Raw genomic sequence first — 72,089 nt, forward strand, 5'->3', positions numbered from 1 at the left:
TGAACAAAAAAATACAAACATAATAATGGGACTGGAACTTTTCATATATAGCTCCAAGAGTGTTTAACGTCTTGGATGAACATATTAAGTTCTCCAAAACAACGTCTTTATTTAATATGAAGATCCATAATTGGATTGTATCGAGAGGTAGAGACCACTGTATGAGATTGCTTCGGGAATAAATATATAACATCGCTGCTGTCTTTATTATCCACATACGTATTTGTGTATATCATCACTGTCGTACGTATTATTATATAATTTTCCTGCAATCTATTTTTCGACATGTTTAAATTATTATTGTTTTTATTTTTCTATTATTATTTTGTATATTGTTTTGATAATTTTGTACATTGTTTTGATTATTTTGTATATTGTTTTAATATGTTAATATCGGTTATCAAACGTTTTATTGTATGACTTTTCTGCATTCCATTTTTCGACCTGTATAAATTTTTATTATCTTTATTTTTTCTATTATAATTTTTTTATTTAAATTTTTCTATTTTTATTTTGTACATTGTTTTGATATGTTAATAAATATTTTTGATTTATATATAGAGTCCCGACTTAACACGGAATTTTCTAACAAGTCGGGACATAAAAAAACAATAATTGTGTGTATGATAAAATTGTGTATTTTGTGCATTTAATAAAAACATAAATAAATTAAATCCAAATTGGCTAAATGACCCAATAAATTATTCTGCCATTAATAAAAATCTTTCTTTGAATTTTGATATTGAACTGCAAAATATATTTATAGTTTATGTCGTCTAAATAGGCAAGTGAATATAATAATAAGTACTAGATTTGTAAAATCTTGTATGGCTGTGATGTCAAACTAGTCTGCATACGATACAAGATTTAATATGCCTCTTTTAATTTTTTAAATGCTTAATTTGTATTTTTTGTAATCTTCTAATTGACATTTTCCCACCAGATTTGGAAAGGCAAATTAGTTAAACTTTGCTGGATTTTCATACAAAAAAATATTTATCCTTGCTACGTGAAGAATGAATGTCCGCCAATACAGCAATGAATTTGTGTAAGAGAGAGCATGAAGATATAACTTATAACAAAAAAGACAAATACGTTTTTCTGTGGCCAGTGTTTGTGTGAAACAGATTTACTCGGTTATTAACAGTGACGGGGGACACATCTAAAATGAGCGACGTATTTATGATTTTTTAATTTGTTTTGACATTTATCTATTTTTATAAATTTCACTTAACAATATAAATAGGTGCGAAGATTTTCACAGTCCTTTTTATAAATTTGTTTCGTTTTTGGGTGAAACCGTGTTTGTTGGGTTTGCTCCGACGTTTTGTTTACCATTGCAGGAGTCATATTTAAGGTAAACTGTTTCACAGTTTACCCAAAAGATGGCTCCTGCAATGGTAGCCAAAATGTCGGAACAAATCCAACAGACAAAATAACCAAAAATTACTTACCTAACCAAAGACGTTTAGCAATATCTGGCGGGAATATGAGATGAAGAAGACTGACGTTTTTCTCCCTCTCTTTGTCTACTGCTTGGTTGGCCTCTTCTATTGAGTTCTTCAGTTTGTCCATTCTTCTTCTCAGACCATCCTAGAAATAAAAAAAAGTAACATTTTGACAATAATATATGTTAAAATGTTGGTAAATATTTGTATATATTAGTCAGGACACTAACAAGCAAACCCCACTATATACATCTTCACCAAAGTAGCTATCCAAAAATATTCTTACGTAGGGTGTAAAGTGGGATTTATTTATTTATTTATTTTGTTCATTAACGACCAAAAGGCATTTACAAAAAATAAAAATGAATTACATGCTAACATACTAAATAATAAACAGAATACACAGAAAAAATATGTGAAATTAGTTAGAAAGAATATGATAAAAAAAAATTACAAAGTAAAAATCTTTTATCATATTTAATAAAAAAGGTTTACAAAGTTAAAAAAAAAAAAAACAATAATAACAAAGGTATCCAAGAAAAAACAGTAAGCATATAAACAAAAAATGCAAAGATATAAGCTTATGAAATAAATTCTGTAAGACAAACAATAAATAAAGTGTTACGGTAAGCAAGAAAGACATTTTTAAGTTAAATTAATAAACAAGCAAGCATATATTATCACGGAAAAATAAGAAATAAAAATATGTATCTTTGCATGTTAGTGTAATTAATTCTTGACATAGGATTCATTGAATCACTTATAAACGTTGATAAATTACAATTGTAAAAAAATGTGTCAGTAAACTCAATGAGTAATTAGACTTAATGGGTAATTGATCATTAAACAGTGTTTTGAGTACGTCCAAATGCTTGCAGATTAACTGGATTTCCCCCCCAAGGAGTTATTCATAGTTCAATTTATTGCAACAGAGATAAAAAACATTTTTGAGAAGGGAATATGGAAGTCTAGGCCTTTACAGGGCTTATGACCTGTCATTGGCTGGTTTAAGTGGCCACTTTACACACTTTGTAACATTCACTATTCTGCCAATGTTTGAACATCCACATTTCCTTAATTGAGCCAGTCTGTAAGCATTTGGAAATACTCAAAACATTGCTGAATTAACTACCTAGTAAAAGAAGAAGTTAGGTGTTGCCTAGTATGTATGTGAATTGGTTCAGCTGGTTGAATTTCACCCACATGATAAAGGTTTCATCTTTTTTACTTCACAAATACTTTTTATTTTAATAATATGTATTATATTTACATTTTTAGAGAGAGTGGCTTACACAGTTGTAGTTGTTTATTGTTTATTATAAGAGTTTATATAATTTTAAATACGAGTACATGAGAAAAAAATCAAAACATAGGATATTTAAAGAAATAACAAAACAATAACACATTTTTTCTTTTTAATATATTTGTATAAAATAATTTATTTTATAAAGAGTGTCTACTGTATGAACCTTAAATATTTTAAATAAACTTTCCGTACTGAATGTTGAGGGTTTCTTTAGAATTACTTTAATAATTAATCCTTGTACTATTTTAAGAGGGATTAATATATTGGCGTATGAACCACCCCACCCTACAGTACCATATTGTAACAAAGATTGTACGATTGAGTAATAAGCTATTTTTAAATTACTATTTTTTTAAATATTCCTTAATCTAATAAATATGTGTATACATTTTCTACTTCGTTTAACTAGTTCACTAATATGGTCTTAACATTTTAAGTTTTGGTCTATGTATACACCGAGATATTTTATTTTATCTGTTGTATCAAGTACTGAACATGTAAGATCGCAGTTAGTTTTGTTGCAATTGCCTTGGTGAATAATCAATTTTTCTACTGAATCTAAATTTGTCAAGATAAAAAAAAATGGGATGATTTTTGTCTTATAAATTTATAAATGTCTGTTGGCTTTCCAATGAAATAAAATAAAATAAAAGAATGAATAGTCAACAGGTGGAAGAGTTAAGGAAATGTGGATGTTCAAACATAGGCAGAATGGTGAATGTTACACAGTGTGTAATGTGGCTACTTAAACCAGCCAATGATAGGTCATAAGCCCTGTAAATGCCTAGACTTCCATATTCCCTTCTCGAAAATGTTTTCCCTCTCTGTTGCAACAAATTTAAAAAAATATATTTTACTTAAAATATCAAATGAACGCTGTCCTGCAGCAACGAAACTGAAAACTTATGTTGAAAATCAGAATCAAATATGCATATATATACATGCTTCTAATGAATTAAAGGTGCGATTTTCTAAATATTTCGATTACTATAAATAATTGCCCGATTGATTGATGAATTTTTCGAAGCATAAGTTTTATATTTTGCGTATGCGCCTTGTACGGTGTAATGGTATGTAAGAATGAATACTAGAGTACAATATACCAAAATGTATAATATGCTCTCATTAAATATAAAAAATCAAAAAAACTTATCTGGCGCAAGAGAAAGACGTCTGCTGAGAATCTGGCTTTTTGCACGTGTTTTTTTTTTATATTAAAGTTCTTTGTGCTTTTCTTTTTTATTTGGATTTTTTTTTATTTTCGAAGTACATATTTTTTTCCATGGTAATAAGAATTTTTATGTTTTTATAGAATTAAGGAAATAAGATTTTGTATATATATATATTAGAACTTAACTATAAGCACCTGCTGACGAACTGCATTTTATGCAGTTCAGTAGGATTTAATAATTTATATGTTAATTTTTGTATGCTTTTGATAAATAAAATATGAAATTAAAAAAAACAGATTCTTATAATTATTTACAAATTTGTGTTTGTCATTTTTTTAATGGATTAAGTATGTTAATAAATAAATACTAACGTCCGGTAGCGGTGTGTGGATATTGTAGGATAGTGGAAAATTGACAAATTATTATGTTATACAGTTTGCAGAGAAATACAATATGTGTCACCCGCACTGCGGTCACTGGGCAGATGTGTCACCAGCAATTGTTATTACATTAGTTAAATTCCTAGTTTAATTTCACGAAGGGTGACTTTTGGAATATTTATTAGAATATGCAAATGTCTATGGATGCAAAAAACACTAAAAACTGAGAAAAATACTATTATATGATTTTGGATCCCTAAATATTTTGTTTTATAAGCGTTTTAAAACTACTAATGACGCTTAACCGGTTAAGTGCCACGAGCGCGTTAACTCGCTGTCTGTATCCGTGCTCGGAGGCCTGGTCATACAAAAATAGCGCCTAAAGACGCGTTCCTTTGTAAGTATTCCAAGTATTTCGAATGACTTCAGATTGTGTACACTCGAAGACATCTGTAAAAAGCTTGATGACATACTAGAATACGAGGAACTTTAACATATTACGTCAGATATGAAAAACATTTTAGAGAAGGTAATATAGAAGTCTAGGCATCTACATGACTTATGACCTGTCATTGACTGGGTATTATCCTTGGCTCTACCCGACCGAGTTTCTCCAGGGTATGCTTGGCTACAACAGTTTAGAAACTAGAAGGAATGTGTATTTGACTACACATATTTATTGATTGTTGTGCGGTATGATCGATAATTCTAAGATAATGATGAGCATTGGTTTGTATGTTCCTAAGCGCCCTTGAGGTGATTTTCACAAAAATGGCGCTATATAAATTATCCAAACATTATTATTGTTAATAATAACCTAAGACAGCGTCAGCATAGATTGTTTCATATTCCGATAATCAGGACCAACCTGCCCATGGTTATCCCTGTTGGAAGGGCTACCTCTATGCTGAACAACATCGCTCTGGATATTGATCTATTTCATGTATCTGAAGGGGTTACTACTTTGACATGAGTCTTTTTAGTGTATTTTTTTTTTATAATACGTACGTATTGAATATATGTTTGTAATGTATATGTTATATTTAAAATAAATGAATTTCATTCAATTTAATTTAAGTGGCCACTTTACACACTGTGTAACATTCACCATTCTGCCCATATTTGAACATATATATTCCTTCAACTCTTTCATCTGTTGATGTTTGTGAAGTCAAAGAGCCGAAACCGTTATTTATGCGGGTGAGATTTATCTAATTGAATTATTTCACCTACATACTAGGCAACGCATGAAATTTTTTATTTTTTTCAATTTCTATACTTCTTCATGGACCGGTGGTTTTATCAACATGATAAATAAATAAACAAAAAATAAATAATTCATGTCAACCATGTCGGGAAACAAACCCGAGACTCTTGCATGGTAAAAAAACGCGCTTAACACTACGCAAGTAAGCCGAACTTTTATTATAGAAATACCTGAACACAAGGAAGAAAACTGCATAAACTGTCCAGTAAATATTATCTGCCTTTTGTGACTAAGTAACTAAAGTGATTTTGGCTTCTTAAAGAACATAATTTTACGCTTTTAATGGTATATTCTTTTCAAAACTCACATTTTTAAGGTTATTGAGTTTTTCCACTGACATTTCTTGGTGGAACTGCATTTGAATTATAATAATAAAAATACGTATATAGTTTTATTCTTCTTTAATTTATATATTTAAAAAAAAAAATACCAGTCACCGGGTTTCGTCGCGACCGACATCGTTAGACTTGTGGGAGACTAAACATTTTTTTATGTAATATTCAAGAGCAAGCAGGGGTTGTTAATCATGATTTTATATTGTTTTTTCTTAGTGATTTATGAAAAACTCTGCAAGAACCGGAGAAATTGGGCTTCCTATCGCTAAACCCATTTCTTGGAGATAAAATTTATTATTGAATTGGAAATAGTTTTGGTCTAAACGGGTTTTTAATAAGGTAATAATATATTTTTTCATAATACGGTTAATTTTTTTTTATCCATGAAATCTGTAAGAGCTATTTTTAATTCTACTATAGGGACATTAGTGAATAACACTGGTAAAAAAATTATAAACAAAAGTTTAATAAAACTTTATTTGTATTTTTAATATTATAATAAACATTATCACTTTGGAGATCGACATCTTTCATATTAGTGAAACTATGTTTAAGAAGCAAATACTCTTGCTATTAGAGAGTATTATACCTTAATAATGTCAAACCATTGCTCAAGGGTTCTTTGTTTGATATAAAATTCCAATTTAACATCTTAAATCCTTTGTTATTTGTTATGTTACTTTGTGAATAAATAATTTGAATAATTAGTGACTTTTGCTTGAACGGTGATGACATATTCTTATACCCGTATGCAGAGACAACATTAAGGTGAGGAAAGTACATTCTAATTTCAAATGCAGAGAATAACCCGAAGGTGAAGACAATAGTATGTACTTTTCTCACCTTAATGTTTATTATGCAGAGACAAAACTTAAGGTGGGGAAAGTACATTCTAATTACAAATGCAGAGAAAAAGACAATGGAATGTACTTTCCTCACCTTAAGGTTTGTCTCTGCATACGGGTATTTAACGACAAAAAAAATAAAAAATAAATAGTTCTCGTGTTAAAAAATAATTATTTAGTTGCATGTCGATAGACGTAATTCCCCCGAGTACATTACATCAACTTGTAAATTAATTTATAAAACTGACTAAAATTTTAGTAGTAATTTTAATTTCGGTAAGTGTAGGTTTTAGAAATAGCTTTCATTATCAAACGTCGTTCTTCCGTAGAATTTCCAAGTAAACCTGAACTCGGGTGATAAATTATATACGAAATTAAGGAAATGGCCATTATTATAAATTGTGTGTCAGTCTGTATGGCAGTTGGCATGTCACGTGACAGAATACAATATCCCTTAGCAAATTAAAACAAGTTGAATTCATTAATTACGAACCCAGTAATTGGATAAACAAGGTGAATGGCTGACCCGAATAGGAATTTCTATATACGGTTTATTTTCATTAGATTTGGAATCGTTTGATTTACGGCGCATAAAAACATAGTCGAAATTTGTAAGTGTAAAATAAATTTAAAACATTAAAAAGAGGTGTTATCGAATGATTACTCAGAAGTAATTAATAAATTACTTACTACTACTACCGTTTCACCATTTCTACGTAGGGGTAGGCAGAGAGAATGGACCGCCACACACGTCTATCCTGGCATATATTTCTAGCTTCTTCCACATTCATACATGCCCTTCGATTATGTCTGCTTTTGACATGACCAGACTTAAGATTTTGGTTTATCTAATCATGCCACGTCTTTTTTGGTCACGCTCGTCTCACGTTGCCGTTCATTTTTGCCAATTATATTAATAATTGTTTTTCTATTCTTTCGTCGTCCATTTGTTCCACATGACCAAACCATCTCAGAGACTCTTTCTTAATCTTATCAATTATACGTGACTTCGATTTACACTCTCGCCTGATTTCATCCTTCTTAACCCTGTCATAGTCGGCCTCGTATTGTAATGGTCAGCGCATTCGCCTATCATGCAAGAGGTCTCGGGTTCGATTCCTGACAGGATAATTATAAAATATTTATTTAATAGAGTGCTTTTAAAATAAAAATATGTTATAATCCCTGGACTGGTACTTGAAGCGTAGGATTGATCGTCTTACCTTCATGTTACAAAAATTATCAAGGTACGCTGCGATTGGTGTACCAATGCAGTGCCCTATGCACCATTATGTGCAGATAGGGAATGATGATGATGAACCCTGTCATACATTGATTTCCCGCACAATTTGTCTAAGAGATATCGTATTTCAACCGCGTTCACTCGGGTTTCATCATTCCTCTGCTAGTTTCATGTTTAACTTCCATACTAAAACTCCGTTGTGCACTGCCAGTTTAGCTTCGATTGACATATTTTTATTAGCAATTACTGTGCTTAGTGCGCCGTTCATTTTATTGCCCGCATTCATTCTTCAACATCTGTTTCTACTGTTCCATCCCTTGAAAACATGCTTTCCAGGTACACAAATTCTTTTACTTGTCCAAGACATTCGTTGTTTACATTTATTATAAAGTCAGTAACCTCACTTCCCCTTTCAAATACCATCACCTTTGACTTACGTTCTTTCATCGTCAATCCGCTCTCCAGGCATACATTATACATTGTAGAGACTATTTTTTGCAAATCCTCGTTGCAGCTTGCTAACAGAACTACATCATCAGCATACATACTACTCTTTATAATTATAATTGATTACTTGTTTTTATTTCATTTAATTAAATACCGGTTTCGGAGCAAAACGTGCTTTTTCATTGAGCCATAATAAAGGATTGAATTTTAATCATATTTTTTGATTTTCAAAATATCTTCTATCTAATGCATATAGATATGATATTTAATGACCGACCAAATCAACATTTTTAGGTGAAACCAAATTTCAACTTGTATTCTGCAAATATAATTCTTAAAAAGCCCAGAACTTACCCATCAAAACTCGTATTCGAAGAACTTTATATACCAACAATTGAAGAAATCTTTAATAAAGCCTCTATCTTACAAACTTTTAAAGAAAAAAAAATTGAAGTGCAAAATTCAAGTAACTCTAGATTTTCTAATAATTTAATTTTGCACAGATGTAAAACAACAGCAGCGTTAAACCATTATACGTACATAGGTAAAAAAAACTTTAAGAAACTTCCGGAAAACTTAAAATCTATAAAAAATTATCAAACTGTCAAAACTAAAATTAAAAAACATTTAAGACTCACCCCTTCCCAGACTCCATACCAAAGAATGTTTATTTTTAATTTACCTTGTTTATTTTTAATTTTAATTTTAATTGACTTTGTTTATAAAAAAAAAAAAAGTGAAACGAACTCCCTCTCTAAACACAAGTATCAACTTTATTAGAGAGGGAGAAACGTTATAAATAAGATTTTCTGTATATTTACCTATTTTGTATTTCAAAAATGTATTTTGTAAAAAAAAAATTATCCAATAAAAAAAAAAAAAAAAACTAGTTTCGGTCGAAATCAAAATTTGTTTAAATAATTTAAAAGTCAATTCAAAAAGCTTAAAACTCCGCGTTTTTATTGTTAAACCTTAAAAATTCAGTAAAATAATAGTTGGAACTAAAGATAAAATAATACGAGTATATTGACGAAATAAAATTAAAAACGTAAAATCGACCGTTTGAGTGTTACGACTAGGGAATGCAATCCTGGTATCCCGAGATCCCGCAACATTTTGCGGGGATAATCTCGGTCGAAAATTAAGCGGGATCCCGCTGGACTGGCAGGATTACAGAGAAGCGTGAATCATGCGCGTTGCTCTGCACGCGGTGGCCCGTACCCGTGCCGCCCGTGGACTGGCTAAAGCTAGGGTTTCCTAGGACAGCGGTGCCGGTATCTTAACGGTCGTTAATGTTATCAACACCATTTTCCTAGGAAAATCACTCTCTAGTCACCGTTGTGACGGCTGTCCACAGCATCACCCTTCACTACGGCCGTTAAGATACGGGCACCGCTGTCCTGGGAAACCCTAGCTTAACAACTTGTAGTTATGACGCAACGCAGTGATTTATTCATTGAACATTGATTGTTTTAGATAAATCAAAGTAAACTGAACTTTCTAGGTTTTTTTATATTATTTATTGACTAGTGACAATAATGTCGGTAGCTCTATTTCTAAAATGTCAGTTTCGAGCTGTCAACTTATGGCCATCGATATAAACGTATATTTATGTTTCTGATGTTTATATTGTTATGTCAATTTATTCCTTGTGTGTTTTTTTATTCATGTCAATTTATGTCTTAATCTTTATGTCTAAAAGTATTGATAAACCACTTAAGATGTACCAAAGAGTTTGTTTGATTTGGGTTAAAATTAAAACCACGAAAACGAGGTCTATTAAGTCTTTATTACGATTGATTTCCGAGGTCTAAGTTTACACGTGGTTCACACTGCTGGATCCCGCTAATACCTGGATCCAGCGTTACTAAGATGGCTCGGTCTCGCAAATTCCTGGATTGAAATTATCTTGCGGGATTGCATTCCCTAGTTACGACATTATACGTAGGAGAGGTCAATTTACTTTAAATCGTTTATTATTAATATTTATTATTATTTTACTTCCAATTTTTTTGTTACATATAGGTATTTTTTTCAATTACATATATCAATATATTTACTAACACGAAAAAACCCTACATATGCATGGCTTGTTTGTGGGTATCTTATTCCAGAATACATTACAAAATCTATGGTGGTGGTGAGACTAATTAAAATATGACTTACAACGTAATTTTGAAATTAATATATTATTTAATTATTATAATTAATATATATATAATTTTTTCTTAAACTTTGCATTTCTTTTATTGCCTCTTATAACTCATCGTTCAAACTATATAAAACTGTCTGCATCTACAATAATGTTTAAGACTTAACCTCTTCATTGGTCTTCTTCATCTTATCTTTTTTTGTCGAGCATACGGAATTGTTTGTTTTATTCTGTATGGTCAATTTTTTTTTAAAATAAGCGAATAAAAAAATCTGGACGACAAAACATAATATTCACGGGAAATTTCAGTAAATATGTCACTGGGGATTAGTTTTGCCTGAGTTCGGCAATGTAAAGTAGTTTCTACCACAGGAGACAAAAGGGTAGAATTGCTGCTCGAGTTTCGACCCAGATCACGCTAAAACCACCCTTATAAATTCAGATGCTCCTCATTTGGTTAAAAACTATAAAGTTCACACATTTGGCAGTGAGCCCACATATATAAGTTTATGTTTAAAATTGCTTAACACGGTAGGAGTTCAGATTAAAGTAGTTTTAATTTTTATACTCAGTCCCATGTTACATTGCAAATGTGATAAAACTTTTTAACTTTAGCATCTATGCATTGTACAGTATACAGTAAGAACTAATGTGAAAACTATTTTTTAAAGAGAAAAAAAATCGAAGAATCAAAAAATCATCAAGGAGTTTTATCATATAAATAAAAAACGAGTGATACTTTAATCCACAAATTTGTAGTTTTTTATTTTTATTTTATTTTATTTTTTGCTTTTATTTAGGAAACATACAGTACAGTTACAAAGTTTAATATTTTACACAATTAGACTTAATTCTAATGGACCAGTAAAGTTTCCATATTATAAAGCAATAATATGTAAGGTTAATTATGAAAGTATTAAAAAGAGAAGGAAAAAGAAAAACATAAATGAAAGTTGTTTAAAAATTAAAATGTAAGTGAAAAAAAAAAATTTTAAAGTCTATAGTTTGTAGTGAGTATTTACAAATGAAAAAGTATAAAAAATGAAGAAAATTTGTAAGAGTAATTAAAATTAAGAATTGAAATAAAGAATGAAAAACATGCTCAGATGTAAAAATAAAATAAAATAGTAATAACATTTAAAAAAAAAAGGAAACACATAAATATTCACATATTTATTTTAAAGGATTCAAAGAAACGATGAGAATAATCTTTAAGTGAAATATAAGACAATAAATTTAAGTCAATTTAAAAAACATCTTCAAAATTAATGACACATTATAGTAAGAGTAGCAACATATTGATTTTATTTACATTTATAATATATGTAATTAAAAGTAGTATAAAAGTATAAAAACATGCCAATGCAGCAGAGAAAAAATAAAAAGAAAAAATAAAGAAGGAATAACAAGTATGGCAAGTAATCTTTAAAATTTGAAAAAGCAATATAAGGAGAAGATTTTAAACCATGAGAAGTCGATAAAATTTCATTAAAGCGATTTTAGTAGTAGTACGAATTTCAAAAGAAAAATTTGATTTATAATAATAATATTAATGTATGTAATTTGAGTGATATAAGGAATATCGAAGATGTCACGAAAGCGATGAAACCAGTCACTGAATATTCCAAATTTATGGATTGAAGTATTATTCGTCTTTTATTTATAAAAAAAAATAAAAAAAATATACGTTTCTCCGAAAGTTTTTTGTATTTGCTTTGTAATTAAATCTAATATTCCGCATATTTTTTACTAGACTTACATTTATCTTCTTACAAATATTACACCCGAGTAATCACATAACTCTTTTGAAGGAAATAATATTTTACGTGCACAGTAATACCAATTTCAATTTAAAAATGGATTCTCAGGGTTGCTTTACTTGAACAAATAATATGTAATATGTTTTCCGGAACTGACATCCAAAGCGGAAAAAAAATCTTTTTGGACTCAAAACTAAAATTGGGATGGTATTTAACCGAATTCGCAATGCTGTACCTTTTCAAGGTGTAAAAAACATTTATTTATACATGTACAAGAGATATGAGGATCGTTTTAGAAATGGTAATAGTGATCTCCAGCCATTTATACGGCTCGTCACCTGTCATGACTGACATTAAAAGCCACTTCACTTATTTTGTAAAAAATATCATTCTTGAAATTTATTGAAATAGAGGGTAAAAAAAAATTGTGAAGAGAATATGGATGTCTAGCCATTTACAGGGTTTATGACACCTGTCGTTGGCTGGTTTTAGGTCTTTTCCATCACAAATGTCAACAAATAAAAGAATTAAAGAAATTCACAATTCAATCAATTGGCGACTGTCACACTGTCTTTAAACTGTCTACAACGAGCAAATTTTCCGTGTATGTGGGCACCGCCAAGGAGATTTATGTCCTCAGATGCAGTGTGCGGTATGTGGTGGGCAAGCTGTCTATAAAGTGTTCTTTTACAGTTTTTAAGTCTTTAGAATCCCCAAACGTCAATATTTTACTCCCAAAAATGTTTAGTATATCTGCTATTATAAAACCTATTAACTGTTTTTCTTAACTTATTTCAAGAGAAAGACGTCTGCTGAGAATCTGGTTTTAAGAACGTGGTTTTATAAGTTTAACTTTTTTTTGTGTTTTTCTTTTTTATTTGGTCAATTGTTATTTTTTTATTTTCGATGTACATATATTTTTTTTTCCATAGTAATAAGAGTTTTTATATGTTTATAGAATTTAAGAGATAAGATAATGTATACATAACATTCTTAAGTATAAGCATCTGAAGAACGACTTTAAAAAAAAATATATTCTGGTATAAAAATTTATGCACTTTGGTGCACTTATTGCTCAAAAGAAATATCTTCCAGCCACCCCAAAAACAGACTGGTCAAAAGATAAAATTGCCAAACTTTATGATTAAAGAAATTAAAAAGAAAATAGTGATTATATTTATGTGAAAACCGACATTTTCTTCTTAATAACAACTGTATTTGATGGACAAATAAAGTTTGCACTTAGTGCAATCTCAAATAATAAAAAAAAATATTCAGTGATGAGGAATATGGGATCAGTTAATGAATTTGGAAGGACGCGGAAAACGAAGGAATAAAAAAATAAAAATTGAACATCAAAAAAACATTTGCTAGAAAACACGTCAACGCAAAAAAATATAAACATCGATTGACGAAGTGGAATAAACCTTTTATTGAGTAACCTTTTATTGAATAAATTGGCTAAATACAACGCTGGAACTTTAAATTATTAAACTTTTACTCGGATGTTTCGCTAGAAAAACATTAGAATTATACTCAGTTAATACTAGGGCTAATAATATAATGAAAAACTGCAAAGGGTTTTGTTGCACAGCTCAATGTATTTCGGTGTCTTATGGTATTATCTAGCATTGCACTATAGTGCGCCATAGCGTAATAGGAGATGCACGTCCGTGTTCTCTGCTCGGTTGTTCTACAGTAGATGGCCAGCACATTTGGCTTAAATTTATATAAATGTAAAATGCAAAGCGATACGAATATGTGGATGACATTCCCGGGGAAAGAAATATTTAAAAATGCATAGATTATATAGATCAACAACACGCTGCCACTCTTATTAAAATAAATACAATTATTGATGCAGACATCACGAACAATTTGTACGCAATACATAACTTAGCCGATGGCAGTAAAATGGAAGAACGAGATGAAGCATAATTTGTCATTTTTCAAAATGAAGTTTAAATTGCCAAAAGACAAATAAAGTTGGCAGATGAGTGTACGTGTAGTCTTCGAAAGTGAACTAGTGGCTATAAAAAAGGCATGAACTGGACAGTAAAGAATACATAACATTCTTAAATCTTGCAACAAAGTGACAACATGTCAAGCTTACAAGGATTGAATGGTCCAAAGTTTACAGGTCCAATTATTTATTGAATAAAAAAGCTTGCTAAAAAATACCGAAAAAGTAGAAAAAAGCAAATGGCAATGACATTAATGATAGCACACGATGGTAACATGAAAAATGAGCGAGCGGATGAATTATCGAAAAAAGCTTCCAAAATGAGAACTCTGCCTACCTACAACCATATTCCCATGTCATTCATTAAAAAAACAGTGATACAGGCAAAATGACAACATTGTTTTTCAGACATTTAAGAGATCCGAGATATTGAATACTTTTGGGTCGACTTACGAGCTATCGCTAATGCTTTCAGGTCGTGGTTTTTTCGGAAAATATTTTCATATATTAAAGAAAAAGAGATGATGATTGATGCCGTTGCGATAGATACATCTCTCAGGACGGCCTCCATATATTTCGCGATCGTCTAATGTTTGATGCCGAGAGGTTAAACAACAAACAAATGTGTGCACAATGCAGCTCAATTTGTGAAGACCCACAGAAAGTTATAAAAAAATTAAGCCACTGCGAAAAGACACACGGACTTTATGGAGACTTTACTTATAAAAATGATAAAAATTAATGAACTGACCCAGAACCGTGAAAAATAATTGTTGTACAATATACTCTTATACATGCTTGGAAAAAAAACTTTGTTTGCATAAGCAAAGCAATAAACAACCGGAAGAAGAGTTGAAAAAATAAATAAATAGGAATATAAAGTATATCTTTAAGGATTTAATTCATAAACTAGAACAATATTTGTTGGATACCACCGGCAAATGATTTCTAGTGCGATTGTAAAGATGGCTAATTTTCCTAAAATATAAGTGTCATTCACCATTATAATTTTGCCTATTTTTAAAAAAAATAAAGTTCATGAATAACTTTTTCTATCGATAAATGTACCTTATATTCATATCGTATTCAGTTCTCGCTTTTCAAAGAAACATCGAAGTAGGTTTTGCAATGGATAAAACGCTTTTGTTTCAAACGAAATGCAGATAAAACATCTCCACTGAAAATCGTTTGGAAGGTTCCATGTTGCAAAAAAGTCAATTGAATGCATTTATTTTTGCATCACTAATTTACATTTTATTTGCGTATTAAATTTTTAAAGTTATTGTGCCATTAGTTTGCCCATCATTAAGGGTTTTTTTTTTATTAAAAAAAAAATGTATGGCCTGCTAAGCTTCTATTTAAGAGGTTTGTCAGCGGGTGAGAAAGAGGGGATGTGGAAGGAAGTAACGAAAAATACACGACACCCAAACCAGTTTAGAAAAAAATATTTCTTAGATTTTTTCTTACAACTGACGGAAATCGAACCTACGACGCCAGTTTCACAGTTTGCCGTCTTACCAACTGCGCCAAGGCGTCTAATGATGTAATAAGTGTAGTTATTTGTGTAACCTTAAGCACCTTATTTGGATTTGTACCGTGTCGCATAAGCATAGATATTTTTATAATCAATTAAAATAATTAAAATTATGTTGTCAATAATTTATTTCAGAAAATAAACCTTGAAATATGCAAAACAAACGACTAACGGATAAACTGAATCTCGCACAGATTATACAAAAGAGACTAGCTTTGTCTTTGTTAAACTCTTACAGTATGCACATCTATCTGGTTAACCTACTAATGATTCTAATTTGTATAAGCAAGTTTATAATCATGGTCCGCTTTGATCGTGATCAGTCAAGTTTCTTAAGGACTTCAAATATACTTAGATAAACAGTTTGATTGAACCACTGGAACAATGACAAAATTTTTTGCATTCTCTGGTGCATTTATTTTATATAAAATATCAAGTTTTTAAATAAATTAAAGAGTTTATTGTTACCTGTGCTCTAGCTTGTTCTCCTACAAGAATAACATCCCTTGTAGCGTCGTGGAGTGGAATATCAGATATAAACAACCCTCTTCCCGTCAATCCTTCAAGCCCGTCAAGGAAAGGGGATCCAATGAACAGAAGCGAATCTGATTCTGGGCAGTACACCATCTGCCCCTTTAGTTCCAATCCCTGAAAAAATAATAACCGTTTGTTAAAACATGAAGAGATAATTATAAAAAATACTTTGTTGTTTTATTCCACTTTTATTTATAATTATTTTATAATATCAGTGACCGTGACAGTGAAAGTGGAATAAAACTATAAAGTATTTTTTTATAATTAAAGTGCAGTTCCACTAAGAAATGACAGTAGAAAAACTCAATATATGAAGAGATAATTTATTTAAAAACAAATAATTCATGTTTTTATGTAACTGCTATGCCAAAGATATATATTGGGATTAGCATGTGATTGTAAAAAGTATCCAAACGAAGAGTTGGGTGCGTCTCAAAACTGGTTTGTGAAAAAAAGTAAATACATGGTTATTTATAAATATTAACCAATATTCATGAAATTAATAAATAAATTCAAGTTTAATTTATTTTATAACGCTTATTTGTTTAAATTTTAAGATCATAAAATACAATGAATAATACAAATAAACTGCATTCCCAGGAGTTACTACGACCAAATCAGGGGCTAAAAGTATACTCACATTATTTTTACTTATATATTTAGAACAACAAAGAAACAAAGCAAGTTTAACCAATACTATTTTTATTATGTTTAAATGTTTGTAGACAGGCTGGATTTCCTTTCTATGGAATTATTTTAAACTAAATGTGTTGCAGCAGACAGCAGAGTTGCCTAGTAGGTTAAATAGTTCAGCCGGATAAATCTCACATACATGATAAAAATTTCAGTTTTTTTACTCCTCAAAAGTCAACGAATGAAAAAAATTAAGGAAATGTGGATGTTAAAACACGGACAGAGTTGTAAATGTTGCACAGTGTGTAAACCAGCTAATTACAGGTCACACGCCCTGTAAATACCTAGACTTATTATGCCTAGACGTATTTCCTACTCAATAATGTTTTGCTTGTCCGTTGCAACAAATTTAGTTAACTATTTTATCGCTAAAAATAAAATTTCGTCGCCGTTCAGGCAAAAGTTACTAACCCTAAAAAAACACAGTTTTGAGTTAAATATGCCATCAATTTTTATGTATGACTTATGTAAAGTATGAAATTGTATAGTAAAAAATAAAACAAAAACATTTAAAAAAAATTTGAACCACAAAAATCTAAAATAAACTATTGTAAAATTTTGGTCCTGTCACTTACTCTTTTGAGCTGCATTGACCAGATTAAAAACAAGCATAAGTCACTAAACCAAATTTAAGCCAGCTTTTTACCTACGTATTAAAAACCTTTCAGATTTATAAAAATGTATTTTAAAGAAACAGTTACTAATAGAATTAATAAAATATACCTAAATGAAATATGTTGTTTAAATAAAGCTTCCAAAGCACAAAAATCAGATTCTTCCTCGTTCTCCAAACTTTCTAATTGTAAATATACCAAAATTGTGTGTTTTTTGTTGGTGACTTTTGCTTGAAAGGCGACGATTTATATATTGTCCTTTGTATTGTACTTGAATTTTTATTTTATGGTTACAAAAGAACAAACAAAGCTGTTGTGTTAAATTTGTGCGTAATTTTATCTTTTCTCATTTCTCTCATTTTTCTCATTTAATAAGATATATACAAGAATCAAAATGGTACCTGTGTCGATATTCGCTAATAAGCGGAATGGGGAATGTTGTACAACGTAAAGTGGCCACTCAACCCAGCCAATGACAGGTCATAAGCCCTGTAAACGCTCGAATATCGATAATCCTGAATTTGAAAAAATTCTACCTCATCTCTGTAGGAATATTGATAAAAAAAAATTATCTTTTCTCTTTACCTCGTAGAATTATTGCGTGAAGGTATAAAAAAAGTGGAATGGAACGAAATTGGAAATGAGTTTTGTTCGTGAGAATTTGTCGTTCAACCCCTTGAAACACTTTTTAAATTGACCAATAAACAACGAAAAACTTCCGAGCTAAGCAGAAACTTTGGTTCTAGAAGTGTCTGGAATTGAAAATAAAGTTCTTAACCGCGAAAAAAAGAAAATTATTTGGCGTTTAAAAAAAGAAGTTCGACCAATGAAATATTTCAGTGTTAGGAGAAAGTGTATATGAAAAAAGCTTTCCTTAGACGTGGTAAAAATGAGAGTTTCTAATTGTATGGCGAAGTTTCTCTAAAATGTATGAAAAAAATAATAAAAATAATCTGCTTTTAACTACGTCACAAGTAAACTCGGATAAACCAATGATAACGTTGTGATAGATATCCGGTTTCCGGGAAACTAACTCACCAATCAGCAGAACTCTCCGACAAGAACTTGTAACGTGACATGCTGAGTAACATAAATATGTTTTTTTTGGCGTTGTTTGAAAGTCTTTTAACAAATAAATAAAAAAAACACTGATCTCTAAAAATTCGTATTTATCAAAAGAACACAAAATTGATTGCCATTTTTAAGATTTTCGCAATTATGGAAATTGACTTGTTAGTTAATTGTTGTCTTGTTTACATACTTTTTTAGTTTTTATTCAGGTGAAAGAGGAATACAGATCTTTGTTTGTGTGAAATCGAACCAAAACCCGTGCTTCTGAATCGATTGCTGCTCTCAGGAAAAATATCCTGAATTTGAAATTCAACAGGGATAAATTCATCTCGCTATGTAGTGGTTGATGGTGTTTGTCTACCATTATCGTGGTCCAAGGTTTGATTCTTGGCAGAACAGACATATTGATTTAAGAAGCTCTTTGAACTGTTTTCTTTGTTCCCGGCCTAGCTTCTGAAGCGTAAAATTGGTCACCTTATCTTCAAGCAACGCATGATCAAAATCGTCTCTATTTGGTTCATTAATGCTGCCCTCTGCACCACTAGGTGAAGAAAGAGGAACAATGATGATATTGATTATTGTTTTTCTGATAAATTTCTCCGTTTTTTGTCTGTATAAATTATTAGATACTTGACAAATTCGTAAAAATATACATACGTACATAACGCACTCACACTGTATTTATATCACAACTTACACAATATAGAAATTTTAAAAATAACATATTTTATTAAATACCTATATATACAGAAAATACAACGAAAAAGTTCCACATAAGCATTCGCTTGTGAAACATATACTATATGTAAAAATAATCCATTTAATATAACATATCGTTTATTTATTTGGTTTATGAACGCACAGGGTAAAATAAAAAAAAATAGAAATTAGTTAGAAAAATAAGAAAAAAATAATTGAAAACACATAATAAAGTTATACAAAGGAAAAAAAATATAATTAGGTATACCAGAAAAAACATAAAGTATATATAAAAACAAAAAAACAAAAAGTTTACAAACTGTTACGGTACGTAAAAAGGAAAGATGTGAGTGAAATAAATAATCAGATAAGCATGTTATCGCAAAAAAATAAGAAAAAATAAATAAATGCGTATTTGCCAATACTTTAATGCAAATTAATTTTATTGTAAATAAATAGGGGAATAAAAATAAACAAGTAAGTAACAGAAAACTGGAACTCAAAATGATAAAACATGTGATTTAATAAATAAGCTGAAAGTTCAAAAAATATTTTAAGAAGTAAATAAAATAAACGAGATGTTAAAACAGTTACAGAAAATAAAAAGCAGAAAAACGCAAATTAAAAAGTAAACACGGTGAGTTTTCTGATAATATATAATATATAACAATTATAAGTGCAGTATAAAATATTGAGAATAAAGAAAAATAGACACATGAGAAGCATGGAATAGTCAATAATATTTTGACGAGCTGCTCCGAATAAACTTCATACTATGGACCTGTAAGATAGTAAAGTATTGAACAAAATGTCTGCAGCCGTTTTTTATTTTCCTTTTTATAAGTTGTGAAGGGTTAATCTTCTCATGCCTCTCACACATATAACACAATTTATTGTTTTTTTTTTTAAATAATTTTATTGAAATATATATAAAGGAATAAAACAATTCAGGTTGAACTTGCCAAAAAAGAGTTAGGTTTTTGTGTTTGATAATCTATTTTGGATTCCGCCTTTTTGGGGTTTCCCTGCGATTGCCTTACTTTCAGTACTTTCATCTCTAACGTTTTGAGCAGTTATTTGGTTTTTCTATTTAGTTTTTTACTTGGTTTTTCGTATTTTTTATTTTTTTTCTATCTATCCTCACCTCTATTGTATACACTATGATCGGTCTGACACGTTTTGTATATCCGAGTTATGTTTCCAATAATCATGTGTTCATTGTACTATACGACATTACTATTAGGCATTCAGATATGTCATCATCACTATGGCTGCATCATCTGCGTGGCATGTGATGTTAATGATCTTCTTAAGTAGATTCACTACTTTTTTCATTCTTTAAACCGTTTTATTTTATTTATTTTATTTATTTATTTTATTTATTTTATTTATTTTATTTATTTTATTTATTTTATTTATTTTATTTATTTTTTTATTTTATTTATTTTATTTATTTTTTTATTTTATTTATTTTATTTATTTATTTTATTTATTTTATTTATTTTATTTATTTTATTTATTTTATTTATTTTATTTATTTTATTTATTTTATTTATTTGATTTATTTTATTTATTTTATTTTATTTATTTTATTTATTTTATTTATTTTATTTATTTTATTTATTTTATTTATTTTATTTATTTTATTTATTTTATTTATTTTATTTATTTTATTTATTTAATTTATTTAATTTATTTAATTTATTTAATTTATTTTATTTATTTTATTTATTTTATTTATTTTATTTATTTTATTTATTTTATTTATTTTATTTATTTTATTTATTTTATTTATTTTATTTATTTAAAAATCATTTAGCACAAAGTATTTTACAAGTATAATACGTTGAATTACATTACCAGGAGTAACGACAACTCAATTCGGGACATAAATAATATTAACATTAAAAAATAACACATATTGGAACAGCAAAGAAACAAAGAAAGTTTAGCACCTTTATAACAAAATATAGCACAACAATTTATAACGTCAAAAACCCTTTTCTTACACAAGCAGAATAAATATAATAAATAGATTAAATAGAATAAATAGAATAAATAGAATAAATAGAATAAATAGAATAAATAGAATAAATAGAATAAATATAATAAATATAATAAATAGAATAAATATAATAAATATAATAAATAGAATAAATAGAATAAATAGAATAAATAGAATAAATAGAATAAATAGAATAAATAGAATAAATATAATAAATATAATAAACAGAATAAACAGAATAAATAGAATAAATAGAATAAATAGAATAAATAGAATAAATAGAATAAATAGAATAAATAGAATAAATAGAATAAATAGAATAAATAGAATAAATAGAATAAATAGAATAAATAGAATAAATAGAATAAATAGAATAAATAGAATAAATAGAATAAATAGAATAAATAGAATAAATAGAATAAATATAATCAATAGAATAAGTAGAATAAATGGAATTAATAGAATAAATACAATAAATAAATAAATAAATAAAATAAATAAGTGAGTAGGTTTACTCACATTAGCAGCGCATTGCCCTCTCTCACTGGGGATCTTCACCACAAAGACAAAAGGTGTATTGGCTCTCTGTAGGATGTCTTTGAAGGTCAAGGTTATGCCACGAGGTCTTTGGAGATTGAAATATGTAGGGAGGGTTGTTCCGCAAAGAGGTAATGCAGCACCGAAGAGACGCATGAAGCCAGACCCTGAAATGAAAAAAAATATATATTATTATTCATATTTAATGCATTAACTTTATAGGCATCTTCAAAACTGGTGAATTCTTTACAACATTTACATTTATATATAGGTATGTAAACTTCCCTGTCAAAAATAAAGTATTGTGCTAACTTTATCTGTTAAAATGTGTATTTCCCACTCTATTGTATTTCGCCATGTGTTCTTTCTTAATTTCGGTCAGAAAACTCCCAAAAATGAAATGTTTAGCAAACTTGTTGTAAATATTTATGTTTCTGGTGAGAAAAGACACATGGCGAAATACAATAGAGTGGGAAATACTTATAGATCTATCTCCAAAATATGTTAAGACTAGTATAAAAACTGTAAATGTTGTAAACCAATTCACCAGTCTTGAAGATGCCTACTTAGGCAAAAGCGCTCGTTGGTAAAATAATAAAAAGTAAAACTAAACCAAGAAGTTTCATTGATAAGTTTATTTATAATTTTATCATAATCATTAACTATGGAGTTTTATCAAGAAATATCAACAAACAACATCAACAGTAACTTTTTGGTCAAACATTTTAATTACTGTTAGTAAATATTTATATTTAACCACTTACCAAATTTTGATGTCTACCGGTATCGAGACGTAACCGTCTTTTAGTCGGGACACCAATTAAACCAACGTTCAAAACCCACTTTGCATATTTACTATAATTGTTGCACAAAAATATAAAACTAATACGACATGCATTTGTGCGACCGTTGGGTGATGCATGTTGGTTTTATTGAAGTCCTGACGAAGAGACGGTTACATTTCAAAACCGGTTGACATAAAAAGTTGGTAAGTGGTTAAATACAAATATTAACTAACTTTTATTGAAAATATTATTCACCACCTCAAAATATTACAATGCAAAATTAATCCAATTGGTGTCAAATAAAAAGCAATGATTTATAAATATCGAAAGGGAAAAGTTTTGATTTTATCCGGCGTCAATGAACCTATTTATTTATTTAATTTCTTCTTTGCATTTTACAATAAATAAACATAACATTAATAAAAATATAAGTTACAAATACAAAAAAATTACATAAACTCAAAAAAAAAATACCATAAAGGCATGGCCTGTGTGTATGCATTGTATTTTAAATTGAAATTAAGGATAATGGAAGAATACTTTAATAATTTAATAATTAAAAAAGACATGCTTATATTGTAGCACTGTTTTTTTCAGAACAAAAATGAGAAAATTATATTAAAAGTGTATTATTTATCAAAAAAAGAAGTTATTTAAATCCGCTGTTTTTATCCTAATTTCAACAAAAAATTAAATTGAAACAAATGAAATTTTATACTACGTGGTGGATAAACCGGATCGCGGATGTGGGGCGCTCAAAATAAAAAATGTATTAAATAATAAATTACGTTCCTTTGCATGGATTTTTTCGTTATATATTTTTTTATAACTGTTTTTTTTTTCATATTTTATTGTTCAATTAACTGCAAGGTTTTTACAAAAAAAAAACAATATTAACATTTTCCAAAAAATAATTTTAAAATAAATCAAAATAAACTGAGATTCAAATAAAAACTTAATTTTTCAGAAAGAACATTCGCAAAATATACGATGTAGAATACACAAAAGAACATGTATTTGAAAAAAAACTAAGTTCTGAGCATAGCATGTAAAAAAAATATTTTTAGGGATATCCAAAAATTTTACACAAACTATGAACCTGGGTGTGAGGCATCCGAACGTACTTTGAACCCACCTATCTCAACCCATGCGCAAGGTACTACTAAAACAAAACAACTTTAATTTATCGTAATCGATACATCAGTCTTTTTAGTCCAGCTACTGAATGGGAGGGGATGCGACGTCGTCAATTCTATAAATAGTGAGCTTTTGAAAATGTGCCAGGTGTCTCACATCCAGATTCATTGACGCCGAGTTAAAGAGCATTTTGCTTCTAAGATGGGTTACGCTTATAATAATAAAAATTTGTATTCTAAATTTCATTTGATGTTACATATACACACATACATATATATACATACATACATACACATACATTGACACACCTACATGCATACATACATACATGATAGACAACAATATCCATATCAAAAGCCACCAATGCTATATGGTGTCAACGCTATTTAGATTTAAGACCGATGTTCCCTAAAGTACCAAAATCACGGTTGACCGGTCAAAGTGAATTCCACCACAAAGCTTTTAATGCACGAGTAATTCGGTTTCAAAGCACAAAACGTTATAATTTGTTCTACAATGATATGTCATATATAATAATAAACTCAATCAATCAAAACTTACTAAAAGTTTTGCGATGAAAACTGACACTCTTTTCCGAAACCGTTCATAGAGATCACCTGATACGTTAAGGCTGTAGTTTGATACAAATGTTAAGTCTTAATTTCAAGAAACGTTATCTGCCAGTCAATAACTGATACTTGGTCGGTAAATCCATTAATTGTAGATATTCAGAGTAAAATTAAGCATTTAAAAATCAGAGGGATGATTATTCAAATATGTTGCATGAGAGGACATGCTGGTATCGTAAGAAATGAGAAAACAGATGAACAAGAGCCACAACTTGTAGAAAAACGGCGATTTCCTTCTCAGAATTTCCCCTTGGCTTTGCCAAGCGCTGTTTAAACAAAATACGCAGCAGCGTTGGGAGAATCATTACCGCGCTTCTTCTACGGGTAAAATCACTAAAATGTTTTTTCCAACGCTAGCTGATGCAGCAAACTTCCGTCATCATCACCAAAGTACTTTCAAAACGACCCAAATCTTTACCGGACTGAAGCAGAATGCAAGGAAGATAGATATTTTTAACCAATATTTACATTGTCGTTAAAAGTAATTATCACGTGCCATTGTTCTTAGACTTTGCAACAATGATGATTGGACTCATTAGGGTAGTAAACCAAAATCATTGATTAAACATCCCATTTCAAAGATAAACAATAACGAATTCTTCCGAGTACCATAGCCTTGTATATGACACAAGGCTACTAATACAGGGGTCTAAACATATATTTAAAAATCTGTCAGTCAAAGAGTGATTTTATTATTTCAGTTATGTTCAACTAAAAGGTTTTTTTTTTTTGTGGTGTTGTCAAGCTAAATAGAGTGCTGGCCCCGTTTTTTCATGCTATTGGTTAGGGCAGTGGTCGGCAAACCGCGGCTGGCAACCCGCACGTGGCTCTTTAGCCACTCGAGTAAGGCTCACACAGTCTTTTTTCTTTTCGCGTATATTGTCAACGGTCCTATTAAAAAACTTTTAGGATTATTGTCACTGAAAGGTCAAACACGTGGCGAAGATATTGCAGATTTTGTCATCAAATACAAAGAGAAACATTATCATTAATTCAAATAAAATCGTTTCAATTTAACAGATGAACTAAAATTAAAACCGGAGTGAGAAAAGGTTTTGTATCTATTTTGAAGGCAGAAATTTATCACGAGATAATTGTTTACCATTGCATCATTCTTAAAAAAGCGTTCGGTGCCTAGACATTTCAAGAAACAAATGGAATGATTTGCAATTGGTTATCAAGATTGTCAACATAATGAAGAACTATAGCCCTACGGGAAAATGAATACAAAAATGTTTTCTTGCCCGCGGTAAAAAATATAGCATTTAATTGTACGGCAAAGTTTCTTAAAAATGTATAAAAAATTATGAAAAATAATTGAATGAAAACGCACTACTTTGATTGACGTCACTAGTTCATATGAACCAACCAATGATGTGAGAGATGTGAAAAATATCCGGTTGCCTGGTCGTAAACGAACCAATGGGAAGAACTAACAGAGAACAACCTCTGACATCACACGAAGTTATTTCAGAAATACAAAACTTCAAAAAATCATAGCGCTGATAATACGATATGTAAAAAAATTGTTTAGTTTAATAGTCTTTTGACAAATAAAAAAAACAGAACCAACCCGACACTGAACTTCCTCACTGTACAATAGCCTCTTCACCATAACCAATTTTTTATTTTTTTTCTTAACATGGAGAGTAAATATGCAAATCTTCTTCTATTTTCTTATTTATTTTAATGCACAAAATACACAATTTTATCATAGACACAATTATATGTTTTTATGTCCCGACTTGTTAGAAAATTCCGTATTGAGTCGGAACTCTTTGATACATAAATCAAAAATATTTATTAACATATTAAAACAATAAACAAAATAATCAAAACAATACACATAATAATTAAAATTATATTCAAAATAATAATAGAAAAATAAAAATACTAAAAATTATAGATAATAAAAATTTATGCATGTCGAAAAATGGAATGCAGAAAAGTTATGTAATAATAAGTACGATAACCAATATAAACATATTAAAACAAATACAAAATAATCAAAGCAACATACAAAATAATAATAGAATAATATAAATACTAAAAATTATAATAGAAAAAATATAGATAATAAAAATGTACACATGTCGAAAAATTGAAATCTTTTGCTATATAATAAGGTTTGTTGGCTTTCAAGAGAAAATGTTTCAAAACGAAAATAAATTTGGCTCTCAAAAGAGTTCTTAATTATTGTTGTACTGCTGATCTTTGGCTCTTCTGACTAATGAGTTTGCCGACCACTGAGTTAGGGGAAGTCGGATGAATGAATAATTATTGAAGAAAGATGAGAATTGTGGCTCTTGCTGTTCCTGTTCGAACTTTCGTAATTTAACTGTTGCAAGAAACTTCTTTTTGAATTTGAACAAATTAAATATGTTATTTAGTAATCGCGTAAACAAAATATTTAATTTATTTTTAAACCACTTACTAAAGGGAACTTTTTTTTAATATCGGCATCGTGGTGAAGTGGTCAGCGAATTTGCCTACCATGCAAGAGGTCTCGGGTTCGATTCCTGACATGGATGACATGATATATTGATTTAAAAAGGTGTTTTTGGGCACCTGAAACGTAAGACAGATCATTTTGCTTTTATGGAACAAAAATGTTCAAAACACGCTGCGATTTACCGATGAGGTGCTCTATGCACCCTGTGATGCGGAAAGGGAATGATGACGATGAATTTTTTTAATGACCCGATTTTGAAAGAAAGGCGTTTTAGAATGACTACACCGAATAATTTCCTGACTTTTATCAAATTATGGCCATTTTTGCTTTTTTGGTAACAGAACATGAAATTTACTTGTTACAAGCACTAAAATATCACAATCTCTGGTTTTATTTATTCATATTTTTTTGCCATTATAAACTATGATAAATAATAAAATAATATGATCTCACCGGGTTACCCGTGCCGAGGACACTTAACAATATACTTTTAAAAAAATATTTTTACATTTGAGGATAAACAAAGAAGACTTAATTAACAAAATGTTAAGACATTTTTTTAACACTACGTATTTATGTTTATGATTGATTAATGTAAATCTTTATTATTTATATAACAAAACGCACAATGAAAGAACAAAAGCTATATATTTATGGAGCAGTTGATTCAATAGTGGTTTGGGCGAATGAGACAATCCATTTTATTTATACAGTTAATTTACATACTGAGTAATTCGCGTACATTAAAATACTCATGTCTTTCCGATTCTTCCAACAATTGATATTGTGAATGAAACAATCTGTTTTTAAGGTATAGGAGAGGTCTATACCTGACATGGTTTATATTAAACATTTATTTACAGGGGTGTTTTCACTCCGGAACATTTCAAAGCCTGGACTGGTACCTGAAGCCTAATCATCTAACCTTAATGTAACAAAAATGATCAAGATACGCTGTAATTAGTGTACCAATACAGTGTCCTATGAACCATTAGGTGCGGAAAGGGAATGTTGATGATAATAAGAGTCTGTTGAATTGTTTCACTTACTAAAACATGGTTTAAAATACATATTTTTTAATTATGGTTTTTTTATCTGTATGATAAATTACAATAAACTAACACCAGAAATGTTCACTTAAAACTTGAATGTTAAGAATATCGAGATACTTCAAACAATTTAGGAATTTTATTTTTCTAAAAATAAATAACACGGTAATTCATATAAAAATCAAACACCATTTTCTTAATAGCATTTTCATAAATTCAAAAATATTATTTTTAACTATATTAAAAGAGAAAACAGCAAAACTAACAGGAAAAATAAGAATGTTATCTTTCCTTTTATGCCGTTACCCTCTTTTATTGAATTGAAGGCCATCAAATCAAAAAATAATTGTGGAACTTTTTCGCAAAAAGGGAAAAATAAAAGTTTGAAGCTCAAATTCGCAGTTACCAGTAAGGCACGGAATAAAACTGAATGCCAAGCTTTAAAAACGCCAATAAACTGATTCTTAATTGGGAGTCAGTTTACCCTTTTCCACCGAGTGCACATCTACTATCATCATCATCATTCCCTTTCCCCACCTAATGGTGCATAGGTCACTGCATCGGTACACCAATTGCAGCATATCTTAATAATTTTTGTTACATTAAAGTAAATGTGATGGCGAAGGTGGAGGTGTATTAAATACACTTTCACATTTGCCATCAATTTTAAGTATTTGAATGTTGGTGTACTGAGTGTCCTGACGAAGAGATGGGCACGTCTCGAAACCGGTAGATTAAAAAAATTTATAAGTGGTTATATACTAATATTTTCTAACATTAGTTCAGAAAATTATTATTTGAATAAAATACGTATACTCCAGACTAACATATATATTCATATACATACACATACATGTGCACACACATAAACATACATACATACATACATACAAATACATACATACAAATATATAAACATGCATATATCCACATACACATACATACATATACCCTTACATATACCATCATACATACACACATGTATATTATATATTTCATCCTTCTTGTCTTTAGATAGTGTTATTGTTTTTTTCATTCTAAACATAATTAGCCATTTGGTAACTTATTTTTTGCACAAAAGTTCTATCAGGTTGGGTGAATAAAATACCTCCAACCTTGCTATAAATTCTAAAAGCCACAATGCTAAAAGGTCTCTGTCCAAAAAAAGTTTTCGTCTGCGTTAGTGTATTTCTGTGACGTCATTGAAATTGAATCGTGTTGCAGATTGAAATATTACATCAAGCTGGTATCGCTAGTATTTATATTTCAAATTTACCCGAGCGCCATTTTTTTATTTTTCTTAAAAAAGGCGAGAAGAGGTTGAATTAGTCAAAAGTTCACACAACAAAGTTCCTAAGAGTGTCGTAATGAGAAACGAATAAAGTCTCTCTTGTATTATTATTTGTCGCAGCCTCTCAAACTTTGTCGATCTAAATTGTTCTTTGAACATTTCGAGAAACAGTTGTACGGCGCTCAAAGTTTCGAGTGTAAATTGTCGGGATGTGCCTTCGCTAGCGCTTCGTACGATTTTGATCATCGTCGAGCGAGTTACGACTATTTATGTCTTTTGTTTTTGTGAACACAACAGTGTCGATTTGTGTTTTGCTACGATGCGACAAAATTGGTTCCAATAGATCGAGGTTATCTATTGACAGTTTTCCAAGTTTGGTTCTACTTGATATATTTTTAAAAGAATTCATTGAACATTTACAAACAAATACACCATCTCGCCGTTTCACTGTAAGGCCAGGCAGAGATAATGGAACGTCATTTTACTATAGCGTTGATAATTAACTTATGAACAGTTTATTACACATTTTTTAAGACATAAAACCAGGACCAAAAATATTGTGTTGGAACGAATAATTAGTTCACACAAAGATACAAGTATATCACTACACATATTACAATGGGTAAAAAATGTCATAATAATTGTAAAAAATAAATAAATGGCACATTAATATGGTAAACAGCAAACTCAAACATTTGGTTTTTATATTTTATTTTATATTAAGTATATAAAAAATGAGAAAAAAAAAATAGTCATGTATTCGGAAAATCATCAAGCAGTTTATCACTCAAATCTCCCCCGCTAGTGAAAATGTAGTCCTTAACTTCTCCATTAAAAATAGTTTTTTTCCTTAAGCAAAAGTCTTTCGGGTTATGGGTAGAAAATAATGCAGATCTCGTTTCCTCTCCATTGATACATTTTTTTGTGCCCGCGCCAATTATCCCGGCTTTTGACAAGTCCATCATTAAATGAACGTAGTTATACAGGAAGCAGCCAGCCATAGAAAAGTAAAGAGTGAATTATAAAATCTACACAATAGTTTGAATATTTTTGAGTTTAAAAAACGATAAACAATGAATACATAAGTTTTTTTGTATATTACAAACAAGAATCTTATTGTGTATTTTACCAGTTTAAAAGATTTTTAAAGTACCATAAGATTTTTCTAGTTTTATGGGTGTTTTCTGCAAATTGAAAAATGCCGATTTTGTGATCGACATCTTTTTCCGGAGGTGATTAATACAGTTTTTTTTATATGGAAGCGGTCTGGCTGTTTTTAGCAGAACATAGAATCGACTTTACTGCACCCACCCGATATCTCATTTTTCCGAAATTGTGGACTGGCTGCTTTCTGCATAACTACGTTCAAATGTTTTTGAATTTGATCAAGCCATTTATTTTTCGGTCTCCCTCGATTTCTGCATCCATTCAACATTCGCATATTTTTTTATACCATTCTCTCGCTGTCCATTCACTCTTGATGTCCAAACCAACGCAGAACTCCTTTCATGGTTTTGTCGATAATGATTATTTTATAGGCCTTACGAGTATTTACATACCTAAGAGATCGCATTTTGACAGCATTCAGCCTATTTTGATCCTTTTTCCCCCAATTCTGTACATCGCTCCTGTTCACTCTGATCCATGCAATTGCAACCTCTTTTTTTTTATATAAATAAATATTTGCGTTCTTATGATTAACCCAAATATTTAATTTTGAGGGCCATTTTTAACGAGTTGTAAATAACTCACAATTAGAAAATGGGAACCAAGTTGGGGTAAAGTAGAATTCAAACCACGGACTTTTGGTCCGTAAGTCCGAGACACTAGCCACAGAACCACAACCCGATTCAATATCTTTCTTAGTCTTTTCAATATCTTTCTCAGTCATTCCATCCCTATTTAACATACTTACATGATAATAATGCAAATATGAAACATCTCTCAAATGCATGTGAGAAACATATTATTAGCATCCTATTGAGTAAAAAAATGTCTAAAACTCGTGTTACGTTGTTCAGAAAACGGTATTTAACCAAAGAATATTGTGATGTGTATACACAAATTGATCTGTGGTCAAATTCAGAAAAGTTAGAACGCGTCTTATTTTACAACAAATATTTATACAAAGATGCGCGCGCATCCCCCGCCTGTGATACTGTTACTTGTCAATTTCAACTGTCAACGCGTATTTGTTGTTGCTTGAGTTACTTTATTTACTCTACGTCTTATTTGTTCACTGCTCCAGATGCAGCTTGCCCACCAAATACCGCAACTGTAGACATATGTAAGCCTTCTTGCGATGCTCATATACTGGAAAAAACTGCTACTTGCGAGAGAAAAGTTGCCTGGAGAAACTCTCTGTAATTTGGTAGCCTTAGTATCTTTGTAAAGATAAAACGTTATCCTAGAGTAAGTGATATTAAATATGGACTTTCTTGGATTCAAAAAAGTTAGTTAGCAAAGTTTTCACTGACTCCAATGGAAAAGTAACAAAACTTTTTAAATGCCTTGTATTTTTAAACTTTTAGATCTTAACAAGTTCTAACATACGCCTTTGTTTTTTCTAAACCACCAGGGGTGATATTCTAAAAGCTCTCGCGGCTGTAGAAAAAGATTTTATCTCACGTATTTGTTGTAAATACGCGAGGTAAAAGTGTTATCTATGGGCGCGAGGTTGGTTTAGAATAGCACTACTGGGGTGGTATTATCAATCTTCTCTACCTCCCTAGAGAGAAATTAATCTGGAGATTTTATTTTTTGCATGCGTTTACACTTTGCTTCATATGTGGCGACACTGATGATTAAACGTTAAATAAATATGAACACGTCAAATCTTACATGATGATTTTCATTTAGAACATTATTGCGACCTAAAGCATTGCCCAAAACAATTATTTTTGTTGAATTGACCAAACCGTATTATTATTTTTTTTGTTTTTTTAACTGTTTTATACATTTTTTGACGTTTAATTATCAGCATGGCCATTATATGAAATAAAGTGTTTTTGCATTAAAAAAACAAAAAATATAAATTTAATCACCCTCCAGAGGGTAGAAAAGATTCTGAATACTTACTCATAACTTCACTAGTTCAACGGTACCGGAAACTTTAACAGATTCACGTGTTAAACCGAAAGTAAAGTTGAAAAATCTGGATTCGAATGTTCTTGGCTCGAACGCCGCTTTACCACAACTTTTGTCCCATTTTTCTAGTACGATTATTTACGACTTAAATGAATCCAACATTTGAAAATAGTTTTTTAAATGTGGTTACGCCATATTTACTTAATATTTTTAGAGCATGTTTACTAGTTTGAGACGATCAAATTTATTTGCTACCTACTAGGCCCTGGTTTAGATGTTGCAATGCCTACTGTGGGTACCAATATTGTCTTTGCCCTACAATAACAACTGAACTGATCGTTCGTGCATGTGCCTTTTGATATTTTTACCGCGATGGCGAACACGTTATTTTTGCGATCAATAACACATTAAATCCACTGTGTCGTGTTATCGTATATCACGTCAAATGCCCACCTTCCTGACCACAGGATTTGATCTGATCCTGACTATCGCGTGAAAAGTCATAAACAATCTGGTGTTAGAACTCCAGTACAAGGTAGGTAATTGCATTCAAGCATTCATTGCATTAGGGTTCAGTTTCAAAGTAAATAAAAAAACGCATTCCGCGAACCAGGCCATTTCGAACGTTCATCTGCCAACAAACAAGTGCGTCGATCATAATGTATTTGTAGTATAATAAGCATTTTATTTTTTTATTTAAAATGCTATCTTTAAATAGCGTTATGCTTTGTTGTCATAAAAAAAGTTTGCGAATAGTTACATTTCAGTAAAATTTTAAGAGTAACAATAATTTTTCGTTCCATTTATTGCTACTTAAGTACCTAGAATTATAAAGCTATTCAAGTATCTTCAATCTATTCAACCTTCACATTAATTTTAAAATGCCCTAAAAAGACCTAACAACAATCGGAAATTTTGTTTTTGTGTTTAAACATAACAAAAACAATTATAGGTAAACTCAAATTATTGATTAATTTTAATATTAAAATGATAATACCTATATTATAAAAACAATTAAACGCTTTGTACTAACAGCCGATCTGCCTAACAAAATGGATGTTTTGCCCTTGAAAATAGACGCGCTGTATCTGAATTATGCTATTTACATAAATTATTAAATAATAAAGTACTCTTTTAACCTACTCTCCAAAATTAATCTTAATGTCCCCTTTTGCGTGACAACAAATAAGTATTTATTCCATCTGCCAGTCTGTAGCACAAACTTTGCACAATACTCTTTCCTCTTTCGTTCTTGCTTAAACTATGATGTTTTTTTTTTCATCTCTTCATATATTACTTCTGGCTGCGATACAATCCCACTTACTTTTTAATGATGCACACACCTGAACACTTACTCCCACTCTAATACACATTTACACTTATTTTATGCAAATACACATCCTTTTGTTGTAACACAATTTAATAATATGTATGATTTTTATTTAGAAACTTCGCTGGTCTGTCTTTAAACAAATTTATTGTATCATTGTTGACTTTTTGTTTCTTTAAAATAAATTGGTAACTAATAAATAAATAATATGGAGCTCTACAAAATAAACACCAAGTCAATAAATTTATTAAATTACCTATGACGTTGTGTGGAAACATACTAGTCGACACAATTTTTAACTCTTACGATTAATTAGACTTATTTTGAAAAAAAACTTAAACAGAAAAAATATTCGTTTCCGCATTATTTTGTGCTCGAAAAATTCAATTTTTTACTGTAAAGCAAGAATATCATTTTACAGTGAAAATATTTTTTACAGTCCAAAAATACTAATTGAAGTGGAAAATTTATCCACGCGATTAACTTAATTAATACTACAAAACGTCAATGTTAAAGTTAAATTCGAATATTTTCAGTCTGAATTTTCCTTTTGTATTTAAATTAGTGCTTTTTCTTTTAATTAAAATCGCTTATCGATTGTTTTTTTAAATATCAATACCTGCAAATTGTTGCCAAAAGACATAGCTTTTTGAAAATTTGTTCTCGATAGACAGACGTCTCAAATAAGATGGATAAGTTATTGAAGAACTTAATGTCTAGGCAACAGGGGCGAACCGCGTATAGAAGCAATTATGCGCAGCTTACCATTATATTTGACTAACAATAATAATGTTTTATTTTAACTTTATTTACAGAAAAACAAATAAATATTAAACATTTATTTTAAATAATTTCCAAGGTTTGTATTTTTATCCTAAGATAAATATAAATTTTAATAAAGCGCGCCCAGCGCCTGCGGTGAGCTAAGAAACTGGCCGATTATTCCAGCTTATTTTTTCATACAAATAAGTATACTTTATTTTGAATGTATTTACCCCAGTGCGGGTTTTTTCTCCTATATTAAACTTTCATATTACACAAATTATTTGAAGATTCTTGATTTGGAAAGCAGTATTTAAATTTATTTCAACACAGAAGGAAAACATTTTTGAGAAGGTAATACGGAAGCCTAGGCATTTACAGGGCTTATGACCTGTCATTGGCTGATTTAAGAGGCCATTTTACACACCGTGTAACATTCACCATTTTGTCCATGTTTAAACATCCATATTTCCTCATTTGCAAGCATTTGGACCTACTCAAACATTGTTGGAAAGTAGTATTTCAAACATTGTTTTTTAAGGACTATTTTTCTTTGAGATGGTGCTTTTGACAAAAGACCATAATTACTTTCATGCGTCGTATTGCAGGATACATAGCGCTCCACGCGGCCATTTTTAGCACTATTAATTACTAGGACAATGCGGCCAGTTGACATTTCAATTAAATATTTTAAATCGAATGAATTCATAGTGCTATTTTTTTATTTATTTTGTAATGAATTATATATGAAAGTAATGGATAATATATATATATATATATATATTTATATGTAATACCACAAAGTAACATCGTTTGAGTTGATTTTATGGATGGTTGTTGTATCTCACAGAACCACCGAAAAATATCAATTTATAGTATATATTACTTACATGATATTATGTACATAGGAATGTGGGTACCGGTTTCGAGGCCACTTACATAAGAGTCCTATTTATTTATTTTATTTTAAAATACTTTTACATTGAGTGTATTCTTTTTTATACAGAATAATGTTCCTTTATTGGGGTGTCCCGTGCCGAGGAAAACATTTCACAAAATGTGAAACATGCTTAAGATTAGCTATTTAACAAAGTAAACATTAAAATAATAATTAAAAAAACGTATCTAGTCAGATAAACCTAATTATTTTAAATATAATAAAATATAAAAAACTAACGTAATGATAAAAAACATAACCGCATGCCCAAACTCAAAAAAGCATGGCGCCGCGGTCAGAAAATTTGTAGTATACAATTAAAATATTTTTTGGTTAGTGTATAATTTCTCATAAGTGAGAAAAAAGGTAATAAAAACACTTTAATTTTATTTTTGAAATTGAATTAATGTAATTTATAATACTCTCTTTATTATTGTATTAAGGTCATAAAAATTCACATTTCGCAAAAATTGTGTTGTCTGTATTTTCTTAACGCGAGTACTTAAAGAAAATTTATTTCCCTAATCTGGCTGTAACCTCTGGGAAGATTTATCATTTTAATGTATATGAAAGACAACGAACATTCCAAAATGTGGCTGTGTTCTCGTAAAAGTCGGGGATAAAGAAATATTTTTCGTAGAGGCACACGTTTTTATATTTCTTGATTTGCATACCATACGGACAGTAATCTTTAATGTATTTAAAAAGTTAACGTTTCACGATAACGTTTCTTGATACGAGCTTTACATTATTATGTATGTGAACCTGTATATTCAGTCTGTAGTTATGTTAATTTTAACCGTCCAAAAAGATCATTTTAGTGTCCAAGCTGGAGCTGTTAACTAGAGGTCCTGGAAATATTTTTCACAATTTTTTTAGTGCGTTAATTAGGAAATAACTCATATTTAATTATATGTACGTAAATTATAATTTAAAAAACTTTTATTGTTGATGAAGGTCAGCGTTAAATAAAGTACCGACGTTACTACGACTTGTGTAAATTTATTGTGACGGGTACCCTTAAATTAATTCTCGCTTTCCGAGTATAATACTTTGAAGAAACGGGCTACTGCGTGGAGAGTGTGCGCATATAAATAAACGGAAATTTCTTCAATTTCTGAAATCACGTTGGCAGCACTATTCTTGACAATATGTCAAAGTTTGACAGCGATCAGATTTTCTGTAGTCTGCGTCTGTTTGAGTGAATTGAACAATTTCTGTGTGGCGATGTACACACTGAATAAAAAAATGAAACAAAGAACGTGCCTCAAAATTTGTGTTGCCTATGAAATTTCGTCTGCCAAATCATTGAAAATGTTAAATAAAGGCTTTGCAGAATCGCGTGTGTTGAAAACACGGGCATACAAATAGAATAAGAGGTTCAAAGACGTTCGTGAATGCTTAGATAATGATAACATACTGGACGTCCAACAACGTCAATTACCGAAAAAAACATCGAATCGGTAAAGCACACCGTGTTTAAATATCAATGAGTATTAATCCGAGAGCTTGTTACGTTATTTAACTTCTCATATGAATTGGCAAATCATATTTCGATCGATGTTTTGGCCATGAAACGCGTCGCCGCCCACTTCGTCCCAAAAACACTAAATTCAATGAGGAATTCCACCGTTTTTTAATTATTATTTTTCCTATTAGCGTACTATTTAACAAAGCAAAATTTTTTTTTTTTTCTGCGTTATTTACAAAGATATGATTTTTTAAAGTTACCTTTATCAAATACCGCGCCAAATGACTGTAATCAGTGTGTCACTTTTCAGTAGTGACGTCATGAAACGGTTGGCGTTCTTACTTTTACTGACCGCGTAAGTTGTATTTCTCCGGCCAATAACAAAACTGACAAGAATCTATAGAATATTGCTTTGATTACTTCATTTAGTTGATCGTTATTTGCTCATTTCTATATTATGGTTGCTTTTACAAACGTTTCAATTTAGAAAAACATAGAAAGTTGACATAATCTCTGGTTGAAATGTCAACAAACCGAAATGTTTTCTACGGTCGAAACTTTCCTTACAAGGTGCGGGGGCTTTAAAGCGGAATCCAGAAATACAACACGTAGATATAAGGAGTGACGTCATTATTTACGATTTTAAAATGAATACTATTTTTAACATTTTTTATTTATTTTTGCGTGCGTTTTTGAGATATTTCATCCTACTCCAAAATGTTCAAATATTCACGTGTACACGAAAACATTTTTAAACTTTAATTCCGGGTTGGGTTGGCATTCCTTATTCAACAAATGAATGGACAATTAATGGATTTTTCACCACAATAATACGCCATCTCATACAGAGTTGATTGTTTCGGAGTTTTTGTCCAAAAAATCGACATTTGCCATCAGCCAAGCACCGTTTTTCCAGACCATGCCCCTTCTTTTTTTTTTTTTTTCCTAAGACTAAAATGGCTATTTAAAAGAACGCGCTTTGAGATGATTGATGCCATAAAAGAAAATTCGCTGCGAGGACTAATGGTCATACCTTTGCAGTCCTACAAAAAGTGCATGAACAATTGGATTAAGCGTTTGCATCAATGCATCGTTGCACATAGCGAGTATTTTGAAGAGGATAAATAGAAATTTATTTAAAATAAAAATTTTGCGTTTTTTTTCCTAACTCCTATTTATTTTTAATCAGAAATATGTTCTTTCATTTAATTTTTTTAAATATGTATTAATTATATTTCATACAATATATTTATTATAGTTTTCTTATAAGAAATATTCGTAAAAGTTTGGTATTTTTTATTCTAACGCTGTACCTTTCCGAAAAAGAAAAGCTCTTGTTTGTGGAGAAGGACATACACTTAGTTCATTGTAAGTACTAGGATAACAGTTATTTTGTACTATAAAAACATTGAACATTGATATTTTTCGTAAGTCCGTGTAAATTACCACTTTTTTTTTGCAAGGTATTGTCTCAATCAAATTTATGGCTAAATCTTTTCCTCCAAGTCAAAGTTCTTATAGACTTTTAGGTAGACGATGAGTGCTCTCACATAATTCTCCCACCCCTATTTGCAAGTTAACAATCCGTATCTTACCTTTGTGAAAAAAAATATATAAAAAAAGGCAGTTTATAAAAGTAAATAGTACACGTTTTGGTAATTTTTAAGTTTGGCTCTCATATTTGATATTATTTACAGTGCTAGGATCTTAGAGTATATGTTAAGGCTAGGATAGATAAAAACAGTTAAAACGTTCTCAAAAAGTTCAAAACTTTATCAATCTTTTTTTGCTTTGTCAGTGCTCTTCTCCTATTGGCCTGTGATTTTTTTTAAAATTTCTATTAGCGGGCAGTGAGGTCATTTAAATATCCTGACTGTCTGATTGATGGGTCAAAGTGTCGTCATTCAGATTTCGTGCTAGCAAGTTGCGGATTTGCAAGAGTGAAGGCGCACATACCTTTACTGCATACAAAATTGTCTCCTGTTAATACTAATACAGAATTTTACGAATATCAAAATGTCCTCCAAAAAAGATGATGAGAAAATTTCTGGGAGCTGACATCAACTCCTCTCCACAGTCCCCATTTTCGGCTAACTTAGATGTTAGCAATGCAATAACAGCTTTACAAACATAAGTTAGACGGATAGCCGACAGCTATGATGAGCTGAAGTTGGGTTATTTCATGGAGGGTGACAGGTGGATAAAGCTTATCAAAAAATTAGAGTCAACTGAAACCACTATGTGTAAACTTACTATGAAAAATCAGGAATTGGAGGCTTTTCTGGAATGGAACCAAGAGAAGCGTTAGAGAAAAGTAAAACTTTATAACATTGAAGTAAAGCTTCACATTCACATCAAATTTTTTATAACCTGCAACGCGTTACTTGCATCTAAAAACTTAAATCAGATTCATTCCCAATATGTAGTGCCTTGTGAGAGCTTAAGTATAATCTTCACTGTGATTCAGCTTACTTTTAGTAGATCAAAACAAAGCTTTGCAAAACCTTGTGAAATTGTTTCATCACATAGTGCTTAAAAAGTACTTTAAGCCAGAACATTAAACTCTGCTTCCTGGTTCACAGCCTAAGTCTTATTCTAAACTCCCAGCCTAGCTTATTCAACAGCTGCCCCCTTGTCCATGCACCCAAATCAACGTTGTGCGGTTACGCTTATTTATTTGACCAAAATGCGATTTTTGATAATTCTTTGAAATAGATACATAAAAAAAACGAGTCAAAAGATTATATTTTTTCGATATATCAAAATCACTTACCCAGTTGGACGATTTCCATTTTTCTGTCGATGACAAAATGCCAAGGAAACGCTTTGCAAAAGCTTCCTACTCCCATTTTCAGGTCTGCCGCTTCTGTAGACAGTTTTTCGGGATCCTTGGATCCTTCGAAAAAGTCGTCATCAGCATCATCATCAGACTGGTCGGATTCTGCAGGAATGGTTGAGGGCGGTGGGCGACTCTTGGAGGTGGCAGGGGCGGCGTGAGGAATGGCGGTAATTTCGTATCTATAGAAACAATTTTTTAAAATTATTTTGTCCTTGTCCAAATGCATGTCGACAATGATGAATTTTGCTTTCTAGGGAGTAATTAATATTGAAATTTATTTTAAACGAGGGGAAGTGTGGCCACTTTAATCAGCCAATGACAAATCATTAGCCCCGTAAATAATCAGACTTTAAGAATTCCACTTTTTTTTATTTTATTTATTTATTTTTGGCGTATGTTTGTTTGATACATGCGCGATGGAATTCCATGATAATGATTTTTTCGTTGTTGAAAAAAAAATATTTTTTTTTTTAAATGAAATAATTGCGTTCTTATTATTTATCCAAATATTTTGATTTTGGGGCCATTTCCAACGAGTTGTAAATAACTCACTTTGAGAAAATGGAAATCAAGTTGGGATAGAGTTAGTTTCAAACCTCGGACCTCTAAACCATGAGTCCGCAACACTAGCCACGGTACCACAACCCGATTTTATTAGCTCTTTTTTAAAAAAAAAAACTCCAAAATTTTTGCATTTTTGCATTCAGTGTACTCATATTTTTTTAAACTTTATTATGTTTTTTTTGCATCAACGCCAGGAGGCCCAATCAATTTGTAAATTACAGTACAAAACACCCAGACTTGAGAAAAATCATGCCCAGTTTTTGTGTTCTCACCAAAATCGAATCCGAAGCCTTCCCGGCGGGAATCCTTATAACCATTACACTACCGACCCCTCAAATTACATGTTTTACAAACTTTTATGTAAAATATTTGGTTTTTATTATTAACCAGACCAGAGGCGGTTCCTAAGTATGTGCATAAGTGCAGTGCACTGCCAAGTAAAAATATGTGGAAATAAATTATTAATTTTATTGATAGTAAAAATATATTATAAGTACAAAGAAACCGGGATTCTGTGCAATATTATACACGTAAACACCATAATATTCAATACTAGCGCCAAAAGATCTAGCGATATCGACTCTAGCGGACGATTTTCTCATCTTGTCTACGCATGCGCAATCGTCCCTGTGCATATTCTGTATTGCACAATTCTTTACCCTGAATTTTTATGAAATATGTAATTTCTTCTAAGATCGTCATTTGAGCGAGATAGATAACGCTTTATACCGGTGAATCGTGCGTTAGAGAGAGAAGGTCATATACATACTCCGGGCATTGCCAACGCATGCGCAGATTTGAAGTTTGAAGTTCGTTTGCAATGTCACTTTGAACATGTGTAATGACATGATATTATTACGAATTTAGTTGATTTAGTATCTTATAACGTGCGTATAATGTTAGGTAAATTTAGCGTTCCTTGTTCCGATGCGCGGGTTGTAATTTGTCATACTATTGCCAATTCATCACGTCAGACCTATCATATTGTTATAATATTATAGAACTGAATATATAAGTTTATAAAGAAATGCACTGCCCATATTTTTGGTCTGGAGCCGTCAGTGAACCAGACACACACTGATGCCTACTTGCGATGTTTCTTCGTTTTATTGTTTTTTTTTTCGAATTGGTTGGAAATTCATTTATTTTTTACTTCATTTAAATAAAAATAAAACAACTTGCCTAAAATGTCTCGGGTCATTGCTGTATCTGTGAAACTCTATGACAGCAGTCGTATTGTAGTATATCTGGGCTATTGCTTTGAGGCTTCCCACTAAGAGGTAGGCAACTGGTTCTCTTTCAGTTGTAAAGTGTAATTCCAGCTGGCCATGTCTTGTGGGGCTGCAGACAAAAGCTGCTTCGTACTCCTGTCCGGGATTTTGAGAAGGGTCGTCCTGGAAGAATAAGAAAGATCCTAGATGATTTAAATTTTTTTCAGAATAGTTTGAAAAATACTCTCAGGATAACCGCATTAAAAACAAAAACATGATATGTTTTGGTTTTTAATGTTGAAATTATTTCGTAATAATTTAAGGTCGATGTTGCTGTGGATAGATAAAACAGATTTCTATGTTGTATTTATAATAAAGTAGATTAGCGTTTCAATTTTCTCCGTTAATTGCAATACTTAGTACTGACTCAATTTAATATTTGAAATACTGTTTAGAAACATTTTCACAGTGAAGTGAATCGGGTCTTTATTAATATTTATCCATTGAATTGAATATCCTCTGTTATATTTATTTAACTATATCTTTCGATTGTTTATTTTAATTAATTAATTAACCATCAAATTATGTTAATACGATATGCAGTAGAGGAGCTTTTGATTGTAGTTATGCAGAAAGCAGCCAGTCCACAGTAAAAAAAAGAGAAATTTATGTTATCAGGTGCAGTAAGGTCAATTCTATGTTCTGTCAAAAACAGCCAGACCGCTTTCATAAAAAAAACTATAATAACCACTTTCTGAATATGGTGTTGATCACAGAAACGGCAATTCTCAATTTCCAGAAAACACCCACTGCATTAGAAAAATCTTATGGTATTTTAAATTTCATTAAAACTGACAAAAGATTCTTCTTTAATATAAAAAAAAACTTATGTATTCATTGTTTATCATTTTGGAAAGTCAAAAACATTCGACTGTTTGTCTGAGATTGGATAATTCATTCGCTTCATAAAAGTGCAATTATCTCAGTTTCACTTTTCTATGGCTGGCTGCTTTTTGCATAACGACGTCCAATTGATTGTAGTTATACAGAAAGCAGCCAGTCCACAATTTTGAGAAAATGAGATACTGGTGTTGAGGAAGGTCAATTCTATGTTTTGCTTAAAAAAGCTAGTCCGCTTCATACAAAAAACTGTAATAATCACTTTCTGAAAATTTCATGATGCTAAAATGTCATGAAAATGAATATCACTAAACATTCAGAGTTACTTTAAGGTTTTATTTATTGTTACATCTGGCTGTCATAAAAATCATTAAATCTAGTCATTAACATATTTGATTTTTTTTCTCACAAAAGTTATTTTCCTCAGTTTCACTTTTGTATGGCTGCCTGCTTTCTGCTTAACTACGGTCAATTGATTTATTAATAACAAATTAAAATACAATATTACAACTAAATACAATTTTTTACAATAATCAAATACATATATTTACATTAACGTTTCCCATTACGTAAAAGAAATAAACAATTCTTGTGTACATAATGGGGAGTGACGTCTTACAATAGATTATTTTATTTTAATCAATAATATTTTTAAAATAAAATATATAAATTACAAAAAAGATATAAACGATGTTTTCAAACAGTGTTACATAAAAAAGAATTACAGATGTATTTTTTTACTTCTTTTTTAAATATATTGTATTCCTGACTGTACTTTTTATAATCTTTGTTCATTTCATTAAAGAAAAATATTCCTCTGTAAGTATAATGATGTTGTGCAGTGGTTGTTTTTAATTTAGGAATTAAGATATTATCACCTGTTCTAGGTCGCGTACTTATGTTTTGAGACCTAGAAATACTACTTTTTATTTTATCTTTATGTATTTGAAGCAAACAATTTTTTTTTATAGCAATTTCATTTCTAAAACCTCAAATTTTTTAAATAACTGATCTGTGGGAAAAGTCGACTGTTTTTTCAAAATAACTTTTATAATTAATTTTTGTATTTTTGCAACTGGTAAAATATTTGTTTTAAAAGCACCACCCCATCCGATTATTCCGTACTGAAATATGGATTGAGCGAATGCAAAGTAAATTGATTTTAATTTTTCGATTGTTAATATATTCCTTAATCTAATAAATACATATTTAAGTTTTCTCATTCTATTTACAATATTATTTATTTGCTCCTTCCATTTTATATTTTTATCAATTATAATGCTTAAATATTTAATGCTGTTTTTTTCAGTAATTTGAAGGCAATAATCATTATGAAATTGATATCCTTCATTGCATTTTTTTTTTGTATACAAATTTTTATATGAGGTATAATTTGTTCTTTCAATGTAAAAGTGATGTAATATGTTTTTTCAGTATTCAGAGACAAAATATTGTCATCAAACCATTCTTTTTATTTATGAATATATATATTTTATTAAATTTACTTCGTCCCATGAAGTCCCCTTATAATGAGTACGGTATCATCAGCATATGAAATAATATCACCATTCATATTTTGTATATTAAAAATATTATTAACACATATAATAAATAAAATAGGTCCAATTACTGTTCCTTGCGGTATCCCAAAATCTGAACAAGTTATTGTATTACTAAAAGTATCATTAAGTTTCACTATCTGTTGACGTTCTTTTAAGTAACTTTAAAAACCAAGATAAAACATTTCCGCAAAAACTAATTTGAATTAATTTACTTACTTATTTACTTAGAGTATCAGAATAAAACTTTTCGTTTCGGAACCTTTTGCTTTTGATTCATTATTTCATATATTTATTTATTTCATTTGTATGCCAAAGACGACAGATGAAACTGGGTGATTTTGTGGGTTTTTAAATATGGTTCTAGGTGCCAAAGCACCTCAAGCATCTCAAAAGATACAATTTATTAAAAAAGCAAAACAATGTAATCGCGCCATTGTTAAAATTCTATGTTGTGTAAAAAAACATTGCACTTATGCCATAATCAATAGAGAAAATACGGGAATACTCTTGTATGAAGAAAAGTCAAACCTCGTTTCCTGTTAAAGAATTATGACGAAACAATCAGGTTAGAATTTTATTGCCTGGATTACAACGACCATAAAATATCGTTGTTTAGCAGTCTAAAGGTTACGATATTTTGAGTTTGCCCAAATATTTGTAGACAAAATACTGGATATCACCACCTAGGGATTCATTAAGATTAACACATTACAACACAGATAGAAAAAAAATTATAGAAGGATATCCTAGATATTTTAGACAGGACTTCTTAAGAGGTGATATCCAGTCTGTTGTCTACAAACATTTGAACAAACTAAAAATATCGTAATAAAACCATCTGATCCAAGAAGAAGTTTTCAAATAGGTTAATTGTTTTCAGGCATTGCCTGTGAAATAATTCAATCAAATGAATTTATTTACAACAATAAAGGTTTCAGTCCTTTAACTTCACTAAAATCAACAAATAGAAGAATTCAAGAAATATGGATATTCAATAATAGGCAAAACGGTGAGTGCTACACAGTGTGTAAAATGGCCACTTAAATCAGCCAATGACAGGTCATAGGCACTGAAAATGCCTAAACTTCCATATATCCTTATCTTAAATGTTCTCTATCTCTGTTGTAATTTGTTAGTCTAAGGGTAAATGATATTTTAGATAATTGTACTAGTGACATAATCCAAAGAGGAAATACGAAAATATTTTTGTATAAAGAGTAGTCAGATCGTGTTTTTGAGAGTGTTTGCTTGTATATTATTAAAGCTTCCTTATGTTTAGTCCAAATATCTCAGGAGATTTAATGAACACTATTCTTAAATATTTAGACCCCCCCTTGTATATTGAAATATGTTTTGAAACTAAAATGCACATTAATTGTCGTTTATAAAAATATATTAACGTAATTTCTCTGCTCACCTGATTATAAAGAACATCGTGAACGCTATCCAGGGTAGCTAAAAAATCTTGCAGGTCTCCTCCAAGGCACCGAAGAGCCCTTTCTAGTCTCCCGGAACAACACCTGGCCACCAATTCATGGCCTAGCATTTCCAGAAACTGTGGAGCGTCTAAAGCTGCGAAACAAATATTTAAAAAAATATTAACGTTTAAAAAGAAAAATATTTATTCAACAATCAGATTTTTTAAAAGTGTGTCAAATGTGTGCAGACAAAGCTGGGTTATTAGACAAAATAGGAGTTCGATTAATGGTTTAAAATGAAGAATTTTTGTATAATTAAAATAGTTTCAGCTCTTTCAGGAGTATTTAAAAATAAAACTAATGTAATAGTAAAAACGGAATAGTGAATGCTTAAATCTTCTTTAAAATATTCTTTTTTACTGCTGTAGTATCTATCAATGACCATTATACCCGTATGCAGAGACAAAACTTAAGGTGAGGAAAGTACATTCCAATTTCAAATGCAGAGAATAACCCGCAGGTAAAGACAATAGAATGTACTCTCCTCATCTTAAGGGACAAAACTTAAGGCGAGGAAAGTACATTCTAATTTCAAATGCAGAGAATAACCCGCAGGTGAAGACAATAGAATGTACTCTCCTCACCTTAAGGTTTGTCGCTGCATATGGGTATTAGACTACAATAGCAAAAATGTTTTTTTTTTTTATTTGGTACATTTTTTTTTTAAAGAAATATTTGCGTTCTTATGATTTACCCAAATATTTAATTTTAAGGGCCATTTTTAACGAGTTGTAACTAACTCACTATTAGAAAATGGGAATCGAGTTATAGTAGAGTGGGATTTGAACCACAGACCTTTGGTCCGTGAGTCCGAGACACTAGCCACAGGACCACAACCCGATCTATACAAGCTCTTGACGTCAATGCGACCTATGAAGAACTATTGTGACCGGTTTCCGTGAACAGTTCTCGCCCTCCAAGCCCAGGCCCTCAAAGAGCCTGGCAATTGTGTGGAAGACGAGAGTTCTCATTTTGCTAAATCACCCCCTCCAAGCCCAGATCCATAAAGTATCGGGATATTAGGTAAGGAGCGAGCTCTTTAACATTCAGGTTTACCTAGTGGTCCCCCGAAGATGTAGCTTCTTTTATGATGTAAAGCATCACATTCACATAGAATGTGTATAGAAGATTCCTCATCTGCCCTGCAGACCTACATTTTTAAGCTAGAAGTAACAGAAAGGTTCATTCTAGCAAGGTGTTCAATCAATTTAACACTTGAGTATTAGAACAGGAATATGGAATGTCTTTTGGTTAGGTCAATCTTCATCTTATATGACTCAGCCGGTTTTATTAAAAGATGTTTTGTCAATTCAATAAGTCGTTTTCCACCAATATTTAAGAGTATTTGAAGACTGTTATTGCTGTTTTTCGTGGTTCAAACATTTAACGAGAGCAGCCGCTCTTGGTTATATGCCAAAACAATAGCTTTCATTTGCAAAAAGCAAATTAACCTTTTTGCCTCACATGTTGAGCATTCAAGATTTAATAAATGTATGCCAATTTCTGTGCATTTTTTTATGTTTCTTTAATTTGTTTTTTCCAGCTTCGGTTGTAATCTATTATGACCTCTATATATTTAATTGAATAGAGTGTTTAATAAATTTGAATAGATTACTCGCTTTTCACACGGTAGCCATTTCCTTTAAAGACCTGATCTTGGAGAGTGGGAACTAATTTACGGAGACCGATCACAATAGATCTACACGGGTCACAGTGACGTCAAGAGCCTATATACCACTGACCCTCATTTCAAAGAATAAGAATACACTAACAAGCTACAGAAAATGGCTTGGTGGGATAAATCCCACCCTTAAAAGTTTGAGTAAAAATATAACAAGAGATTTTTTTTTAAATTGTTAAAATGTATAATTATACTATTAAAATAAAAAAAAAATGAAAATATAAAAAATGGGATTATGAATATGATGTTTTGAGTCTTTAGGATCAATACTAAATTTAATGAACTTGACATTAGAGTAATAAATGTTATTAAATATTTGTATATAACCACTAACCGTCTTTTCTACGTCTACCGGTTTTGAGACGTGCCCGTCTTTTTGGTGGGTGGTTATATACAAATATTTAATAACATTTCTTTAAATGTTTGACCACAAAGTTAATGCTTTAAATATTAATCATATTGATTTAAGGGTTTTATTTTTTCACGCGCGTATGCGCCCAGAGAACTATGAAATTATCTGAAAGTATTCTTTTTGATTTATGATAATCGAAAACATAATCAGAACTCATTGATTCCATCATCATAGATCAAAAAAATATTATGATATTAATGAGAATGCAGCCATCTCGAACGGATTTGAATAGATTATTTGTTGGAATAGCGTTCTGAAGGTATTTTGATGCGATATATGGAAGGTAGAAAATATTCATGATCGAAGTGACACGTGGATGTATATTTTGAATCTATTTATTAGATTTTTTATGAGTCTTTCCGAATAAAATATGAATATGGAACAAATATCCATTTACTATGCAAGAAAATTTACTGTTCTTGAAACATATAAATAAAAATCGTTTTTCAGAATTTGAAAAAACACACGTTTGTAAATTCCAATTTGATTAAAAGAATAGACGCATTGATTAAGCTGAAATTTGGTTCGATTAGAAATTAAATAAATAATTTTGTAACAACACAGTTATATTAAACATGTTCAATCAATCAGGTTTTTAAAAAAAAAACTTAATAATACCTTAGACTTTATCTGTGGTCCAGTAAATTATTAACAATATTTTGAGTTAGTCTAAATTTTTGTTGACAAGAATTGACAAGAATAAATTAATTTAATTTATTTGAATTGAATTGAAAAAATAAAAATTGTTTTCGGGCGTTGCAGTATGTGTGTGAATTTATTAGGTCAGAATCTCGCTCACATAAGATTTTAGCTCTTTTACTTCACAAAGATCAACAGATAGAATAATTAAAGGAATACAGATATTCAAACATAAGCAGACTTGTGAATGTTACACAGTGTGTAAAGTGGCCACTTAAACCAACCAATGCATACTGCAATAAATCATGTTTTCATAATATCAGCACATGTTAATTTGGTTTTTCTTAACCTTTTCTTTCTTTTCTTTTTATGGTCATGTCATACCATATTTGTATGCTATTAACTTTTTAATCATAAAAAAAAAAATGGCTCACAGTCAGACGCTGAAGTCTTTGTGGGCATTTTTTCTACCAAAAATTTAGACAAACTCAAAATATTCAGTAAATAAATATTTGTGTTCTTATGATTTAACCAAATATTCAATTTTGATGGCCATTTTCAACGAGATGTAAATAACTCACTTTTGGTAAATTGGAATCAAGTTGGGGTAGAGTGGGATTTGAACCACGGAGCTTTGGGCCGTAAGCCCGAGACACTAGTCACGGGATCACAAGCTGATTCTTCAATTTTTTAAATTATAATAATAATAGCAGTAATAGCCAAATAAAATCGTATTTAACATTACACGCACGTAAGGAAATAACGTGTCTATTTGTTATACGTCGGTGAGTATAATAAATGAAAATATAGCTTTTAGATTGAGTAATCGCTTGAAAAGTCGATAAGTGTTAGTATTTACGGAATCCACACAATTCAAGTTGTTTTTAGCTTTTCCAAATTCAGTATAGCAAAAACTTTTAATCGAGTATTTTATGGACCGTATAAGTTGAACCTCCTCCCCTTTCATCGTAATCTAGTTGAATCTACTTTTCCAATTTGTTTGGGAAAGTATAAAAGCCAATTTGGTTCATGGCTGGGGTGTTCAATTTTAAACGTTTGCATATTAAAATGTAATCCAGATTTCTACATCGGTCAGCACCACCTGTGCTATAGATTGACGGGGTTTATCGTTTTCAGCAGAAATGAAAATAGATGTTCTATTTTAAGAATCATCGGATTTACTGAAATAAGATTATTTTCAGCATATATTTTTTATACTCGTCTGTTATTGCAGAGCAATATAAATATTTTTAGTATTAATTGTTTCAGACAGTGTACTAAATAAAAATTTTGAATCCACACACATCAACATGGATGTATTTAGTTTATAAAAAAATATTTTTAGAATATTTATTTGATTATTTATTTATACATACGCTCAATGGGCATTCTTAAGAACATATTTATACATAGGAATTTTTTACAAATGAAAGTAGAAAGACGCAACGGGATATAGTAGATTTGGTGGGAGTGGAAGCGGGAGAGAGATGTTTCTAATTGAATTTGATTCAGTGATTGTTTGAAAGAATACAACTTGTTATTATAGAGCTATGTTGACAGACCTAACAATTCTGGGCATAAGAGAATGAAAACCATAGAGATTAAGTGTTGTCTGAGGTTTCTTGTTAAGATATTTATTTTAACTGAGCTCAGTAGATCAGGCGCATCAATAAGTGTGTTGAGAATTTCAAATAGGACTAGAAGGTCGGATTTATTTTGACGGTCTTGGATTTATTTCGACGGTATATTGGTCTTTGGATAAGCCCAACCTCCAGCCTATCTTCCTTAAAAATCGATATTGAACTGATTCAATATTTCAACGTGAAGATCATAATATGGAGACCAGATAACAGAGGAATACTCTAAGTGCGGGCGAACTAGGGAATAGAAGAGAGTTTTAAGGGTATTGGTATTTTTGAAGTCAGTTGTGCTTCTGTTAATAAATTAAAGGAGTTTTAAGGATTAATTGATAACACATTTAGTATAATTTGTAAAAGAAAGTTTAGTCTCAAGTATAATACGTAAATCTCGTTTACTAGACAAAATAATATTTCATCGTTCAGTAAGTAGTCGTATATGATTGGATTTTCCAGCCGAAAAAATCTCATAACCTTGCACTTACTTTAGTTGAGATGTAGATTATTGGATGAGCACCAAGTGCTAAAAGACAGTGAATCAGATTGTAATACTGAACAATCGGAAGGGTTGACAATCTGTTTGAGAATCTTAGTGTCATCAGTAAACAGCCTTATTGATGCAGAAAAAAAACATGTTTCTACATGATATACGGTTGATTTATTTCTTATAAATGTTTTCATTTCATTTCACAAATTTTGGAATATTTGTATAAACTTGAATATTTTTTGAAAGTATATGCTTTTTTTTATTTTTTAATGTCGTTTTTTTAATGATTTTACTCATTATTATTGTGTAATTTTATTTTGTTTTTAAAAACGATTGATATTTAAAATTGTTTTGATAAATTATTATTAATAATGCAATATTTAGTAGGTTCTGAATAATCATGGATATTTAAAAATATTTTTTCTGATTTAATATTTTTTTTAAATTGTTTTAAATAATTACCCTTGTCATTAAAAAATACTTTATTTTTAATCACAGTGTTTTTTTTAAAGTTTTGTTCAATTAATGGTATTTATTTTTCCAAGTAATTGTATTTTAGTTCACAGTTTTGCATTAAATTTGTTAAATTATCATTTGAATATTTGTTTTTATTTAACACGAAAATTTGTCTGCTTTGTTATTTTATTAATTGTGTATTTTTACAAACAGATAATTTAAATTACGATTTTATTTTTGTAAAAGTATTTCATATTTTTCACTTTTATTTGGAATATAGGATAAACAAGTTAACTATCGTATCATATTTAATATTAACAAAATACATTTCAGCTCAACACAGGTTGACCCAAAAAGCTGACATTTATACGAACAAATGTAACTTCATTGCTGTATTTGAATAAATAATAAAATTATTTTCCTCGTTTGTGGCGAATATTAAGGCGTGCTTTAAAGTGCTTTAATACCTGCTTATTGATATTATTTTAAAACACATTTAAAAAATATTATCAGTCTTTCGCTTGAGATCTAGATAAGGGACTATATTTTATGAAAAACATTACAGTAAACATAAATGTTACAAAAAAATCTGTAATAAAAATTTAAAAGTGAACTTTTTCTTTTGCAAAAGACCAACATTTTGTTACATTATAGAGGTAGATACGTTTAATATAAAAATATACAAATTAAAATGTCTTTGCTACACATTTTTGATTAAATAACAAAATGAAAAAAAAACTGTTAGATATATATATAATACCTACAAATTTCGTTTCGGTTTTTTAATTAAAAAAGTTTTGCATGGTATATTGACATAATACATAAAGGAATTGGCTTTCCTATAGTAACAAAAAAAGCAATTTAATCAACAGTGTTTTCAATATGTCCAATTTTTGTAGCCATGAACTGAATTCAACCCCATTAAGAGTTGTTAATATTAACATATTATTACAACAGAGATGAAAAATGTTTTAGATAAAGGAATATAGAATTCTAGATATCAACAATTTGTGTGGTCACTTTACACACCGTATAACATTTAATATTTTGCTTATATTTGAACATCCGTATTCCTTAAATTCATCAATCTGTTAATGTTTGTTAAGTAAAAGAGCTAAAACCTTTTTTGGTGCAGGAGAGATTCGTCTTATTGAATTGTTTTACTAACATCCTAGGCAACGCCTGAAAATGTTCTTCAATTTTTAAATTTTTAGACCAGGTGGATTTATCAACAACGTTTTGAGTTTGTCCAAATTTTTGTAGACAAGAACTGGATTTAACATCCTAGGAAGCTGTTAATATTTACATAAATCAACAAAGATAAATAAAGTTTTAGTAAAAGGTAAAGTGGCCACTTAAACCATCCAATGATAATTCATCAGCCCTCTAGATGACTTATCTTCTACATTCCCTTATCTTTTCTCTCAAATGATCTTCATTTCTGTTGTAATTTGTTTATTTAATTTAATGTTCTAATTATATACAAAATCCTTATTAAAATATTTGACTTTGTTAATTTGGTTCACCTTTATGCGTGAAAAATGTCTACGCAAAAAATAATAATTTATGAATGTGCTTCCAAACATGTATCTATGTTTACATTGTAAAAAAGAACACAAGTATAATTTAAGTATTTTTTTAAAAATAAATTAAAATATGTGGAATAAATCAGAAAATACTAATGTCTCCTAGCGTTATTTTAATAATTTTAATAGATTAAAAATTAATCTTGTCTTCATGTAAATTTATTTCTAATGGTCTTCTGAAAATCCATTAGGTACAAATCTCCAGTGGTTTACAAAGAAAATTTTTAGAATTTTTCAAACATATAAGTAGTGAATTTAGATAAAAAATATCTCCGAAAAAAGGATTTAAACATAATTGCGTTTTTTCCGTTTTGCACTGAGTTTTACGAGTCTTTATAAGCTCTAGTAATTTCCTTCCCAGCATCCCACTTTGCCGTTTATCGCTGTAACTATAATGACAGACAATATTAACTATCAAAATACCAAGATGATTTCGTTTATCAGTGATAAAAAATTATATTTTAGTTTTTTTTTTATATGAAGTTCCGCAGTTAATGATTTGATAAGAATATCAATAAAAACGCCTCGGTTAAATTTTATTATTTAAAAAAAAAACAAAACGAATATTAGCATTTTTATAATTTACCCCAATTTCGGTTACCATTTCAACGAGATGTAAATAACTCACTATTAGAAAATGCAAATCAAGTATAGGTAGTGCAAGGTTCGAACCTTGGACTTCTAATCTGTGACTCCGCAACACTAGCCACGAGACCACAACCCGATTCAAATTTAAATTAATAATTTTGTTAACCTATTTTACAAAAGAAATGAAGATCCTTTTTGATAATTTTAATGATTAGGCATTTACAGAGCGTATATACAACCTATCATTTATTGGTCACTTTGTACACTGTAAAACATTAACTATTCTGTTTATAATAAATCATCTTTATTTCCTCAATTAGTTCATTTGTGACAAAAATAAAGACTTAAAATCTTGACGTGGGTGAGATTTATAACATTTTAAAATAATTATGCTACTAGCATTTGTACGTTCAAAAATTGTTATTGATAACTTTGTTACATTTATGGAAAACCTTTTGGCATGGCTAATTTACTGAGAAAATGAAAGTTTATTAATATTAAATATTAATAAATACTTACATTCATTAGCTAGTACTGTGTCGTAGATGTCTTCTAAGTATGCATAGTTACTACACGACGTCAAGTCATTTGGCAGTTTATCTCTGAAAAAAAAGAACATTAATTCATTAATAATTCATAAGTTAAATTTATTAAATATTTATATAACTTTAATGATCAAATGAGTCATTTTGTTGCAACGCATATAATCTGTAAAATAAAATATGTAATTATAATACAATTTACGGAAATGCTGTTCTTTTGATTTCCGTTTATGATAAAAATTTAAAACAATACAGCTGTAATAGAACATTACCTTATAGTAATCGATTACAAAACAAATGCAGTTTTTTATTGACCGAGTATAGATTTTTCGACAGACTGTAGATTTTGCAGGTTAGATTTTTGAACTGTCAGATTTAATAAGGTTATATCACTCGGCAGGAATATCAGATTTAACCTACTCTACAAAAAAGAGATTTTATAAAGATTCGCCTAGTGTTTATATAAACCGATATAATGAATATTTTCATTCATTATTTACGTTTCAAAAATAAGGTCTTTTGAAAACGATCGTTTTGTAAGTTGGTAATAAATTTTGTCACAGAAGTTCACGAGTAATGCATTCATTTTAATGTTGGTAATGCCACAGGCCATAGATAGAAATATAAGGAGAGTTTTCTATGGAAATTATCTTAAGCCCCCCCTCCCCTTACCAGCTCCACACTTCAGTTTCAGGAACTGACAGATGAAAGCAAAAACGGATTACATTTTACATATTACATCTCAAATTTCTTTTGTTATTTTATGGTTTTCAACCTCTTCTAAAAATTTATTTATTGTGATAATGATAAATTTAATTATCAATTTATCATGAAAAGTATAAATCACAACTTGTAGCGTTTGATAAGTGACAGGACACCGTAATTGTAAACAAACGACACAATGAAGCTATCTACAATACTCTATTAAATCCATAGACATTGATGAAAAAAAATCCGATGACGTCACAAAACATCCGAAGACGTCATACTTGATGACGTCACGAATTGTTTGTTTTTGGTACCATTCAAATTACTAGAATTTAATCTTTTATATCTCCCTTATTTCTTAACAGATTTTAATAAAATTAGTACCAATCGGCTTGTATTTTTTTAGATTACGATAATTGCCCATTCAGGTTTTAGGAGTTTCAATTTATTCAGAAGACATACAGTCAGACATAATAAGTATTAAAAACATAAATATTATCTTACATAAGAGTACTAATTAAGTTTTTGCAAGTAAAAGATAACCTAAAATCTGAAAAAAAAATAATTAAGTAATAAAATAATAATTGTTAACATTTTTCATCGATGCAATTAGTATTGATAATATGTAAATAAAATTAATAAACAAAATAAGAAATGACGGTTAAGGTATGAACGAAATTCATCTCCTTAAAATTCTCCGGCATAAATAATAATTGTTTTTACTTGGCAGGAAAGTTATACAACACGTGCAAATATGAGATTAAAATCCGTTTGAATATTTAATTAATATATATCTCTTCTGTTTACTCCCTTGTTACTGGGTTTATATTGTTCGAAAACAAGATTAAACAAATAATGAATTGTGTTTGTGATATGCATATACGTAGTCTGAGTTAATGATTCTGCATGCGAGAGGTAAACTACGGTAACTCCAAATTTAATGAAATTGAGTTATTGCTACGTAAAAATACAATTTTATCATTACTTGAAAATCGCGGGTTCTCACAAAAACCCTTCCAGACACTGCAGATTAAACAAACACCTTTCTAGAATGAGACCTTTACGAAACTTCTAGATGAAGGTCCTGCAGTGCAAATGAAGAAGCACCTATACACATTATATGTGAATGTGATGCCTTACATCATAAAAAAAACCGCATCCTTGGAAGACCATTGGGTAAATCTGAGGAGGTTAAAGAGCTAACTTTATACCTAATAGCCCGATACTTTACGGATCTGGGCTTAGAAGAGAAAATAAAGCAAAAATATAGAACTCTTGCCTTCCACACAATTGCCAGGCTCTTCAAGGACCTGAGCTTGGAAAGCGAGAACTATTTCAAGGGGATCCGTCACAATAGATCTTTACAGGTCGCAGTGACGTCAGGAGCGATTATAGCACTGACCCCCACCTTTGAGAATTGAGAATAAGAATAAGAACAATGCGTATCAATATATTTTTAAAAACTGATTTATTTTAAAGCCTCTCATGAAAAAAATTTATTAAAGTATAAAAAATCACTAATTTGTCTCTTAGAAAAGTTGGGTTTTCAGAGATAGTATTATGCAATGTAGGAATATAATATTTAAGTATTATTTTGAAAACTTGAAATTTGTGCCCATGTAAACGCGTCTCCACTCCAGATTATCATTTGATTACCTTTGTATAGGCAATGCTCGCTTCTAGTATTGCTTATTCCAAAGTACCTTCTTCATCATTTCACATTCCCCTCTTTCTGTGGTTTAATATTGCGGTAATTTTTCTGCCACTTTTTCGGTGTAACGTCGCATGAAATTCCCCTCGACGGAAACATCTGTGCCAAATGTGAGTACAAAAATAAGAAAACCCGATTTATTTGGGTCGTTTTCGTGACAAACTGATATTCTTGATGTCTTAACAAAACGAGTAAAAAATAAAGCTATTACCTATGATCCTTCTAAAAAATAAGTCTGGTTAAGATGATTTTGGTTTCATGAGTACTAACAGGTGCACTTAATGCAGTTTTTAATTTTATTTTCAAATATATATTCCGAATTTCTTCGTCAGCCAGAAAGTTCTGTCAAAGCCTTGGACAATACTCTCGGTTTCATAAACCTAAAAAAGGAGTTTTCTTAAATAATTGATGCAAAAGTTTAAAAGAGAATATTTGTGGGTAGGATCACTTATGCATGATGAACAGTTTGAGGAATTATTAAATCCACTGGAGATTGCAGCTTGGTAATCATTCAAAAATGTTACTCACAATTTCTAGGTAGGTCAGAATGTTCGAATATCGTGCAGTTAAGAATGGAAAATGTAGTAAAATGTTTAAAATTATAAATGTCTGAATCTTGAAAACCTTGTGTGATGGGGAAAAATGGATATCGTAATTGAATTTAGGAGAAAAAACGAGAAAAAAAATCATACTTTCTTTTTTACTTTTCTTTCTGAGTTGAACGAAACATATTTTTTTATTACCCAGTGTAAAGATTATTATTTTTCAATAAAATATTTTATGTAAATGTCTTCATATCATCATGACATCAGGTTCTTGATGTCCAGAGCGTCAGCTGCTGACTGTTCGTCGGCAGTTCATGTCCAAAATACGGGACGTGAACCTGACTTGGGAGGATGCATAGGAGCTGGCATCTGACAGAGATATGTGATGACACCATATGCTTCAACTAGAGAGCAGAAATGAAATGATAATGATGATGATGTCTTCGTATATGTACTTTTGATTTGTAAGGTTAGAGCTGAAACCTTTGTCGATACGAGTGAAATTCACCTGACAGAATTATTTCATCTACATACCTACTAGGCAACGCAATGCCTAAAAATATTTTTCGATTTAATTTTTATTTTGGTATTTTTTTTGGTTTCGCTAATACAAAAAATATTATTTTTCTGACAATAAACGAATAAGTTACTATTTTAAAATATTTTTTTTTTTCAATATCATAAATTACTATTTTAATGGAATTTGACTCTTCTATTTTTGCTGCCTAATTTAAGTAAATTATACAAAGGGTCTTTGTTGGATATTATCATTTTTCTCATGACCATATTGCAAACATGAATAGTAGCAAAAACTGTGATCACTCTTATCAAATTCAGTTACAAAAGTCTATATCTATTAAAAAAAAAAAAAAAAAATCTTAACATACCAAGTTAAAGCATTATTATTGTTTTGTTTATGTCTTAACTGCGACGCCCTTCTTACAAGTGACAAAAAGATAAATTATCATCTATGAGGCTTCACTTATTTAAAAGAATATAATACATCCATTTAATCCAGTAACAGTGAAAGGATCACTTGTAGATAAGTAATACGTTTGACAATTTTTACATCAAGGGTAAGCCACTACGTTCACTTTGATGGAAATCATATAGCTAGGGGCATTGGGTCCCTGAACAATACACAAAATTTCATTTACTAACCATTCGGCACATTCTCTCGAAGACGGGAATTTCACGTGTTACTCTATATTACGCCCCCCCCCAGAGAATTTCCACTTTCTCAACCCAAGTGGTAACAAACTGAGTAAATAATCTAAAATTCCTACTGTTTTTAACTAAGTCGGGATTCCAGACTGATCTGTAACATCCATCAGACCGTCCAACATTACCTCTTCCTACCTTTTTCCTTATTTAGGAGGGAATAATGACACATGTTCGGCCGTTCGATTTGACACGCCGCAAGTGTAACTTGGATCATTAATAAGAGCAAAAGAATGGAGTCTACGGTACATTCACGGAGACTAGACCGCTGTACACGTGCAAACCACGAGCCTACTGCGTGTATTGCATGATTGGCATATTTCACACCATATATAAAATCTACACGGCACGATAAAATACTTTACGGTGGATCGATTTTTTATTTTTGTACAATTATTTACTTAATCAATGACAGGAAAACGCAATAACCAGCATATATGATGTGAAATTGTGAATGGGTGAGTGTGTATGACAAGACGATGTAATTTTAGTTTTCTTTACTGTTCTAAAATAATTATTATTTGTGTGAAGTGTTTTGGGAAAAGTGAATTATTTGCAACTCTTTGAAAATGGTCACAAAACTTTAAACATTTGGGTAAATTATAAAAACGCTTATATTTCCCTTTTTTATAATAATTTATTAATTGTGGCGATATTGATTACGGTCCTTTTCACAAAATGGTGTACAAAACAAAAATAAGATAAGTTATTTTTTGTTTTGTACACTTTATTTTTTGTGTTGTTTGTGAAAAGGATCTAAATTATATTGCTATGGTATCCGTTACAATCAATTTCCGCAAACTAAGTTTTGCTATATTTCCATTGAAAATAAACATAAAAATGCCACTTTTCAATAAAAAAGTATAAAAGCGCCACCTATGGATAATTAGTTTCATTTATTCGTTTAGAATCACTTTAAGGTCATTAACTATGGAGTTTTGAAAAAAAAAACGAAAAACATAAATATTGTCAAAAAAAAAAAAGGTATTTAATCTGATAAATGTCAATTCACTGTAATTTTACTGTGCCGTTTATATTACAATGATATATGTGAAATAGGCTATTTTACGTCGGGTATCACGCTGCTGGTTTGTTTATTAAGAAATTTTTGTAAAAATGAAAAGAGAAGGTGATCAGTCTGACGCATTAGGTGCCAGTCCAGAAACAATAAAATATTACTGTGTAAAACTGCCTTAAAAACAATTATTGTACGCGAAAGCGGGAAACACTACACTGCGCGGTAGACCTTTTGCATCTTTTCTTTTCCGCGATTTTAACCTGAGAGCAGCCATCGATTAAAGAGCACTCTTTCTTTGTTCTATTTTACATACGAATCTGTATTCTTTATCTGCCTAGACACAAATTCAAGTTTCAAATCTAATGCTTCCATCATCATCATCACTATCTCCGTTTCCAAACTTAGTGGTGCAGAGGGCACCACATTGGTTCACCAAATGCAGAATAGTTCAATAAAATATTAATTGAAGGTAAGGTGATCAGCCGCAACTTGAAAAGAACGGCACCTTTCTTCTCAGAATTTCCCCTAAGCTTTATTAAACGCTGTATAAAACAAAATACGCAGCAGCGTTAGGAGGATCATTACCGCGCTTCTTTCACAGGTAAAATCACTAAACCCAACGCTGTCCGATGCAGCAAACTTCCGTCGTCATCAGCAAAGTACTTTCGAAACGATCCAAATTTTTACCGGACACGGAGCTATTAGAAGTTATCTATAAAGGTTTAAATTAAGGAATGATGGCTTTTGTCCATACGATAATATTTCTTCACTCAGTATCAAACATCTGTTATTTCAGTGCCCATTTTTTAGTTAACGACGCCATAATCTTTAAGCAGGATGCAGAAAAGATGGAATATCCTTAACAGTTATCCACACTGTAGTTTAAAGTAGTTATCACGCGTTATTGTTCTTTAACTTTGCAACAATGGTGATTGGACTCATAAAGATAATAAACCAAAATCAGTTATCGAACATCCCATTTCCAAGACAAATAAAAACGAATTTTTCCGAGTACCTTAGATTTGTACATGACACGTATGGCTATTAAATACAGGGGTCCAAATATATATCCAAAAAATATTTAAAAAAGGTAGTCAGTTTTACGCCTCAGTTGCCAGTCCAGAAACAATGGAATATTACAGCTCAAAAATCCTTTTTAAGAGCCTCAAGAATAGTAGAAAAAAGTTAATGGTAGATTAAGCTTTACGCCACTAAAACATTTTTCTCACACGTTTCCTAGTTCTGTAAAATTCCAATAGTCTCTCTGACAAATTGTGTCTTTATGTTTGTCAGATGTCAGATACCTCGTTTTCTCGAATCCAAGCTCCCCCGCTCCAAATCCATCTGGGAAAAGAGGATTACATTCAAACTGTCACGTGTCATGTTTTCAACAAATATTATTGGCCAGTGAAATACTCTTGAGATGCGAATCTGGGTGTAACTGTCAACCATTCAACAAATTTAGATGATAATTTGATCACAAAAAACATGTTTGAATATTTTAAGTACGTATGTTTTTTCTTCTATTTGGATTTTTTTTTTTAATTTTTACATTGTAGAACAGTATTTTTTTTTAAAATTTACTTATAATTTTTAAAAAACTCATTCGGGTTATATAAGAAATATTGTAAGGTCTAGTCATGTTTTGTATCGTCTGGTAAGCGTTGTCATCATATGCATTTTTAAGTTGATTTTAGTCAGTGTAGTTTTTGTCTATTGCATAGTATTTTTGACAATCCTACGTTTTGTCTTTGCTTTGTAGTAGTGTTGTTGCTGTCTGGTATTATATTTCTGTATGTTAGTACTTACTGTCCCAAAAACATCCACGTGTTAAGGTGCTGTGAAGTCATTACGCATGCAAAAAATTTAAGATTTTAATTCGGAAAATTGTTATTTTCTTAGACAATCGCTCAACTATTTATAGTTGGAGTCAAAACTGGTAATATTTTCAATATTTTTGCTGGAAATATGAAAAAAAAAATAGTTCATGCTCGCAGCGCGGGTAAAAGAACCGTCCCTGGTGAAAGTTGAGAAGCTACCAACTGGCGTTCGGGAGAAGAAATACTGTATTGTTTATGAAATTGTCTTTCGCTTTTAAATGTATTACCTGTAATATCAGAAGTGAGACGTAAACAGTGTGTGAGACAACTGTATATTAGGATTAATCTTTAACTACGTACTCCGCAACATGCGAAACATCGTTAAACTTTCTATTATAAAGGTGATTTATCTCTGATTCTTGATGCAATGCTTTTTCTGTACCCAACAAACATTCATGATTTACCCAAAAATGTTTTAAGTATTTTCAAATACTTGTAAACAGACTGGATTTCCTCCCTAGGGAGTTATTTGTATCTTAATTTTCTCAACAGAGGGATAACTTATTTTGAGAAAAAGATATGGAAATCTAGGCATTTACACAGCACTCTACACATTGTGTAACATTCACCATTTTGCTCATGTGTAAACATCCACACCTCAACTTTTTCATCTGTTGACTTAAGTAAAGTAAATGAGCTGAAACCTAATTTTTAAAAAATAACATTTTAACTGATTTGTAAATAAACATATTACAACAGAGATGAAGAACATTTTAAAGAAGGCAATATAAAAGTCAAGGCATCTACAGGGCTTGCGACCTGTCATTGGCTGGTTTAAGTGGCCACTTTACACACTATGTAACATTCACCATTCTGCCCATATTTGACTTCTATATTGCTATATTTAAAATGTTCCTCATCTCTGTTGTAATATGTTAATGTTAACAGCTCCCCAGGGAGTTGAATCCAGTCCTTGTCTACAAAAATTTGGACAAACTCAAAATATTGTTGATAAATCCACCTGGTCCATGAAGAAGTATAGAAATTGAAAAAATAAAAATTTCAGGCGTTGCCTAGTATGTAGGTAAAATAATTCAATTAGATGAATCTCACCCACATAAATAAAGGTTTCAGCTCTTTAACTTCACATATATCAACAGATGAAAGAATTGAAGTAATATAGATGTTCAAATATGGGCAGAATGGTGAATGTTACACAGCGTGTAAAGTGGCCACTTAAACCAGCCAATGACAGGTCATAAGCCCTGTAGATACCTTGACTTCTATATTGCCTTCTTTAAAATGTTCTTCATCTCTGTTGTAACATGTTAATGTTAACAGCTCCCCAGGGAGTTGAATCCAGTCCTTATCTACAAAAATTTGGACAAATTAAAATATTGTTGATTAGTAAATGTATAACAGAGGAATACCGAAAATATTCAGTAATAATTTGTAATATTTATGAAGATATATTTTAGTTATTGGATGCCATGTGCACTAGCTTCACATCACTGAGAAGGGAGAATTTGCATTATGTAATCGTCTTTTATGTTTCCCAGTGCAATTAAAAAGATTTTCTTTATTTATCAAATTATATTTGTGTGCTGATTTTTTTCATCCCCGCCCGCGTCTGGTACGTACATAAAATAATAAAATGACATATCAATTAAAAAGGTCAGGATATTCTGAACGAAGACCATAACAACATTTGAATTTTTCAAATTTCCTTCAATATTACTATTCTCTGTCTTGTTAGCGTCAAATCTCGGATCAGTAAGAGAGCCGCGGTATAGCCAAATAAAAGCAAATATAGAAATAAATCATATAAATCGACAGACCTTTTGATACGTATTACAATTTATTGTCTACAATAGGGCCTTTGTTGAGTAAAATACTTATAATAAATATGATTTGCAGTTTTATGTTCAGGACATAATAGTTTGAGACATTTTTGTTTTTAATAAATATACATATAATATACTTACAAACATCTGTATTTTTCCGACGAGAAGTTTTCTTGACACTCTTTGGATTTTAGCGACATAAGAGCAGTGTGTAAGGATTCATTCTGGAACAAAAAGGTTATCAAATTAGTTGTCTTTTAATTTCTATATTTTATTATCAAAGATTGAATATGAATTTATCTATCAAATTTATAAATTTTATCGTCACCACCTCACCGGTTTAAAGAAATAATATGATATGCCCGCATTATTATCAATATGACGACAAGGCTGATATATTTGGTTCTGGACTTGATAGTTATAAAACGAGTCTGATTTCTTTTTTTCTCTCGTAATATAATTATTTAACTTTTCTTTATGATTAAAAATGTTTTTTTTTTATTTGCTTTTTCATATTTATGTAAATATTTCGTTAATATTTTTGGTTGTTTATGTGTTTTTACCTACTTGTTACTATTGTTGTAGTTATTTATTGACTCGGCGTTAACATTGTGGAATAACATATTGAATTTTATAAATAAAACAACTTTGTTTTTAGTCCACTGAGTTTATATATTTAACACTATATAAAGGTGTTAAATATATAAACTCAGTGGACTAAAAACAAAGTTGTTTTATTTATACAATTGTTGTAGTTATGCAATTTTATAATTATTTGCTATGCATTTATATATGGACCTGTTTTTTAAAAAAAAAAAATTTAAAATGGCAATTTACGCTGTTTATGTAAAAAAAAAAATATATTAAAAATAAAAACAAAAATTATGTCAATCTGTTATGCCTGTTTTAAAAATCTTGACAATATTATAAAGAAAGGTGTCATGAATTAATTAATGAATAAACACAAAGAACAATAAATTCACATATAAGAAAGTATTATGTTAAATCTTGTGTACGTAAAAATGATAAATTCGCCATTTTCTCAAAAAGAAAATAAAAAGAAAAATATTATTCCAAGAGCAGTTAGTTTTGATTTGTATAAAATCATAAACGTTAAACCTGTAAATCGGTATTTTACTTTAAAAAATTAAAGAATCATTTCATTTTAAAATAAACAATTACTATGATTTATCCAGAAAAAAGCTAGAAAACACACTAAAAATATGATAACGTTCATTGTTTGTAAGTGTTACTAGAACAAAATAAAGGTATTTTTCATATGAACCTTGCACGTTTAAAATCATTGCTAATGGTTCAAGAGAAAAATACGAAAACTGGAGAGTTGTTAAAAATTAACGAGCGTTTTAGCCAACACAGGAACAACCAAAACGCAAAGCTTCAAAAATGACTGCAAACGAGTAACGAACGAATGAAATATTTGTATGCGGTTTAAAGTTTTGCTATTCAACTCTTTCAAAATTGTGAGAAATTCTGCACAATAATTGCAGTAATATTATTTTCTTGTACAAGAAACCAACAGGGTTGAACTTTCTGAAGGCATTATTAAATATGGTAGGTGCTTTTTAAAAATAGGTTACGAACTTTAAGCCCCTTTTGTTATTTAATTCTAACAAACAGACTTCCTGTAATATTTTCAAAAGCCACTAAAATATAATTATCTTATCTTAACCCAGTGGTGCATAGGCCACTGTATAGGCATTCGAATTAAACAGTAGTTAGGTGAAAAGTAACGCGATCAATCTTACGCCTCAGGTGCCATTCCAAGAATAATGAAAAATTGCCGTTAAAAAAAATATTAAAATCAATAATTTAGATCGGGTTGTGGTCTTGGACTCACAAACCAAAGGTCTGTGGTTCGAATACCACTCTACTCAACTCGATTCTCATTTTCCAATAGTGAGTTATTTACAACGCGTTGAAAATGGCCCTCAAAATGAAATATTTGGGTAAATCATAAGAACGCAAATATTTCTTTTAATTAAAAAAAAAAAACAAAAATAATATTTCACGTTCAACTTTCCAGCATTCGAAACCTCAATAATTATTAAGAAATGCGTCAATCACTACAAAAGAGACGGTCTTATCTGCACTCAATTTTTTATTCAAGATTTTTACTTTAGAGCAGCCATTGAGTTAAAAACTCTCATCCAAGGTTCTGGTTCTATTTTACATACAAAACTGCATTATTCATCCACCTGGACATACAATTATTTTAAATAGATACCTTTATTTAAGATGAAAAACTGTTTTTTTTTTATTACACGGTTAAAAGTTTCCATTACTTGCCGTTGTTTTGTTTATCTAAATTGCCAAAATTATCAATACAGGTTCTTAAAATATCCAATATTGTTGGTTTAGATCTCAGAACAGTATTTCACTTCCACTTATAGGGGTGAACTTTTGCTCTATTGTAAAGAACAATAGAGTTCAAAATTTTTGGTTTAGTTTTTAATTTAACGACTAACTTTCAACGAACGGCTTCTCTAGAGCAAGTGTCGTATTATTACCTCGAGGTTAACCTTTTCCTCGCTAAGCACCCAAAAATCACACATGATCCGAATGGAAGAACCAAACGACCCCAGCGCCTACGTGTACATAGCATCACGAGAATAAAAAAGTTGGAAGTGTTTATAATCATGCAATAATTTATCATGTTTTCGCGTACACCTATTTTACTCATTCGTGTGTTTTATTCATTTTTGTTAGTTTGCGAATGTTAATGTGCATAAAGTGAAATCGATCCTTGTATTATTTACCTTTTTTGTTTTGATATTAAACGACTTGAAAATTTAAAAACAAAAGCAGGAAATCCTTCTTTCTGATACATTCATGATTATATATATTTATTTATATAAACGCCCATTGGGCCTTTTTTTATGGACACATTTATGCATAGAAAATTATTTTAAAAAAATTAGGAAGACTTAATGGTTTATAGTAGACTTTGTGGAAGTAGAAGCGGGAGAGAGGTGTTTATAATTGAATTGAATTCAGTGATCATTTGAAAGGAGACAACTTGTTATCAAAGAAATCAAGACTGGTATGTTTGTTGGCAGACCTAAGAATTCTGGGCATAGAGGAATGAAAACTAGAGTTAGTTCTGTGGTTGTCGGTATGAAAGAGTAAGTTTTGTCTGAGGTTTCTAGTTGGGATATTTAATTTTACTGAGCCCAGTAGTTCAGGCGCACCGAAGAGTGAATTGAGAATTTTAAATAAGACTATAAGGTCAAATTTATTTCGACGGTTTCGAAGAGAAGATATATTCAAGGTAGTTTCTAACTCATTATACGTATACAGGTCTCTGGATAAGCCCAACCTCCAGCCTATCTTTTTCAAAAATCGATGTTGAACTGATTCAATATTCTTGGTGTGAACATCATAATATGGAGACCAGATAACAGAGGAATACTCTAGGTGCAGGCGAACTAGGAAACAGAAGAGAGTTTTAAGGGTTTTGAATTTTTTGAAGTCATCTGTGCTTCTGTTAATAAATCCAAGAAGTTTTAAGGATTTATTGATAACATGTTCATTATAAATTGTAAAAGAAAGTTTAGTGTCAAGTATAATACCTTAATCTCGTATACTAGACACAGATGATGTATATATATATAGGGCCAATAGCTTTAATAATTAAAATCGATTTATGGGGGCTTCAAATCCCTTTTTTTGGTCCGGCTAGGTTAAGATATTTTGAATACGCAAAACAAAAAATGCGAGATAATTTTTTAAAAATCAGTGATATCACACAGAACTTGAATCGCGTTAATCTTTCAACGAATTCGTCCTACCCCTATTAAGGCGGGAAGTGAGATCCACACAATTGTGCACCAAATGCTCCTCTGTCATAATGGTCTAAATTATTTGCCTCTGGCAAAGTGCACGCTGGTTAACCCACTAATGGCATCTGAATCATCCAGAATTGAGTGAAAGGTTAAATTTATTCGTTGGATTTTCATTCTAAAATAATTTAAATAAATATTTAGTAAATTTCCTGAAATTGATGTTAGTACAAAAAATATTTAGAAGAAATTTGTTATTGTCTGTATCCAGGTAGATAAAGATTGCAGTTTTGTTGGTGCATCGATTTTCAGAGTCAATGTTATTTATAGTTGATTTATAGCGTGGAGGGGCCTATTGCTAGGGTCACCAGTTGCGTTGGTCACCGATTGTCGACTCTACCATTGTCTCCGTCTGTTTTTAAAAATATTTCTTTAAATTTATTTATTACTTTACTAAATAATGCATTACGGGTATTTTTGAGATGATTAAAAATTAATTTTTTTCTTAAAAACCAAATCATTTTCAACATTTCATCTGAACTAAAATGGTTTTTTATATTCTGTAAATATATTGTTGGTAAAAAAATATTAAGGGTCAGATATTAGAATCACCACTTTGCATTATTCAATAATTTAACAAAAGCAATATTACTGATGACAAAATTGTTTATTTTATTCGATAGCAAAAAAACATCGATTGAAATCTCAAACTAAAATGTTTAAATCCTATCGGAAATAAACTCAAGAACTTATGTTAAAACACCCGAAACGCCTTTCTTGTCATGCTCAATGCTAATGTAAGTGAAATTTTATTTTTGAAAATCTTTTATAATCCCAAATAAAATAAATTACAACATACTCTGTATGCATTGAAACCACTTCAAAATAAATAATTTTTCACTGATTCAATTGAACTTAAGGTATATTTCAAAACGCTCAAGCCGTCTGTTTCTATTCGTATATTGGAGTTTTAGCACATAATAACAATACCTTAATTTATTAGTCAGTTCGGAGAAATTCTTTGAGCCGGAAACACGACGGTCATAACTGTAATTTTTTGGAAAAATATAATGCGGGAAATGGGGCAGTGTGAGAACATAAAATACGAAACTTCAACGGGCATTGAAAGCCCTACTCACTTATTCGGATCTGTTTTAAAGGTCTTGTGGTCTTTTTTCAGATCCACATAATAAAAAAAAAAACAATTTTTTAGCTGTAATGAACGGCAAATATATTTTTTCTTAAAAAATATTTGTTAACAAAAGATTTGCGTTTTTTCATTTTTTGAATTTTCATTGACTGTTTTCAATGCCCTTATTGCCGTCAGAGCAACTTAAGTATATACAGCCAATTTGTCTGTCACTCACAATCTAATCTCAATTCTGATGGAAATAGGGTATGTTGGGTCATTAGCTTGTTAGTAGACCGGAAGAAAGACGTCCGATCAGGAGAACCAGAACCGTCACCACTCCTCCGCCGGCTAAATAATTCAAACCTTTTAAGCTCAAAAGAAAATCATTGTTCATAAATTCATCGCTCTTTTGCTCTATTTCTAGCACCACCCTTTTCAACAGGTAAAAATGGGCACGCACTCTCGCCGCATTTTTACCACTAACAACACCGCGCAAGACATACCGAAACTACTTGACGTCGGCACGATCAGAACTCGCTAGAATCTGCGTGTGCCCGGCCGGCTTTTGTTCAGTTGGCTTTTGCTCTCTCTTTCTAAAACTAACAAATACCCACATTATGTAAATTCATGTCACGGGTTATGCGTTAAGTGTTGAACTTAGTTTAATCACATTTTTGTGTATCTTGTATTTATCATATTATCTATTAAATTTCAGAACAATTTACGTTAATCTTTCATTTATTTTAACGCAACCTTGCAACAAAACTGCGGTAAGTCAGACCAACTTTTTCATGTTAACAAAAGATTTCACTACACTAGCATCAACCTATTTAAAATCTGGGTTATCCTTGTCAAGACCTATTAACTAGTTTATCGACCAACCTAACAACAAACATAACAACCAACCTTATTAACCAGACGCAGTATGAAAACCCAATCCTACATACTAAGACAGGGTCATCAATAACACACCACGGCGGTGAAGCAGCAGCCCAGCTCTACTCGTTAGTGTATTAAAAGATAAACCTTCTTTCTTTTTACGGAAATAGACAACACATGGCTTGAGTTCGGTTCTGCATTGCCGCTATGAAGGTCATCTTATCAAAATCCTATTAGAACCAAAAAACAATGAGCATTAAGATTCTTTAAAGAGCATCCCACTTTTCCCCCCATGCGTTGGCAAATTTTGCAAGTTTACCAATATTGTTCGGATTGCATAAAGAATTTAAATTCCATGTCGGTCATCACCTCCCAAGCCATTGAACATCGTTTTTCTTTCCACGTCAAGAATAGGACTTCTCCAAAAGATGTGTTCAGCTGCCTGCATGCCCAACCCGTACACGCAGTCCGGATTATGTCAGTTGGGGAAGACTTAGATACCCCAGTAGACCCATTTAAAAGTAGCTGTACTTCTGATTGCTGAGTCTTCTTACCTTCATAAAAATATTGTGGGCCTTTCTAGCAATCTCCTTTACGTGAGTCAAGAAAGATCCTGATCTGTCCAGGGTTACGCTTAGATACTTAGGAGACTGTCGTTAAAGCGGACCCAGACACCATTTTCCTTCATTGTTTGGTTTCTTTTCTTTAACGGATAGTTATTTTCTGTCTTGAGTCTTAAAAAAATAAATATAAATTGATTCTACAAAATAAGTAGGTACAAAGAAAAAATATATCAAAATAGCGCATTTTGTCCATTTTAACAAAAACGTAACAATTCTCTGACATTACACTTTTTTTAACGTTACTCTTGGTGCAACTGAACCATTGTTTGTAAATACCGGGGCATTATAATCATTACTAGACGTTTTTACAGCATTTTCTCACTGTCTTTGGCTCTCAAAGGTCCCATTAATACGGCCACACCGTTCGGTCGGCAAACAAGCCTTCACCTATACAATTGCGAGGTTCAAAATGTGACAACACACACGTATTCCTATTTGATTCTGACAAAGGAAGAAAGCTGAACACTCGTTTTGATTTAACTCCGACACGCCAGAAATTGAAAAGGGTCGTCCCTTCTATTTCAATTAAAGGAACATTTTCACCCTTACTCAATCCTCCCTTTCTCTAGCTTACTGCGAATAAAAATACCACCACGCCATGCTCTCATATATGTGGGCATTGTTCGGCATTTATTATCCAATGATAGCGAAATAAACTTAATTAATATCATTTGCTTTGAAGAAAAACCCTTTTTTTATTACACCTTTATAATCCGAGTATACATTAAAATACACGAAATTTAAGATTTATTTAATCATGTACCTACCGAAATCTAAAACCAAAATGTTTATTTTTTAATATTTGGTGTTCTTAAGAATTCTGGTTTCGATATGTATTTATATATTTATTTATGTTTTATTAAGCTAGTTCATAACATCTTAAGAACTATTATAAACTTTTAAAAATATTACAATTTTTTTATCAAAATTTCCCAATCGCATTTTTTTATTTTATTAATTTCCTTAATTTCTTCGGGTTACTTATTGTACAGCTTCAAACCCTTGTGCAATGAGTTTTGAGATTCTGTTTTTCTCCTTATTGGTAATCTTATCTTTTTTTTATCCCTTGCTTCATATGTATGACATTGTTTGTTAAATTTTATTATTTTTATTTTATTCATATCCTTTATTATTTTATGTATAAAAATTATTACATTATATTTAATTTGTTGCTTTGCTGTGAAAAAGCCAATTTTTTGTGCATTCTTTCTACATAAGAATAGATATTTCTTTTAAGCATAATCCTCATTCAATTATTTTGAAAAATTGGTATATTTTTCATTTCTCTTTTAATTTATGTATATAAATTATTATAGAGATACATGAAAAAAAAATTTAGTAAAAACTGGAAAATATTAAGAAATTGTATACAGATTAATTTAAAGCATCTTGAATACTTAACCTATAAATACATGAAGACAGACGAAATATATCAACTTTACCATACTCGTTACGTAGCCGGTGTAGTCTTGGTATTGGTGAATTGTAATAATAATTATGACTGCCAGGAGATTAAAAAATAACCTTAGCTGCCGAGTATTTCAAGCAGGTACTTTTATGCTGATAATACCAGTTAATTTCGGGAGATCCAATACGCCATTTGCCATTTTATGTAAATTTTATAAATCAGTCATTATTTTGGAAAGAGTTGACATATTTAATGTACAAAATAAAAATCAAAATCAATATTTTCAGTGGGTATATTAAGTTTGTAATTGACGAATATTAGGAATTTACGTTGTACTCTTTCTAAATTTAAAATATGAACATTATAATAAGGTGACCAAATTGTTGAATTAAATTCTTAATTACTTCTAATAAGGGCAGTAAATAGTACTTTGAGGGTAGTGATAGAATGTAAATCCTTTACAGTTCGCTGCAAATATCCGAAAAAGTTTATAAAATCAATCTTGCCAAGAAAAATACAAAATATTTATAGAAAGATTATGACAAACTGGTACGCTAGAAAGAGCTGGCACGAAACATTTACACATTGAGATTGTGTAGTATCTGTGAATAAGCGCATGGTACCTATGACATCGCACGGTATTCGCATTATGAAAATAATCTCTGTATCTCTCGCGTTCAGACGCGCTTATGAGCGTGACAAAGATAAATATTGCTTTGTTTGTTACTAATGATATGGTAACAAAATATACACTGGTTGCTCCTGCGTTCGTCTGAATTTTGCTGCGATTCTTAATAGAAAAAAATAATAATACCAATGAACGAGCATTAAGCTATAGATTAAAAACACTGGTATATATATGTAGTTTCTGATTTAATCTAGTCACGTATGCGTAGGTCAATTTCCTTATACTGGCGCGTTCGCAAAACTTGCACAAACGCATTCTTAATGTTCAAAATGTTGATTTCAAGAACTTTTATATTAAATTTTAGTCGAATGTGGTATTACTTTTAAAATATCTTTAAGATTAGAGGGTTGTGCATATGAAAAAAAACATCAGTTGATAAAATGACAAATCTTTAAATATTTTTTATCAAATATTTTGTGTTCTTTATAATAATAATTAATAAAGAGTTAATAAAAAACATTGGAGTTATATTGGAAAAAATAAACATTTACACACTTTTTGATAAACAATAAATATTATACACTTAAAGCAATCTACTTTAAAAATTAAACTTGTGATGTGCATTTTAATAACATTGTAATATTTTTTATTATAATATGATGTACACAAAATATTTTTAAAAAGGTGTAGGTACTAGTGTAACTATAAATTAAAAATTTTATTACATTTCCTCGACTCATTGTGTTTTTCTGTAAACAACCTTCTCATCAAACAGATTATAAAAAAAAATTGCACATTGGGTTATAATTAAATACCACCTTTTTAAAATTACCAATCTGCATATTTTAAATTCGTTTGTATGAGCTTTGTGAACGCGCCAGCTCTTTTCATTCGATCTATACCCATAATGTTGTTTTTATATTTTTAAAAAACCTGTTTAACATTTGAATTTTTAAAACATCAAGTACAAAAAATGAGTACTTTGGTGGACTAAATGCTAAAACAATATCTTCCAGCCAACCAAAAAAAAATTGAAAAAAAAAAACAGTCAAAAGAAGAGTTGGTAATTTTTTTACTAAAAACGAAAATATAAACACAAAATAACCTAATCAATTGATAAAAACAGCTGTTTTTTAATTGGAAGATAAAGCTTGCACATATTAACTTTAAAAAGAGCATTCTGTTGTATATATCAAAGGATGAGGAATGTCAAATTAGATGAGTGTGGAAGGAGA

The 72,089-nt window shown here is 30.4% G+C and overlaps 1 protein-coding gene across 1 annotated transcript; it reads right to left on the bottom strand.

Moving 5' to 3' along the window:
- Positions 1 to 1,446: 1,446 nt before the first annotated feature.
- On the bottom strand, positions 1,447 to 60,570 carry LOC148273795 (head-specific guanylate cyclase-like). Its single transcript, XM_088238181.1, has 8 exons — positions 60,530 to 60,570; positions 53,495 to 53,577; positions 45,429 to 45,583; positions 41,521 to 41,732; positions 39,709 to 39,953; positions 21,988 to 22,172; positions 16,321 to 16,500; positions 1,447 to 1,593 (listed from the first exon to the last, which is right to left on the bottom strand). Exons 1-8 carry the CDS (start codon positions 60,568 to 60,570, stop codon positions 1,447 to 1,449), a joined length of 1,248 nt encoding a protein of 415 aa, XP_088094307.1.
- Positions 60,571 to 72,089: the final 11,519 nt, after the last annotated feature.

This window comes from Micrasema longulum, unplaced genomic scaffold, assembly GCF_059751315.1.
Source record: "Micrasema longulum isolate JH-2025_06_02 unplaced genomic scaffold, ASM5975131v1 h1tg001833l, whole genome shotgun sequence".
Classification (NCBI taxonomy): Eukaryota; Metazoa; Arthropoda; class Insecta; order Trichoptera; family Brachycentridae; genus Micrasema; species Micrasema longulum.

Excerpts from the sequence above, each read along its gene's own strand:
- LOC148273795 (XM_088238181.1), bottom strand. The coding sequence starts at position 60,570 with ATGACTTCACAGCACCTTAACACGTGGATGTTTTTGGGACA. Across the intron at positions 41,733-45,428 it reads ACGATGTTCTTTATAATCAG|GACGACCCTTCTCAAAATCC; the intron begins GTGAGCAGAGAA and ends TTATTCTTCCAG. Across the intron at positions 22,173-39,708 it reads AATGGAAATCGTCCAACTGG|GGTCTGGCTTCATGCGTCTC; the intron begins GTAAGTGATTTT and ends TTTTCATTTCAG.